The sequence below is a fragment of the Pygocentrus nattereri genome, chromosome 27 (assembly GCF_015220715.1).
Source record: "Pygocentrus nattereri isolate fPygNat1 chromosome 27, fPygNat1.pri, whole genome shotgun sequence".
Taxonomy (NCBI): Eukaryota; Metazoa; Chordata; class Actinopteri; order Characiformes; family Serrasalmidae; genus Pygocentrus; species Pygocentrus nattereri.
This window is the reverse complement of record NC_051237.1, coordinates 15,517,382-15,581,509: the sequence shown is the minus strand read 5'-3', so window position 1 is coordinate 15,581,509 and position 64,128 is coordinate 15,517,382. Positions and strand designations below refer to the sequence as shown.

Sequence of the window (64,128 nt, the reverse complement as noted above, 5' to 3'; positions counted from 1 at the left end):
CACTGAAATGATGCCATGCAGTCGTCACATTGCCCTATACATCGTACCAATTGACGGTTCCTTCTCCGTCATAAAACGCTTGTCCAAATCCTAGATATTCAGATTTGCATTAAAAGCCTTAAAGATGCATAAAAATGATGAACAATCTGATTTTGCCTCTTCAAACTTTGACTCTCTCCCTCGGAGCTTGTTGTATCTGGCGCTCTGTCAGTAGATGGAGACCGTCCAGCTGAGCTTATTAAACAGCGAAATGGTGCTCTGGAGGCACACAGTGCAAGTTCCTCCCCTGCTTTAGCAAGCCCACCACCTCCCTGGAGCTTCACATGGTGCTTGCAACAGCGATAAAAGTGATAAAGCTCTTGCATGGCGCATGCTGTATGGGTGTATGGACCTTAATCCGTTCAAATTTGCCTCTTAAATAATATGACTTTGCTGTGCTATATTATAGCATCAAATGAAAGGACCATAGCACTGTCTAGTGAGACTGACAGGGTAAGTAGCCGATTTCCCACAAAAGATTTTTGTGGATTGATGCCAAGAAGAAAAAAAAAAAAAGAGGATTTGCTTCATCATGTCTATGTGTGTCATGGCACGCATCTTCTCTATGACAGGACGAACCGCTTTACGTAAAATTACTAACTCGCTTTGCCAAAGGCAACTCCGTTCTACGTTTAAACGTCGAAGCACAGAACCCACTGACCTTGATGGTCTTTGTGGGGAGATTATATTAATATCAGGGCATAATTCAGGGCACATTTGCATGCTACTGATGTAAGCACCAGCAAGTTTTACTTGGTGTAGTTAACCCCGCTGAGGTTTTTACAGAGCACTGTGTATGTTAGAAATGAATTCATTATTCATGTTCAGAAATAGTAATAATAAAGGGGTTCGAGCCTGCACCACTGTGTCACTTGGAGTCAGTTCACTTGGCAGGATCCTCTTGGCTGTGTGAGGTGTCAGTAATGACTTTCCCAGCTGAACCTCTCACTAAATCCAGCCTGAACGGAGGCTTATCAGCGCAATACATCAGAAATAAAAGCTCTTCATCTTGTTCTTGTTTGTTATTTGTACCTCAGGTTTCATACAGCCCTCTGTCATTAAATTCTAAACCAACTCGTATCATGACCATGTCTAATAAAGGGTATTACTCTCATTTTATGAATGTTAATCAAAGTAGATGTTAAAGCCTTTTTAAAAGACGTTGAAACGGTATTGTGGACCGCTTTGTTGTTTATCCCTTTAGGAGCACGCTATCGAGATGCTCATTACAGTGATTTATCCTGTATGGATCTGTTCACAACAGCTCACAAAGGTCCAATTTATTTGAGCCTGGCAAGCTCTCGGGTTCAAAATCGAGACCTCAAAACTTGCCAGTTTAGCTACGTGTCGTAAATGATACTACGCAGGAGAGTATATAGGAAAATAGGAATCATATGGGTGTTATCAGAATTCTGATCTGGATGTTTATTGTTTATATTGATGCAAAGGGGTAAAGTAAAGGGGACGGGCCTCTGGGGTGATATATATGAGAAGCTATGTTAAAAATAACCAAAGAAATAAATAAAGAAGCTGCGTTTAAAACGTGTTAAGGCATTTAATGAATTAGTCTGATTTGTACTGACCACCTTCATTTTCAGTGTAAAGTTCGCCACCCGAAGTGTTTCATTACAGAGAGCCAAGTACTTTAACCTTGCCTTGGCATTTAGTGGAGGTGAGCTTAGTCCACAGTAATGCCTTCTGCGCTTTATGTTTGTAATCTGAAAGCCTGGAAACACAGATAAGAGTGCCTATACAATCTGTGATTCCCTGTGTTCAGATTTTTCACACTCAATTATTAACAAAATACATTTCCCAGAAATAAACTACAGAGATGTTTTTTCATAAATTGACCCCCCCCCCCCCGATTTCTCTTTTTTTACCATCAGCCCCACCACCACTACTATATCTTAGATTCTGCATACTTGAGAAGCGTTATCCAAGTCTAAAGATGGACTACAAACGAAAAAGTAACGGCCAGGATCATTTAATTCAGTGCCAGTAATGAACAGATGTCAGAATGAATGTAATTTAAGTTTAGCTGGAAAAAATGATGATACAGAGCAAGTTTGCACAACTAATATCAAATGCACATTTCCATCTAAAACACTTTGCTTTACAAATTTGCATAGATGCAGAAAGCCTACGAACTACTCAAATCCAACTATACTTTAAGACATTTCTCTTCCACAGTGCTTTCATTTACATTTTCTCACTGGAATGTTCTGCTCATTGACAAGACCAGAGCTTATATGTGAAGTTCAGATGCCTTAAATAATCCAATTCATTGACAATATATTTCAGATTATGCATTAATGGCTCAAATTTGCCATTTAAGAAAAAAGGAAAACAAAAAAAAAACCCTGACTTTACATTTTTTACATTTTTGTACATTTTGACAAATATTCTCGACCTTCTCTTAGTCTTAGTCCCCAGCTCCCATTTATATGAAGGCTGATACTGCGAGAAGTCCGTATGATTACATCTACACAACATAGCTACAAAGCTTGGATACAAGTGTACCTTCCTTTTCAAATGAACTGCCCAGTTTTAAATAAGCACAGACAGGTGCCTGCCCTTGAACTACTAACAAATCTCAAGGTTTGTGCCTTGGTTGTTGCTGGAGTAGGACCCTGACTCTTCAAGTTTATAAGCCAACTGTAAATGATTGCATGTAGACATCATTGGAAATGAATGTGATAAATACCAGTCAAATGGTTCAGAAACCAAACTAGGCCTTAAAAATATACGAAAGCTTAATTGGATTCAAAGCAAGCGAAGATTTCAAGGTCGTGCAGTGTGGCAAGTTACAACAAAACTCTCCCAAACAGTCGTGGAGTAAGGCTCCTAAGATTCTTGGAACCACATGTTGTTTACACCTAGAAGTGGAACTGAACTTGACAGGCTTTAAAAGTCACAGGCAAAGTTGCAATAAATTCAAACGGCAATGAATGTTTTGTTCTCTCAATATCAAACTGAGACTCACTTGTTTAATAGTGCTCGTTGCTTTCTTTCTCCAGTACTAAGCACTGCTGCTGAGACAGTGTGTAGTTGAAGTTTAACACATGATCCTATTCTTTGTGTGACGGCACCCCTGGGAGAAACCGGTGCCTTTCCATGTCGCCTAACAGTCTATCATGTAATATTTCCTGACGAAAAATGGCAGTAAATAGGCTACTCTCACACTTGTAGGTGACGTTACTCAACCCTCTCGTCAGCTATGGCTGAGGACGACCTCATATAATTATAAAGAATGGGTGTAAATGACCAGCGCATTCTGTCAAGTCTCTGCCTGCATGCACCCCAATATTCTTCACAATGACGGAGAGTTTTGCACGGAGTTGTGAGCTTCCTTGGCCTGGAATTCCTTCAGTGCTCATCTGTTCGCTCTCTGGATATTGCCCTTTAGGTAAAAGGCCCACTGCGTATGCTTTAAGGCTCTGAGAGAAGCACAGGAACCATAATGTAAGGATGACGTACAAAGTTGCTGTCAACAGTAGACGGATGAAAGCAATAAGTCGAGTAAACTAATCTAACCACCTGAGCATATGCAGCATGCCCAAGGCATTTAGTAAGCTACAGTTAAAATCACAGGGGTGATACGCCCTAACTGTAAGCAAGTAGCCTGGAGGAAAACAACATAATTGAGCGCCGAACGCAATGAGCAAAAATAAGGAGGATTTGTGTAAACATCAAAAGGCCCCTTTCGCCTGCTTCCAACAACAGTGTTAAAGAAGAAAAATGTGTAGCAGCTCATTCACATCACATGCTTCAGTCATTCTTGAGTGTGAAGAAGCTTGTTCTGGGTTTTTCCCCTAAAAGAAGGCAGGACACTTCAAAAAATACGAGGTTTTTGGGTTGGACATTGTACTGGGGGGAAAAAAAAATCTTTAATTTGTAAAGAACCTTTACATTATGTGGAGGTTCTTTAAATTTTAAGTTTATATAGCTTTAAAAAGTCTCTAAAAAGTTTGTTTCTACTCATTGTGTTGTAAAATACCTCATAATATTCATGCATCTGTCTTTTATGGTATGTAAATATGCAAATAGATGTACTTCTATTGCTACTCTCTCCTACTTTACTCTAACCCATGTTTAATTTTACGGTTCTGCCTAATTCATATGATTTTTTTTTTTATTTCTACCTGATATATGTAAGTTTATATGTCTTGCTCCTCTAACTCTGCAACTTCCCTTCTTTCTGTCTTCTATCTAACAAGGTTCTTCATACTTTCATGGCATTGACCAAAATGGTTCTTTAGAGAACCTTGCACTGAAAGGTTCCTCGGGGAACCCACCTAGGTCTTTCTAAAGAACGCTTTGTGATATATTTATACACAGGAGTGTAGAAACCCCATACATCCAGCGATTTAAACATCGGTCAGGCCTCAAACAGAGGAAATGAATACGACAAAACGCCTCAGAAATAAAGTCCCTCAATGTCTTTTTTCTACCAACAGGAGAAACTAACACTTAAAAAAAAAAAAAGTACGCAAAACGAACTTTTTCACTCTTTCAATCTGCTTTGTCCCGAAGTCTAGCCTGTGCACTCTGTAGGCTTCATAATATTCAGTATGCAGTCTTTGCGCCATCAACAACGGAACAACACAGTCGCCGTTTCCCGTTAGATCTTGTGGATCATCAAGCAGACCACACAAATTAAATTTCCCCTCATCATCTGCGCAGAATGAACAATCATGTTTATGAAACGCAGTGAATTCACATTAGCCTGATTTAACATTCATCCAATAGCAAAACAGAAAAACTTTGGACATTTCATGTGAGAGAACCTCAAGCAGCCCATTAAACATAGTCTGGCGATCAGTGCAAGAGCAATAAGGATTTTTAGGGGCATTATGATGGTGAAACTGAAACACAAGTGCCCCCAAAAGCCCCTCATTCTCCCTGCGGCATTACATTCATTTTTCTCATATTACAGACATATATGGCCCTCGCTTTGAGCTCGTAAAGCTTTACTGGTGCTTAAAGTAAGAGATTTGGAAGGCCTGATGCTCATATTGGGCTGTTTTTTAATACTCAGTTTACAGGTGTTTCTTACTGACCAACTGAAACACAAACACCGAAGCTTGGACTGGGTGCCGGAAATGTGCCCAAATCACAAAAAAGCCAAGAACACGACTCGTTCTGAAGACGATTTCCAGCGCAGGCTGGCCGAGGGGCTGACTTTAGACCGTCTGTTAATATTTGAGTCCACTTTTTTCCCTGTCAGAACCTCCCTCTACTTCTATAATTAAAGATAGGACTTCCAGTGACCGACCTGCAGAAGAGGTCCAGTCCCTTTCTCCTCTGAAAGGGTGAGTACCAGAAGCGGGACTTTGCGGGCCAGTTGGATTGAGATCAAAACTCATCTCGCCCCCAGAATCCCGCCACTGACCTCACAAAGTCTTACTTCAGTGCCCATCAGGACCAAAAAAAAGCCCCAAAACACCTGTTACCATATTATTCACCATCTGCACCCTCCAGCATCTCTCCCATTCTGCAAATGCTGATCAGGCTGGAGTTGATTTAGAGGACAAATCCTCTGCATAGAACTGCAACAAACTGTTTTCAGTGGGCTTCTGCACCACACGGCGAAACAAATACAGACTTTCTTCTGTCTAAGCGTTTCAGGGCAGTCTACAAGACCGTCTGTGTCACGTCGCTCGTCAGCACAGACAATATGAGCCCACTGAAAGGAAGGAATGACATCTTCGCTGTGGGCAGCCTGTAATGAGAGCTCTAACAAGTTAGTGCCGCGATTTGCAGACGCTACATTTTCCTCAGTCTGAAAGCAGGTTGAGAGTCTGGCGTCTGTGAAGAAACGGGGAGATAAACGCAGGCGGTGGGCGGTAATTGTGTCCCAGACAGTGTTTTCGGCTCCCCGGAGAGTTCAGGTAGCCTAACATGACTCTCTCAGACACAATCTGTCTGTCTGCCTCAGTCGCGGAGCGGCACCCCCCCCCGAAAACGCTCCTCAAACCCGCGGCAGAGACCTTCTCCAAGACCGCGCAACGAGACGACGAACAGCCATAAAGTCCACCGGCAGATTTTAAGCGATGAGCAAAATCCCCACCGCGTCGTCAGCAGCAGAAATCGGTTTAAATGAGTCTCGGCTGGCGACGCGAAACGCCGTTCCCACCTGCTCGTTAAGCCGCACCACGCCGATGAATATAAGGGGCTAGTCCGCGCCAAAGCGTCGAGAAGGTTACCGCTTCTCCACAACTTACCCTCTCCGGAGCGGGCGGGGGTCAGGGCGAGATCGCGTCTGTCTGATTTGAATCAGGTGGTGTTCCTTTAAGGCGGCTGCTGGCGGGGAGCGAGCTCGGCGCTGTCTGCTGGACCTGACTCCCTGCATGTTAAAAATCTCACCGCCAGCGCCTCAGACATGCTCCATGGTCACGCCACGGGGTGAGAATGAGGCCGTGCAGGGGGAGATCCAGTTCCCAACAAACAGCGACTGTGCGCTAAATGTGTTCTCGGCCGAGGTTTCGCGCCGCTAGTCATGTCGGGAACGCTCGCTGTTTAAGGCGGCGAAGACGTGACAGCCTCAAGTCGCGCTCGGCGGTCGGGGCGTCTGTCTGCTGCTCACGCCTTTCTCCTGCGGCTTTAAAAGGGAGCGAAGTTTAAACGCGTGGAAGTGAATATGGGGCTCTGGCCAGCTCGATTTTCCTAGAAATCATCTCCAAATATAGAAACTCGGAAGAGACGTTCTTAGAAATCACCGAGACGCAGTGAGTTCAGGGGTTTTCCTGCGTGTCCGTGTGTGCGGAGCGTGTGGCACCATGTCAACACCTTCCACACGTTTTAGAAAGAGGCTTTGGCAGAGGCTTTGGAAAAGTCTAGTATCGAGCCGACTTCATCTTCTAGAGCCCAATGATTTATCAATCTGCAGCCGAAGTCAACGCAGCTCAGCGAAGGGCATTTCTTACGGTTTGCTGCCCCCTCTTGGTGAAATGCAGATATTACCTTAAAAGATGAACGTCAAAACACGCGGCCTGTAATAATCAGCTCACCTGGTGATTTGGGGGGGACTCGAGGATCCCTAGATATCCCCAGAGAAACCTGCTCTTCTCAGAGATAGATAGATAGATAGATAGATAGATAGATAGATAGATAGAAAATATAGACCTCTATAGGTGTCTATAGATGGATGGATGTATAGAAAAAGAAAGAATGAAATAGATAGATAGATAGATAGATAGATAGATAGATAGATAGATAGATAGAAAATATAGACCTCTATAGGTGTCTATAGATGGATGGATGTATAGAAAAAGATAGATAGATAGATAGATAGATAGATAGATAGATAGATAGATAGATATAGACGTCTACATGTGTCTATAGATGGATGGATGAATAGAAAAAGAAAGAATGAAATAGATAGATAGATAGATAGATAGATAGATAGATAGATAGATAGAAAATATAGACCTCTATAGGTGTCTATAGATGGATGGATGTATAGAAAAAGATAGATAGATAGATAGATAGATAGATAGATAGATAGATATAGACGTCTACATGTGTCTATAGATGGATGGATGAATAGAGATAGATAGATAGATAGATAGATAGATAGATAGATAGATAGATAGATAGATAGATAGATAGAGACGTCTACATGTGTCTATAGATGGATGGATGAATAGAAAAAGAAAGAATGAAATAGATAGATAGATAGATAGATAGATAGATAGATAGAAAATATAGACCTCTATAGGTGTCTATAGATGGATGGATGTATAGAAAAAGATAGATAGATAGATAGATAGATAGATAGATAGATAGATAGATAGATAGATAGATATAGACGTCTACATGTGTCTATAGATGGATGGATGAATAGAGATAGATAGATAGATAGATAGATAGATAGATAGATAGATAGATAGATATAGACGTCTACATGTGTCTATAGATGGATGGATGAATAGAAATAGATAGATAGATAGATAGATAGATAGATAGATAGATAGATAGATAGATAGATAGATAGATAGATAGATAGATATAGACATCTACATGTGTCTATAGATGGAAGGATGAATAGAGATAGATAGATAGATAGATAGATAGATAGATAGATAGATAGATAGATAGATAGATAGAAAGAAAATATAGACGTCTACAGTGTCTATAGATGGATGGATGAATAGAAAAAGATAGATAGATAGATAGATAGATAGATAGATAGATATAGACGTCTACATGTGTCTATAGATGGATGGATGAAGATAGATAGATAGATAGATAGATAGATAGATAGATAGATAGATAGATAGATAGATAGATAGATATAGACGTCTACATGTGTCTATAGATGGATGGATGAATAGAAATAGATAGATAGATAGATAGATAGATAGATAGATAGATAGATAGATAGATAGATAGATAGATAGACGTCTACAGGTGTCTAGATGGATGGGTGAATAGAAAAAGATAGATAGATAGATAGATAGATAGATAGATAGATAGATAGATAGATAGATAGATAGATAGACGTCTACAGGTGTCTAGATGGATGGGTGAATAGAAAAAGATAGATAGATAGATAGATAGATAGATAGATAGATAGATAGATAGATAGATATAGACGTCTACAGGTGTCTATAGATGGATGGATGAATAGAAAAAGATAGATAGATAGATAGATAGATAGATAGATAGATAGATAGATAGATAGATAGATAGATAGATAGAAAATATAGACATCTACAGGTGTCTATAGATGGATGGGTGAATAGAAAAAGATGGATACTGGAACAGAAGGATAGAGCGACAGATAGGTGGAGAGACAGAAGGACAGAGAGACAGATAGGTGGAGAGACAGAAGGACAGAGAGACAGATAGGTGGAGAGACAGTAGGACAGAGAGACAGAAGCACAGAGAGACAGATAGGTGGAGAGACAGAAGGATAGAGAGACAGATAGGTGGAGAGACAGAAGGACAGAGAGACAGATAGGTGGAGAGACAGAAGGATAGAGAGACAGATAGGTGGAGAGACAGAAGGACAGAGAGACAGATAGGTGGAGAGACAGAAGGATAGAGAGACAGATAGGTGGAGAGACAGAAGGACAGAGAGACAGATAGGTGGAGAGACAGAAGGACAGAGAGACAGACGGACAGAGAGACAGACGGACAGAGAGACAGATAGATGGTCTTCACTGAATCACAGGTGAAGGAGAACGGGGCTCATAAACACACACGGAGCAAACCCAGCGCACACAGGCGTTCACGCGGCTCTCCTTCTACATTTACTTCAGTTTCGGCTCAGTCTCGCACTGAACGTGTTCGGAGTCCGTGGTTTTGGTGAACCCGTGTAAAGGCCGAAGGGCTCACATTCACTGAGATCCGCGCATTTCACGGCTGAAGCGCCTCCGCTCTGGGGGTTTCTACGACACTGCCGCTGCACAAAAAGGCACGGACGGGGTTCGAACCCGCGATCTTCGGTTTACGAGACCGACGCCTTACCACTTGGCCACCGCGCCTGCGCCGTCGCCTCCGCGAGGGCGAGTAACATTCAGCACGGGTCATGTCCAACGCTGTCGGGTCGCAGTCGTTCTCGCCGCTGACTGCTAATCGCCTCAGGTGCTTGTTTCTCAGACTCGAAGTCAGAGAGTGAAGCTTTCCCGAAAGCTGAGTTCTCTAGTTTAATAGCTACACGAGACTGAAACAAACAACCTTAACACGCCCGTCAAAGTTCAGAAAACACTTGGTTAGCTTAGCCTAGCCAGTCCTGACTCTGGACCGAAACAGGATTCTCCAGAAATCCCTCCTCCGCGGATCTCAGAGCCAGTTTACAGTAACTTGTGCCTCATAAATGAACATAATGACTGCACATTTTAATCACCTGTCCGGCGCACTACGGCTTAGACGTGAGGCAGCTGCTACCTAACTCATGATGTCTTTATTTAGACATCCACAAGGGGAGGCTGTGTAGTCGTAACGTGCAGCAGCTCTGCCTCTGCCCTCATCCAGCTAAGCCCAGCTAGCCTGGCTGATCTGTGTGGAGCTGAGGGGGAGGCAGTGGCTGAGGCAGATTAGCTTCGCCACACAGTCACAGTGCTGCAGGACCACGGAGACAAAAGGTGGTTATTAATAAAACTCGCCCTGAAATTGTGTTATTTAATGCTATTTTAAAAACAATTAGCCAGGGGAAAACGGGTATGTGTTTTATACACGGACGAATAACGGAGAACAGGCTGCTCGCTGCCTTGAATTTACTGCCAGCTAACGGCAGCAATGCCATCATTTTGCTACTAACGCTGTCATTGCACTTACCATGATTTCAAACGAGCTCCTACACCCTTTTAAAAGGTTCTTTCAGTGTTCTTTAGTAAACAGAACCATTTGCTTTACCCAAGAGAGTTCTATATAGAACCATTTCATGCTTACATGTTTCTTTTGTGTAGTGACGTTGCGGTTTATCGGGTTCTGTGGAGCACCAAAAGGGTTCTATTCTTACAAGTTTGACACCATGACAGAAGAACCCTTTTTGGTGCTATATAGAGTCATTTTTTTCAAAAAGATTCTCTATAGAACAATATACAGCACGTTCTCCATCACTCTGAAGAACAATGTCGTCATGCAAAGAGGCTTTTAGCATGAAATGATTCTGTATAAGACTCATGGTTCTAAGTACAACAGTTCCCTTTACTAAAGAACCCTAGTAGGACCGGTTTAAGAGTGTAGGCCTCAGAGTAAGGAAACCTGTTGTCTTCAGATACCGACACAAGGGTCCGTAAAGGCTTCACATTCTTTAAGGCCGGAAAACAGGTCGTTGTTCTCGTGTGTTTATTTGTGTATTTGTAGTTCTGATCCAAAGCAGATACTTCCTCTCTTGTGTGTCGTCCAGTCTTCTGTTCGTGTTCTCTTCAATAACCTACAGTCACCCGCACTTGCTCACTTCTTTATCTACAGTAATCATAAATGTGTGCATTTCCTTGCTATGTGATGTTTGTTGTAGCTTATATGTTTTGTGCACGAATGCAAGATATAAAAAAAAATGTTTCAAGTAGCACAGATGGTATGGTCAGATGCACTGCTTATATCTCGGTGTCCTTTAATCTCCCCTTGTTCTGTGTGTGTTCTTTCATGGCAGGCCCAGGCTTCAGTCTTACAGCCTGAAGGGAGGAATAAACAAGCACCTCTGGGAGAGTGGGAGACAGCTAGAGGTGGGAGGGGGGGCATAAAGATGGGGAGAGGAGCTCCTCTTTGGAGCCGAAACCCGAGCTCTGTGCTCTTGGTATCTCCGAATAGCAGAACCAGAGTGTAAGAGACGTATGTTTTTGGAGATTGTTCCGTAATCTGTGCCGGCCTTTTGGTAATTTTTTTTGTCAAATTCCGGGGCTGTGATAAACCTCACAAGCACCACATATCTGTAGGTACATGGATGGTTCTTCTGAATACATTCTGGTGAGAAGAGGGGGGCGAAAGGACTGGAAAACTGACTCTTGGGCTCCAAACTAGGTTGAAATAGTGAATTGATATTCATAGTTCTTTCGTTTGAATTGCTCACTGAGTTAGTTCATGATACAATATGCATGAGTTCAGGCAAGCTCTACCTTCAGCAGAACTGCTGAGAAAGTGTCTGCCTTGTGGCTGCTCATTTGATAACACACCCCAGGGTTATTTCAAAGGCTTTTATAAATGAATACAGCTCATTACCATTGGGAACTAGCGGAAAGGAAGGCGTAGATGATGTGACTGTTTTGCTCGCTTGTTTTATATGCTTCCCCATTATAAGCGCCTACGTTGTTCTCTGTCAGTCGATGTCTGTCAGTGGTACATAATGCATATGTACAAATGGATGTAAGTCAGTTTTGAAGAGAATTAAAAACAGAGATAATTGGTTCCAGTGAGGGAACCTACAAATGTAATAATATGGATGGATGATTCCGTTGAAATCATCCATGATTAGAAATGCATAAGTAGGAATAACATTACTAGTGAGAGACATGTCTAACAAACCTGTGATTGTGGGTTGATGGTGGGTTGAAGTTCAACAGAATGGACAGAATGTGGAAAAAAAAGCGTCTCCCAAGTTGACGCGTTGGGCTTATCAAAGTCAGTCAAGCACATCTTGCTTGCCCGGTTTATCCAGCCATCGTTGGGGATGGACTAGGCTTTGAGGTGTTGGATTTGTAATGTTATGCAAGATTGATTCGCCATGCTGAGCGTCTTCGCTCCTCATTGATTTGAAATCAATGCAGCAGCACAACCTTACAACCATTTCCCAGCCACGGCCTACCTCTTAATGAGGCATTTTTATTCATATGCTGCTCAGCTCTCTGGTCTCCTTGTCGTGTTCTACCGAGAATACAAACCAACTGAAAGGGTGTCTTCTCGTCTGTTGCGTTTCGGAGGAAGAGGTCATCCTCAATAATTCACAAAAAGGACGTGATCAATAATCCAAGGCTAAAATGAGAGACATTGTCCTTCCAAGAAACATAGATAACATGATACAGTGCCTATGATCCCAAAGGTGAAAGAAGACCATAATACCTGTTGTATCATTTTGAAGGGACTCTTGTGTGCGTGACTGTGGAAGCAGTTCTATTCATGTCACATTGCCGTCTGCGATTAGGAAACAGTGGCGCACGTAATGCAATATGACTTCTTTGGTAGAATTAACGTAGATGTGATGTTTGCCATAAGCGGACCAGTTTTCCTAATATTAACTGGAAACCGGATACTCTTTTTCTGACACACCCTGGTCCCCTCAGGATAGTTCATGCATTTTTCCACTTTTAAGACACACCTTGGTGTCATTTCACATTACAGTCTCCGAATTTGATAACTTTGGTTGCTATCAATGTACAAGTTCAGTACTTTTTTCTATTCATTTGGTTTTCCCAGCATCCGAGGTCTAGAATTTCCTTTTGCAAAGAAAAGTCACTCTGTCACGTATTTGGTGATTTGCCATCTTATATGAGAATCGTGAGATGAAAATAAAATTAGGAGAATCTTTAGAAAGTTGCTGGATTCTGAAAACGTATTGCAGGTCAGTAGATTCTGAAAATGTGTTGAAATAAAATGAGTTGCCCTTAATTTGATCCTAATAGCAGTTCTGTATATTGTACTGAAAAGCATGTTGCTTCTTTCCCTTTGATGCAAAGTGTGCAGTATCTGTGGTGGAGCTTTGTGTTTGACAGAACTGTTACAGCAGGTCTTCATGGAAAAATGATTAGTGCTGGCTTTTTATTTGTGCTTTTCTGTGAAGCGGTTACTTGCTTGTACGTGGCTGTGTCTTGTCCGTTTTTTTGTGGATAAGTGGATAAATAGTTAGGGAATCTTCTTTGCAGTTTGCTCTGAAAACATGTATTTCATTGACTTTGCCAGCATGTCAGCTACTTAGGGCTGAGCAGTTGATCCTTTTGTTCAGCCCCACTGCCAGTAATAGTTGTCTGGTGTTTACAGTGTCATTGTAGTAAGATGAGAACCCACAATAGTACAGCCAGTTACCCCAATAGTGCAGCAAATTACCCCAATAGTACAGCCAGTTACCCCAATAGTGCAGCAAATTACCCCAATAGTACAGCAAGTTACCCCAATAGTATAGCCAGTTACCCCAAAACTGCAGCAAATTACCCCAATAGTACAGCAAGTTACCCCAATAGTGCATCAAATTACCCCAATAGTACAGCCAGTTACCCCAAAACTGCAGCAAATTACCCCAATATTACAGCAAGTTACCCCAATAGTGCAGCAAATTACCCCAATAGTACAGCAAGTTACCCAAATAGTGCAGCAAATTTCCCCAATAGTACAACAAGTTACCCAAATAGTGCAGCAAATTACCCCAATAGTACAGCAAGTTACCCCAATATTGCAGCAAATTACCCCAATAGTACAGCAAGTTACCCCAATAGTGCAGCAAATTACCCCAATAGTACAGCAAGTTACCCCAATAGTGCAGCAAATTACCCCAATAGTACAGCAAGATACCCCAATAGTGCAGCAAATTACCCCAATAGTACAGCAAGTTACCCAAATAGTGCAGCAAATTACCCCAATAGTATAGCAAGTTACCCCAATATTGCAGCAAATTACCCCAATAGTACAGCAAGTTACCCCAATAGTATAGCAAGTTACCCCAATAGTACAGCAAATTACCTCAATAGTACAGCAAGTTACCCAAATAGTGCAGCAAATTACCCCAATAGTACAGCAAGTTACACCAATAGTGCAGCAAATTACCCCAATAGTACAGCAAGTTACCCCAATAGTATAGCAAGTTACCCCAATAGTACAGCAAGTTACCCTAATAGTACAGCCAGTTACCCCAATAGTACAGCCAGTTACCCCAATAGTACAGCAAGTGGTTAGGACATTTGTAATGAAGATAAACTGGTTTACTTAAAAAACAAATAATAATAACATTTATTTATTTCAAGTTTTTATTTTTTATTCAAAGAACATTATAAAATCTATGTGCAAAATTCATAGTGTATGCACAGACAATGTGATAATGGACCAGTTATTACCACATTATACAAACACTACAAAACAACAACCTTCTAAAGTATTTAACCCCACTACTACGACTGCTTTGAGGAAAAAATGAGAAATCAAGTTTAATTAAAGTAGATCCTGATCACTCCTGAAAATAAATTATTTGGTTAATCCTTATGAATGGAGATCTTCTAGCTGAAGCCCCCTGTAAATGCCTGGGATCCTGTTTCGTTATTAGCAACAGGGTCATGAATCAGGAAAATTGTCGAACATCTATTTAACTATCAACAACAAAATCTATTGCATTAAAGGTAATTTAATTGTAAACAAAGCGCACAGCAAAGAGACAACAATTGTTGCTTAAGAAGTTGCTCAAATGAGCGATTGTCAAATTCAGAATGAATGGCATTCAATTTAGATGACCATTTAGATTTTACAACTTCCAGCATGTTTCACGTTGATGTTACTGTGTTTATTTAACCTGGCTGTTGTATTTTAGTATGTACATCTTCTCTTCTGTACTAAAGAATGACACCCCCCCCCCTCCCCCTAAAACCCCAAGATCCTAACAGATGAGCCCTTACTCTGGTGTGCTGTGGGGCCGCTGAGACTACAGGCCAGCTGCTATTTTATCCCGTGACTTTCTTTTTTCAGTAGTCGCTCTGCTGTTTTTGTACGTGCGGCGTTAGGGATCTCAACTGCCTCTTCGCTAGCACTCCATTGCGAGCCAACGCGATCCTAAATGCAGCAGGACGAGGGGGTCCTGCGAACAAGACAAAGTGTGTATGGCGAATTTGCTTTAAGTGCGGCGGTGTCTACGCAAATGCAAGTGGCAGGCAACACCAAGGATGTTTTGAATGGAAAATCGGGCATTGTGGGAAGAGTTTGCTGCCTCTGACCCTGGCTGCTACCAGACAAGCAAGTGTGAAATCTGTATGAAAGGTAAGCAGCTGATAACATTACCCAACAAAGGCAATATCATCTTTCCCCCTCTCCACGATTCTCTTTCCACCATTCTCATCTGTCTCCACCGATCTTCTTAGCGCGCTTTCTCTCTATATTCGCCGCTCAGTTGTGCTTTCTTTTTTTTTTTTTTAGTTATTTTTCTTTTTCCTTTGAAACTGAAATACACCCCAACATCAAATAACAAATGAAATTTGCTGTTCTGTAAACAGAGTCACGAAAAGGACTGGTGTTCTTTACCAGTGTGCTTCCCCCCTTTTTTTTCTTTCTTTCTTTTTTTTTCTTTTTTTTTATCCCGCTCAGGATGGACTGCACTGGGCAGAGCTCAGCTGTCCTTTCATTTTCAAAGCTTGTTTGATTTTTGTAATCATAACCCCCCGAGTCTCATCTCGCACTGTGATCAGATCCAGCTCTATGTCTAATGTTTACCTAGCAATTAGGAGCAAATCACTTGTGCCTGTGGGGTCTGTTGCCATAGTTACAATAGGGTTTCGAGGTCTATCATCTGGTCCTCGCGTCCACCAATCAGCTCGCAGAGCTGAAGCTGCAACATAAAGTAAAGATGCACATCTTTCAGCAACACAGTAGTAAGGAACAGAAACAGAACCATGAGTATTAGAAAGTACTCCAGGGTGGCAAGTAGGCGACTGCGCCCAGTCATGGCGGACCACGAAAATCACAGCGGAGGAGACACCCAGCAGGAGAGGCAGGTGAGAGCATCATCCATTTTGAGACTTAGCATAGACTACTCCATGAAACAAGACAGAGACTGGGCTAACAAGATTAGCATTAAGCGCCAACAATAAAAACGGGGGAAAAGGTTGATAAATTCGGTATGGTCGGATGGACGGCGGCCATGGGAAAGAATGGACGCGGGGAAAAAAAAGAATAAGCGTGGCTGTACTTCACGAAATTATTGTCAAAGGCTGCTCAGATCAATTTCTTTTTTGCAAACCGCGATCAAAGAACTCCAACCGGGCTCTTGTTCGGTTTCTGATACATTTTTCTCCCTAATTTGTGAGCGCGAGGAAACTTAATTTGATCGGTCAGACTATGTCTAGGTTCGTGTCTTTGTGTTCGTCTGTGTGCGTGGCTGTATGTGTATAAAATTGGCCTAGATTAATCATAGCACTCTAAATCTCATTACTTGGAACATCTGAGAGAACGCCATCTTCAAACGCTCTCTTTGGAGGTGGGGGGGCTTTAAATTCGGGCCTTCGTCAGATCAAAGGCCTCAGATCTGGGATGAATTTTTGTTTTCGGCGGATATGTTTTGGAGAGAGTGGAGCGTGCCCGGAGAATAAGCGACGTGGCGAAGCGTAGCAGCCAGAGCTCCATGTTCACGCTGCCCCCCTATCGAGCGGCCCAGGAGCATGTCGATACAGCGATATGATGTCAGTAAGAAAGAAGGACCCCCCCAATAACAATCTGAGAAGGGGGGGCCGGAGTTGAAAGCACTAGAAGAGAAGGGACGATGGAGGGGAGAGGACCATCACCAGCTGAACCCAGGCGAGATTAAAGATGGCGGCTGGGCATGCTGCAGACTGCGTAACACAGGACCCAATCTATTGCGAGACAATTGGACTAAGTCTTCACTTCAGAATAACACAAAGTGCCACACACTGAGGTGACCCCACGTGAAGATGGTAGGTGCGTCATTTGTGTAACGTTTTACCACCAGGAGTACCGGCGGCAGTTACTCCTTCCTCCAAAATACATTGTTTTTGTCACTCTTCTCCCCCTTTTTCTTTTATTTACGGCTTACGGTTTTGTCTCATCGTGCAGACTTGCATCCGTTATGGCCCTCTTCCTTTCAAAGACAGCGCATCAATTGTTTCGACTGCTCGAAGCATGGTACCAGTTCAAAGTGGAAATAATGACAAGCTTTCGTGCTTTTCTCTCTGTGCATTTCTCCAATTTGGTGTAGTCTTCATAATACCGGTCTTTCGGCGATTGATCTGTGGCTTGCTATGTCGCCGCGCCGTAATCGCTTAAACTCTGTGTTGTAAAAATAAACAAAATGGAGCAAAGAAACGCATTTGGTCCATGCTTTCTTCTTCGTGCATATGGTAACATTAATCACTAGCTTTAGTATTAAGTAAACTCCAGGCGGCAAATCATTTAATCCTCTGTGCCTAATCCACTCCTAGGATTGTTAGGCACGATATATTCAGCTATGACAAAAGCTATCAGCAGGACTCCAGAATACATTTTGACAGGCTTTGGGCACCTCCTCCTCTTGCCAGACTCTCAAACACTTAAAAGAGCAGCTTATCAATACACCAAAGACACCCTCCCTTTATGATGTCCCAATCATTCAGAATAGCTCAACTATTCTTGACCAGGCTCGCCTTTTCTCTCCGTTTCAAAGAGCACCCCAAACTGTCATTTCAAGTTCTATTCTTGTCTGTTGTTTCCTTGTATATCTCGGAAATCGTAATTTTCTTCCTCGTTATAGTGATTTTTCACTTGCTTCTTCGCTGTGGGATTGTTGATGGGACCTTTAATTGACTTTGAATTGTTTGAAGGAATCTAATTAACTTTTTCTATATATCAAAAGACTGCACTCAGTTTTAACATCTAAATGGGCTTTTGTCAACTGATCAGGCCCCTCAAAAGATAAGCCCATTTCAAGCACAGCCTACATAGAGGCCTAAATCTGCACTGGCAGCTGTAACAAAAACCAACACAGAAGAATTCTTAGAGAAGAGAATGTTTTTTTTCCTCCTGTCAGAGGACTTTTATCATGACATCAAAATAAATCCTTCACTTTTTTTTCCTGCAGATTTTAGGCAGCTTTTTAGTTTTCTATGTTTACAATGTAGATTATTGCAATTTAAAAAAAAAAGAGAAAAGCAAAAATATTAAGCAAAATACAAAAAGTGGTCATTTTAGGAAAAGTATATTCTTTTATACCTGTTTAAAGTGCAGATGAATAATTTTACGAACAAGGGTGTTAAAAATGCTTATTTTCATTTACAACATGTGATGTGCAAAGTAAAAAGGGTAATAGTGTTAAGAGTTTGTCCGAAATCAAACAAACCGCACTGTGATGATGTACTGATGTACTGACTAACGCCTGATGGACATCAGACTAAAGAATCCCACTGCCTTTCTGGGTGCTTTGATCAAATTTCTAAAATAAAAGTGCTCATTTTGTTAATCTTATTTGACACCACCTGTTGCTGAAACTGCGTCTAAATGAATGCATGTACAGTTTGAGCAAATTCAACTGACGGATGGAGAGCTCTCCCTGAGCCACTGTGATTAGGGACCAAAAGAACACCTGCAGGCCCCAGTCCTTTTCTTCAGAATCTCATTCAGCGAACATGGCTGTCATCGCCTTTTTTATTGAAAGCTTGAGCTGCATATTAGTCTGTCACAGCTCCTGAAATGGTTTAGCCTTAGCCAGAGCGCACAAGAATCAGTGACATGCGGCTGAGAGATTGGAATGTCCTTTGTCTTCTTTCTTTTCTTTACAGTTGACAGTCCTGTATGCTGCTCCAGCAAGCATTGCAGCCTTAGTGGCCATGAAATTGTTGCATGCTGATGAATTTGATGAGACAAAGTTTATAGAGCTATTTAAATAATGACAGATGAAGAAACAATTGGGAAAAAAAGGAAAAATGCGACAAAATTGAGCGGGGAAAGGTTGCGATCATAATTCCTCGTTTGTTTTTTTTTTTTACATCCGATATAAAAATCTACTCATACCTCAAAGGTTTTTGTTTCAAAAGCAGTAATAAAGTATGTGACAAATATAATGCAGTGGTTTTTGTCAGTCATGAGGCAGTGCAAGTTAGAACTTCGCTGTTCTTGGAGAATCCCACTCATTTGGGCTGAAGAGTGCATTAATTCAGCTCGTCAAATGTTAGTCCTCTGTGGCTTCACTGCAGGGGTCTCTGTGGCAGCACTCTTATCTACCCCTGCTCTTGGTACCGGCTAAACTGTGCCAATGGGCTTCTGCAGACAATAGGAGACATGAGAGGCTTTGGTGGGCCTGTGTAGGGCCAGCTTATCATACTCGCCATATGTGCAGAGGAGAGAAGCGTGAAAGAGTATATTAAAAAAAAAATCTGTGGACTCAGAAATATACATGGATACAGCTCCAGCCCAAAACGGTTCCATTGGCATTATATCCAAATGCCTAGTCTAATGGTCCATTCTTAAACCTGTCACATTTGCTCTGTGAGATTAGCATGTTTACATCTTAATTGTCAAGACAACATCATTGTGGAATCAGTGGGTTTCTACTTAAAGCTCCAGACTCCAGCTGTGCCAAGTACTGTCCACAAATGACTGCATTTCTCATTTTTATTGGAAAGGAAAGTGACAGCCAGTTGTGCGTCTGCATGGTTGAGTGTCAGAGTCACTAAATACTGAATGTTTGCCTCCAAGAATATTGAGCTGTGTGGCTGGTAGTTCAAAGGGGTTCAGTGGCAGGCTTTACAGGCTCTTACAGATTGGTGGTTTGGTGTGAGGATATTGGAGGTATCTGCTGTCCCAGGAATGGCTGTGACTGTTTTAGCAAATAAAAATTGGCGCTAATGAAAAAAGTTGTAATCACTGTCAGATCAAAACCTTATCGCTCCATTTTTTCCCCCTTTCTTTTTATTTTATTATTGTTTTTTTTGCTCCATTTGAAAATGCCAGCATTCCCCTATAGACATGGTCCAAAAATAATTGTAAGAAAGTAACATTAAAATTAATTGTAAGAAACAACATCTTTATGATAACAATTCACATCATGCTCACTTCCATCGGCACTGGTAGCATCGAGCTAACCGTGGTTCTCCTGAGCAATTCATGGCAGTTGCAGCTGCACCACAGCCAGCTGATGACTAGACATTCAGTTAACATTACAGTAATCTTTCATCTGACTTTTTTCAGTATTTAAAGTATGTAACTGTGTAACCGAATTATTCTGAAGAGCCTAATTGGCCTGTTAGCTGTTCCTTGTTAGTAGGTCAGACTATGTTAGTCATATTTTGCTCTTGAAATAAATAACCTGCGATGTTTTTGATCATGTTGTAGGCCTAGGTTATTTAGTAGGTGTACAGAACTTTAACATGCAGCATTTTAAAACTTTACAAAAGTCGAGCTGAAGGTGTGACGCTGGTCAGGGAGAATAACCGTTATATACTTTCAGAGTACTAGAACGGTTTTGACAGTGAGACTTGTTAGATAATGTCTGATTCCCTGGGCAGTGCCATAACTTCTGAACTTGGGAGCTTTTGAAAAGACACCCAAGGACTTCTAAAGACGGTGAGTAGATGGATCAGGGGGGGTCGATTAAGTCTGCAGGAAAGCTGATCTCCAGGAACAGGGCTGGTGACCACTGTTTTACATTAACTTAGAAAGTTAGGATTTTTTTTTCCATCTCCTGAGAAGTTACTGTTGTGGAGATACTAGGTTTTATTAAAGCAACTATATGGACAATAGAAACGATAAATATACAATATATAAATATACATTTTTGTTCCCCAAACCTTATAACCACAGAGGACTTACTTGAGATGAGCATGTATCCACCCACAAAACAGTTATTAAACATAGCAGATTAATGGCGTTTCGTTTCTTGACCCCGCGACCCTGACGGAGAAGTGGCTTAGAAAATGGATGGATGGATGGATGGATGGATGGTTTCTTGACCTAAAGAACTAGTCTACTCGGACTGGTGTGTGTTGATAACACTTATGAATCATGTTTGGTGAATAAAGTGCAGCTGAATAATGGGATAGTAATTTATAAGATAAATAATGGCCTTTGGATGTTACCATCATGCTGTTTTAGTGAGTCAGAGGGTTTTGGTGAATCAGCAGCCGAATGCTGACTCCTTAAGTAAGCTCAGGTGCGCAGAGTCATAGCAAGTTACAGAACTCCATGGTTATGTGAATGAAAGTGAGGAGGCGAAAGAAAGCAAAAACAAGGCCAGAAAATAAACACAGCTTTATTTTTGAAACAGTGTAAGTATAGAAAGGGCATGTGAAGTATTTACTGATTCTAGGAAATGAGACTTATAAATATAACATTCAGTTGTGCTGCAAGAGATGAAAATTTAATGTTGCCATTTCAGAGTTATGTGTAACCCTAAAGGTGTAAAATATGAGAATCTTCCTCCTTTCGTAATGATCAAATTGCCTTTCTGGCCACCACAGAGCCTTCTGAATACAGGGCTATGATCACTGATTATATTAGTAGTTTGGTAACGTGCCAGTTATTTTGAGGATTCATTTTTTGCTGCAACTCTGTTGAGTTTAACATACTGCAAGAAATAAAATATAAAATGTGCCATAACCTTTGCACAGGCCTCATTTTATGTTTCTTTTTTTCCAATATGTTAAAATTCGACCCCCCTCGCGACCCTGACGGAGAAGCGGCTTAGAAAATGGATGGATGGATGGATGGATGTTAAAATTCGACCAAAAAATGTAGCAGTTGTCTATAAAAATATGCAGACGCCCGTTCTCTGGAGAAGATGTGTCTCATTTTCACTCTGATAATCAATAAAACATCATTTGACCAAGGGTGCACAAATGGTACACAAATTTTCCATACAACTGCATGCAGAGCCCTTTCAAAGATTGCAGTGTAGTTTATTGGGAAAGGATGAACTAGGACAAAAATGCTTCTTTAAAAAGAGTTTATTAAAACAAATATAAAAACAAAGTCTTGGCATTCCTATTATAAGTTTTTGCTGTTTTTTTTTTTATTTGTCTTGTGTGCAAAAGTGCGGGCGTCCAGGATCAAATGCCATGTTTTGTTGATTTTCTAAGCAAAACTAATGTAGCATCCCCCACAGAGAGCACACTCCTGCACATTCCAAGTGACTATTACTGTTTATTTGTATTCAGCACCGCTGTTTTAGCACAAAAACTTGCAGGAAATGTCATTTTTAAACGTGTTTTCTAAAGCGGATGTGTTCGCTTATTTTCACTTCAAAAAACAAACTAAATATGTTCAGACGTTGGCATACAACTGTGTGTCTGTGTATTCTGCCTTTGTCAGCTCCTTTTCTGCTTCTTTTCAGTCTCGCCTGCTCAACAACCCTGCCTGAACTGCGAGCACCACAAGCACAGTAGATCACATGACGATGTTCTTGTAATGTTCTCAATTATATTGTAAATGAGGGGCTGACATCATGGTTGATTATATTTATGGGCCTGCTATCATGCTATGCGTCACGTACCGCGGCACTCCTGCTCTGCGTTTATGGAGCAGCCTGTCCTTGAAACTGAAAATTACTCCTGCTGATAAGGACATGCCAGAACACCATAGCTCACTCATCAGTCAGACCCCAAAACCTTTGTAAACATATCTTTCTGGTTTAATGATACAGCATTTAAAGCATCATCATGTTGCTCATAAGATTTTTAATATATAGTTATTTAACTTGGTTGTTTCTATTAATGTTGGGTTTTTTTTTCTGCAGGGTGTCGGGGTATGTGTCAACATGTTTGAATTTGACATCTCTGTACTGGCCTTGGGTAGTGGTCAGAGCAGGTGGAAAATATTTGTGATTTGCTTACTAAGCCTATCTAGGGTAGATTGGATAACAGAGGGTAACATACAGCACTAATATAAGTCCTCCATTCAGCAGCACCTCTCAAGCCTATCAGCTGCCCTATAAAGGGACAGGTACTTAAGCTGATATTGCACCTGTCAACTCATTTGTCTAAAAGTCACAAGGCCACTCAACAGGTAGCTGATTGGCAGCTACAGCTGCCCGTCATAACCTCTGTCAATCCTTGCAGGAAGTTCGCCCCGCACAGCTGTCAGTTAATTCCAGTCGTTTCTTCGGAGACTGTGACTTTTCAGCGCACCGCATGGATTGGAACAACAAAGTGGGAGCGCTCCTGAAACGCTACCACGTAGCCAACCTTGGGATATTGTAAAACCAAATGACTTTCAAAGGGCATTATTCCTGCTCAGCTACTGCCCAAAAACAGCCCTTTGTGAGAGTTCCAGTGTTAAAGATTAATTTGGTTTTGAGCAATTACCAAATACTTTCCCAATCTGTATGATCTCGCCAAAGCACTGACTTTGTTCCAAACACCTCGATTTTCTGCTCTTTTCCCCTTGATTGTTTCCAAGTGCTTGCTCAGAGCCCATGCGCTGAGTTAGTATGCACTCATGGCCATGTGTTGGCTCGCAGTGGGGGGCCCAGTGATCAAAGCCAGGCCTCAGGAAGGGCAAGGATAGGGTTGAGTTTGCAGCTGCTGATGCCATCTGATTTGAATGCTGGCCGAGTAGACCTTATGGTATTCAGTGGGCCATATATGGAATGCCCTTTACTCTATGGAGGGTGTTTAGACTCTGCAAACTATTCAAAATCACAAAGAGTTACTTTTATGTCATTTACTGCAATATGTCTCGGCATATTTGGTGTTTCTCACAATAGAGCAATGTAATTATGGAAGACACGTATTCGGCAGTAATTATGCAAATGATCCCAATCATAATAATTATCCAAATGTATTTCGCTTGATGTAAAAGTAAGTGCATCTTCTACACTTACTGCACACTGACCAGGCGAAGAAGTTGTTTCATGTGAGCCTTACAGTGGACTTACAGTGTGTATTGGGTCATATAGTTGATCAGCCAAGACATGCTTGGTGTTTGAAGTTTCCTTCTTTGCTTTGGCACAGTAGCTTTTACATAAATCTAGTAGCTAACAAGTTATGGTGTAACTCACCGTTTAGTGTTTTGAAAACTACCTAAATCATCGGACACTTGCCTCAAACCACATGGAGTTTTTAAGTGAATTCCTCATGTGGTTCTGACACTCTATGACATATTGGTGTCTATAAATATGAATAGGTGTGTGAACAAAACTCAGACATCAGGATGGCTCCTACTGTTGCTGTTTTTAGCTATGCAATGTACTTTCGTCCATTTTTATGGATAATGGTATGTCATGCAAACATTTGGTGCGAGGGGAAATTGTGCAAAGTAGATTTTTCTCAAAACTATTGCTTTCCTAATGTTTGAATGCAGAAAACACTCTTGATAGTAGGGACCCCTTTTGCCGATGCACTTCTTGGCTATGGATTTGAGCAGCTGGTGGCTGATATTCTTCTGGATTTAAAAACGTGCTATGGATTTTCTCTATGGACTCATAGTTTCCTCTTGGATAAAGCAGTTGCACTGCCAAGCGAAACAGTGATGGGGAAAGTCATGAGTCATGGTTAAATTGTAAAACTTTCCTCATGATAATCTTTGCACCTTCAAAGTTCTGCTCAGCCGACTTACTGCAATTGTTGCATAAGTTCCTAATAAACAGGAAGCTATCCTCACAATTTCACTTCAGGTGAACTATAATCCCTTCCTACTGTGCACCACCTGTGGTCATCTATAATTACACTTCTGATGAGCTATTGGACGTAATATTGTAGATTCCAGGTGATATTACCCTCTTATCAGAGACAGCAGTGGGAGAATGTCCACAAAGGATGATGGGCCTTGTTCTAAAACCTGAAACTTCACTATATTAGGGGTGGGGGACTTCTTCAAACATCACAGCTGTCAGCATTCTTCTAGCTACTACTGCTTTCCACATGGAGAAGTGGAAAAATTAGCACACCTAATTCAGCCAGTAAAGACCATATAGTTAGCTACTGAAGTACAAGTTTCAAAGCATGTGAGCGTGAATGGGTGCACTTCTGTGGCCTTTTACTTCCAGTCCAGATGTTGTAAGATTAGTAAAAATAAACATTTAGGTTCACTGCATTATCCACTGACTTATTGCCCTGTGTGCAAACTGTAGAAGCACTGAAATCCATGGAGAGCGTGAGTGCTATAACATTTAAATCATTAGAAATCATTAGGGATGCACCAGTATGGTAGTTGTTGGCCGATGGCAGGATCCAGCATTTTTCATGTACATATCTGTTGATGCCGATGCTGATAAGTAAGCTGACTCTCAAATGGCTGCTTTCACCCTATGTAGCGCACTATGTTGGTCATGAATTAATGGCTTCTACACTCAAATGGTGCACTATATGTCCAATATAAAGACATTTATATTCAGACATAGGCTGCGCAAATCTTTATCCAACATTCAATGCAGTGTAGAATACATAGATTCATGACTTATGCAGTGTGGTATATAGAGAGCAGGGAGCTTTTTGAGATTCAGCCGTAAGCATTTATAAAGTCTAGAAACTGGAACAACGACTGTCTGAGTTAGAATTACATCCAGCTTCACATAAACATTCTGCGTTTTAGGAGTATAGCAAATGCGATGTTAAACATCACTTTGAAATACTGGCAACAGCTAAACCTGTTCACTGTCATTTTATTTCAAGCAGTTATCAGCTGATATTGATATGATTCGGATATCAAAAAATCTCTATAAATCACTATAAGCAATAAATATATGTAGACATTAAGAAAAGCAAATAAAAAAATGTAAAAAAAAGTTAAGCATTCAGCTTAAATACTATTTCTAACTTCACCTGTTGAAGTAGCTTGCTAAATCTGACTCTGACATTCCGAAATATATGCAGTTGAATCAGCACTTTCAGATTGATGCACTGCAATTCTGTACTCCTACTAATTTATTCTGTAAAAAGATGATGAAAGTGTGATTAATGTGAGCTGAGCACTTTGTTAGCCATATTAAGTAACAACATATTACAAAACCCAAGTCAGGTATGTTATAAACTGTAAAATCACTGTCCTGTTCATTGTTATATCCTTTGATGTACAATTTCTTTTCAGGATATGTTTCAGTTATAGGATTTTACCATTTTATTCCATTTTCACTGCCACGTTTTTCAGTCCATATTGTTTAATAACATTTCATGTATTAAACATGACATGCTTCTTTCCAGACATCAAGGCATTTTCTTATTTATGTTTCAGATACGAATGGATACAATACACAAGTGGACATGGCAAGATTCACTGTGGACAGTCAACTCTTTAACTCTGGGAAAGCAGAGGATGCCGTCTTTACTGGCACTTGATCTCATTAATGGTCTGGAGATGGTATCGGCTGCTAGTGGATGGACAGTTGGGGGGTGCCTGCCAATGCGTGACAGAAGCATCAGCTTCCCCCAGGTGAGATTACTTTAAACTACAATCTTAAGGATGAATTCTTGAAGTTTGCTGGATTACATGACGTGATACTACAACAGCTGTGGAGTTTGTTCTCGGGAGATTGTTTCAGTAAAGGCTAGAATGTGAAGGTGAAAATGTGTTGGCAAAATCAGTGGAGCGTTGTGACAAAAAGTTTGTGCATTGCATGGGATATTGGGATTTATCAGACCCCTGCTGAGCTCTTTTTATGAGAGAGCTGAATTATTGATGAGTATGATCTGTGATGTGGATAAATCTTCAAAGAATCGCATTTCCATGTCAGTTACCCCATTTTTAACTGCTTCACTACCAGAAAGAAGTTGTGCCACAGAAACATCATGAAATAACTCAGTATTACTCTATTATGAGGTTTTAAAATATTTTCATATTTATTTTGTAAATTTCTCTAACTTACTCAGTTGTAAAGTTAAAGCAGGCTGATCAAATCTGTGAGGTTTACGAAATTCTCATTTGAAGTGGAATCCCTGGTTGTTTACTGGTTACGTGAAGAGCAAAAGGAAAGGAAAGTGAGGCAAAATGAACACTGGAGATATATTTGAGTTTCTTGTTTATGAGCTGTGTTTTTGGCTGTTTCAGTGAAACATCATTAGACTCCTGTCCAAAATACGGATGCTTGATTCCATTTTGGTGCTGGAATGGATTCAGGTGACAACTAAAGCCTGGAAACTGAGACTAATCATTAAGAAACGTTCCACTCACGCTCTGCGCTTTTCAGATGAGCTAATCTGGGCAGTCGTGGGCTGGAGGTTAGGGAATTGGCCCTGTAACCAGAAGGTTGCCGGTTCGATCCCCAGCACCGACAGTCCATGACTGAGGTGGCCTTGAGCAAGACACCTAACCCCCAACTGCTCCCCGGGCGCCGTGGATAGGGCTACCCACCGCTCTGGAGAGTGTGCTCACTGCCCCCTAGTGTGTGTGTATTCACTAGTGTGCATGTGGTGTTTCACTTCACGGATGGGTTAAATGCGGAGGTGGAATTTCCCTGGTTGTGGGATTAAAAAAGTATCACTTAACTTAATCTAATAAAGTCATAAAGTGAAGGAATGACACCCTACATTCCATGGACCTTTGATCTTTTCACTATAAAGGCAAAAGATTATCAGTTATGATTGAGTCATAACTTCTGTAGGCTCAGAGCTTGAGGAGAAATCTCTGTATCAAGCATTTTTATATACATATGCAATACATAAACACTTCACAGACAGCACCGACTCACTCTGAATTTCATGACCTGATGACACATTTTAACTCACAATTCAACTTTTATTATTCAGTCCCTGCTCTCACCAGTGATGATGTAAACAGCCTCAGATGGCATGATAGCACTTTTTGCTTTCCAATACCGGATCAGATCAGATCAGATCGAGCGGTGCTGCTGGACATTTTAAACACTGTCTCTATTAGAAATACCTGCCTTGTTGGTCCACCTTGTAGATGTAAAGTCAGAGACAGTAGCTCATCTGCTGCTGCACAGTTTGTGTGGGTCATCCTCTGGTCCTTCATCAGTGCTCACAGAACGCTGCTCACAGGACGCTGTCGGCTGGATGGTTTTAGTTGGTGGACTGTTTTCAGTCCAGCAGTGACACTGAGGTGTCTAAAAACTTCAACAGCACTGCTGTGTCTGATCCACTCGTACCACCACCGCGTCAATGTCACTGCAGTGCCGAGAACGATCTACAACCCAAAAAATACCTGCTCATACGTATATCATGCATTTAAGATCTTAAGATGATCGAACATGCTCAAACTGCTCAGAAATATATAGCCAACAGCATGACATCACCCAGTGTGAGTGGATGAGGGGTACTTCAGATCAGATTCAAGCCTTTTTTCCTTTGACGTGCCATCCAGCATTTTCTGCTGATATTGGCCTAAAATGATCAGCCTGTATGAACAGTTGTGGCTATACAATTATAGAGATGTCCTCCTCTACTTACTCCTTTTTGTGCATAAAGAGCGATTCATGTTGTCCCTGCTATGTTATCCTGGCCAAGCAGATGCAGGACCACTCATTGCTTCATACCAGTACCAGGCTAACACTAAAGCCATCGTCTCTCATCTTCACATTTAACCAGAGTCCACCGCTGCACAGACTCTCACCGTGTGCTCAGCCTACTGCGGTCAACGCCTAGCTCGCCCCTCAGTCAAAACCGGTGTGATTTACTAAAACGGGGAGGAAATACAGCTGGAGTGGAAAAGCACACAAGCCCTCTGAACATAGTGAACCCAGCCTGCCTGCCTGCCTCCACTGCCTGCTCTACGGCTGCGTTTGGTGGCTACACCGGGGGCCAGTAACCGGGGCGAATTGGCACTGCAGTCACGTCGCTGCCCGTTTATCGCAGCATCGATTACACGTATTTTAGGAGCGCGAACATTCGAGGCGAGGCTGGACTCAAAGCCCACACTCGCTTTCCTTCATATTCCCTTTTCCTCCAAGCGGCAGTGTGATTTCTGAACGCGCGCGGCGCTACACATCGCCTGTCCTCCTCTCATTCGCTCTCTCTCTCACTCTCACACACACACTGAGGCGCAGGAGTGAGAGAGAGAGAGAGTGAGTGAGTGAGAGAGAGAGAGAGAGACTGCCATGGAAAGGTGGAGAACGGACTGTTTTCTTTGTTATTTTTAAAGTCAGAGATTCGCATCTATGAGCCGATTGGTGCGTGGCTGCGTGCGGCGCTCTTCCCGATGCACACGCAAACGGAAAGTAGGTTCTCACAGGTACAGTACGGAGCACTTTTTCTCTCCTCTCCTCTCCTCCTGGCTCGGGGAATATGGGGGTTTTGCGGTAGCGAGAGATGAAACGTGCCATTAGCTTTTGCGTGTGTTTGAATCCTATTCGAGGTCCACGCCGTTTTATTCGGCGTGCTCTTCGTCGGCTTGGTGCGTGAGATACGGCGAGCCCGCGCTCACACGCGCCTGATTAAGTCTGAATAAATGTTGTAAAGTTGCCTACGAGTCGCTCGACTGCGGAAGGGCCTGGCTGCTTGTGAGAGAGAGAGAGTGTGTGTGTGTGTGTGTGTGTGTGTGTGTGTGTGTGTGTGTGAGTGTGAGAGAGAGAGAGAGAGAGAGAGTGTGTGTATGTATGGAGTTTGTTTCTACTTTCCCCTCCCCCATCCGTTAGTGCTGCTGTGCTGTTGAGACTCAGAGGCCAAGACATGAATGCAATGAATGTGGGGCTCACTTCAAAGCAGCGGGGAGGGTAGAGAAGGGGTGTTGTAATGTCGTCAGGAAGGGGGAAAAAAGAGAAACAACAAAGTCTCAGAGAGTCTTTCTGAAAATGCTCCGATTGTCTCCGGCACACTTGTTCGGCAGCTGGACCCGGGGATCAATGTACATGTCGAAGAAACAGGTCTCGACAACGTGTTCTCGCCGCTCTCTGTCGAGAGTTGAATCGGAGCGGATCTTGTCATATCAAGTTAACGAGCTAGCCAGCTAGTTAGCCCGATTAGCAGCCTGGGCTAGTAGGTGCTCGACCGCCGGGCTAGACCTGCGTTAGTTTTATGCGCTTGCAAAGGCATTAGCTGGCTAGCCTGCTAACCTAGCTCGCCGTTCCCCCGTTCACCGTGGACGAACCCGGCTAGCCGTGTCCTGTGACCCGTTAGGTAATGCACTTTCATGGCCGTCCGCGGAAATGTTCGCCGAAGGAGTCTGTTTTGAGCCGGTTGATGAAAGGCAGCCCGCTGGCTAGCTTGTTTTGTTTTGCGGCTAACTTAGCTACTAGCTACTTTAGCAGGCTGCTGGATAGAGGCTCGTGCTGGAAGAGTCTATTTTGGACCAACGAACGATAAAGGTAGTTAGTCACCAAGCTGTTATATGTCTTAAATCTGAAAATTACAGCCGAACAAGTAAAGATAAAACGGGCTTTGTTGGAATTTGGCTGTCCAAAGTAACCCAGTCAGCTAGCTCATTGAAAACATGACCACTATTGTCCTGTCTTGTACTTGTGTCTCTGGAAGTTTTGCTCCGTAACTCGCTGTGGCACTTCTACCTTCACATTTAGGAAGATATGTGACACGAGAACTTAAGAGGAAAGTGACTTGGGTTGGATTCAGGAGAACATGATAAGAGCAGGATGACGGTGTCGCTGGAAAGCAGATATGTTGTAGGTTAACTCTCTGAACTCCTGCATCACAGATCAGATAATGGGCACGTTATTGCAGGCTTTTCTTAAGAGATCTAAACCCGTATACCAGTTTATCATCCAGGGGCATAGCTGCTTCACCAGGGTCGTTGCTGGAGCTGTTAGTCATAAGAGGTTTGAGGCACCCTGCAGTTTCTCAGTAGGTGACACTGACAGCACTCCGTTCTTCAGAGAAACCTGGGTTATGTGCACTGACATTAATTCTTGCCTTTTGATAATAACAGGTATAAACATACCTGTATACCTTAAAATGTATTATGTGCCCAGTCAGTTGCTCAAAGCATTACATTTGTGTATTTTGGTCTCTGTTAACGCTCAGAAAGGTGATCTCACACCTACAAGATGCTTAAAAATACACAGAACCGTGAGTTTGAGCTGAAAAGAGAAACTGCGCTTTGATATTTTAAGCATGAAACTGTTAGAAACTGAATGAAATATATCAGTATGACCCAGTGACTAACTTCTTATTCAAGGTTTATTGATTTATGGCCTTTTGTTTAAACTTTTGATATTGGATTTCCTGCCAGTATTTGATTCTTGAAGTCTTGGCTCTCATCGTTCGGAGCAGTGCTCCGCATGGTTAAATAACAGCTTGTTGGAAACACACATTGATGTTGTCAGTCATACACACCTTGATGTTTGTCAAGTCTTTTAAAATGATTGTAAGAAGTTTCTTTAAAGCATCCTGAAGTTGAATGTTTCTTGTTGTTTTTCGTTTTTGAGGCTTTGTCTCACTTTTCTTTTCTCCCTGTTTATTTAGGAGGAATTATTTCACAGTGGCATTAGAAGAAGTCTGGATCTAATTGTTCTGCTGAGTGGGCTGTGCAGGGTTTGGGTGCATGGACACAGTGAGGATGAGTATGAACGAGAAGGGGGCTTACCTGGTGGACCTCGGGGGCAGCTTCACTGAGGATGCCCCCAGACCACCAGTGCCCGGAGAGGAGGGTGAGCTGGTGTCCAGCACTGAGCGGCATTACAGCCTGGGTTTTTACTCCATCAAATGTGAGAGCCTTAAGAGTGAGGGCTCCACAGCCACACCCAGACGGCCTGACCTGGACCTGGGCTATGAGCCTGAGGGCAGCGCTTCGCCCACGCCACCCTACCTGAAATGGGCCGAGTCGCTGCACTCACTGTTGGATGACCAAGATGGCATCCACTTGTTCCGCACGTTCCTCAAGCAGGAGGATTGCGCCGACATGCTGGACTTCTGGTTCGCCTGCAGTGGCTTCCGTAAGCTGGAGACCAGTGAAGGAAACGAGGAGAAGAAGTTGAAGCTGGCAAAAGCTATCTACAAAAAATACATCCTGGACAACAACGGGATTGTGTCGCGACAGATCAAACCGGCCACAAAAAGCTTCATCAAGGACTGTGTGATGAAGCTGCACATCGACCCTGCCATGTTCGACCAGGCCCAGACTGAAATTCAAACCATGATGGAGGAGAACACCTACCCTTTGTTTCTAAAGTCTGACATTTATTTGGAATACACCAGGACAGGTGGGGAGAGCCCCAAGCTGTACAGTGACCAGAGCTCCGTGTCAGGGAATGGAAAGGTTCTACCGGGCTACCTACCCACGTTGAATGAGGACGAGGAGTGGAGGTGTGAGCAGGAGCCTGAGGAGCACACTCAGAACGACCCCACGCCCAGCAACCGGCTGACGCAGCAGCTCCTCTTGGAGACGGCGCCTCAACGAGTGGCCAACAGCAAGAGATACCACGATAGTCGAGAGTACAGGTAAAACCGTGCTCTGTTCCTTATAGGGCTGCACAATGTATAGTTTGCTGATTATCACAACGTTGCCTTTGTAGTACACATTGCAAAGGTCTCTACGCAATCATTGAATGTTCTGTTGTGTGCATGAGCATCCTGACCAATCACAGACGAACGATGTTCTTTAAGTGTTTCAGTGAAACGAGGCATTCAAATAATTAATTTTGATCGAGAATGATGCTGGCCAAGCTTTACCAATGTCCCAGCAAAGGTTCCCTGATGTCTTACGTAAATTCCAAGGCATTTCTCAAGTACAGTTTGTAGCAGTATAGTTGGTTAAAATATGGTATTTTGTCAGTATCGCGCAGCTCCATCATCCACCCAATGCAGACTCTGCCTGAAGAAGCCGATGAAAAGACAGTCTGAGTGCTAGTACAGCCCTCCTGAGGAGATATGAGGTGTTCAGTGTAGACACAAAGCTCCAAGTTCAAGCCAGCTACCTGTGACTGTGGCACCCAGGAACTGACTGGGTCACAGTGGTGGTGCTGTTTCCTGCTGTGAGCGAGTGCGGGCGGGTGCTCTTTGTGTTCTTTGCCCAGGTGTCTTATGAATGGCAGACTGTTATTCTAGAAGAAAGGTTTCCTGTAGAATAGCGCAACACAAAATTCCCTGTTGACAGCGCAGAATGGAGAAACCTAGTTTAACGCTAGCAGGGACAAAAAGCAAAATAAAGGGCTCAATATGTCCTGAGTGAAGTTGAAGCATCTTAATGCATTGACGTGTGTGTTTTTCCCTTTATCAGATTGTTTGCTAAACATCTACCTATGTGTGTTTATGGTCTATGAGTAAAGGTGCCTGTTTTCCAAATGGTCATTTATGTTTTGTATATTACTGTTCTTGGGCATACCAAACACATGCCTGCATGCCAGCTGTGGTGTCCCATTGTGCTTTTAGGTGACTGGATATTACTGTCTTTAGTGTCGTGTACCTCACATCATTTAGTTTACAGAGGCAGTGATTTTAAGCTATGCTGCCATATTTACAGCAAATCATTTGGCGCATCACAGCCTTGTGTCCCTCCGTATGAGCAAAATGGGATTTAGAGATGTGACTACTTAAGACTCTAATCCTTGTCCCATTGCAGTAGAAAGCTGTATATGTGGGCTTTTGAAAAGGCTGTGAGGGGGGATTACAAAGCTTTCTACCACTGATTTAAAAGCAAATATCGGCAGGTCCCCCCTCATCCATCCCCCATCATCAAAAAAATAAAAAAGACATCTCTGATTTCTGGTGCTGTGATTTTTTTTTTTTTTTTTTTTTTTTTTCCTCTCTCTCTCTCTATCCAAGCAAGAGCTTAAACATTAAGCGGGCATGGTGAGCTGGAGGAGGGATTTACACAGCCTGATTTAGCCCCTGTAAAATTCTCAGGAACACATTGTGTTTTGGTCTTCTGAAGTACTCCGCTGCACTACATTCACGGTTGGCTCTCCTCCACCATATTGAGAATTGCTTCATTCTTTACCTAGAGGTTGACCCAGTTTTGTCTCAGCTGTCTGAGACAGACCTTGACATGGAAGGATGAGGATGCATGGGAGTTGAGGAAGTACTGTAACCTTGTTCTGCCCAAAAGCTCAGGTCTATAGACCATCATCTTTGCAAGTACGAAGACACAAAACGCTCCAAGGACTGCAGCAAAAAAAAAAAAAAAAGAGAGAGTTGAAGAGACAGTGAGAGAGAAACGAAATTGTTTCCCCGTCTCTCTTTCTCTTGAAAAGTTGGTCACAGTAACTTTTTCCTTATGTATTCTCCCAGCTGGTTACAGTTGGCAGCTGGAGCTGTTCATATTTTCGAAGATTGTTGTAGGGCACTTCTTTTAACAAGCCGTAACGTGAGAAAATGAGAGACTTTGATATTCTTAAACCACAGAAACACGCTCCACCCAGCTGAATGTGTCTTCCATGGCCTCTGGACTTTATGTGTTTTTAATTAGTGAGCAATGTATTTTTGAGGTTGTTTTCAGATGATTATTTCATTACGTGAAGTATTTGGCTGGAATTACAAAAAGATGCCATGTTCATTTTTAAATAGCCTTTTAGGATCACCCTTCAGGCTTTTGGTGCATCTAAATGTTGCAGTAGTCATATGTCTGTTATTTGCCACTAAATAGGCCACATCTGAGCACATTATTGTTGGTTATACAATCTAATAGTTTAGTTTCTGAAGACTTGACTCATTGGTGCATTGGTTTCCAGTCAGTGTCTTTATGGGAGAAGTAAAATTACAATTGCTTTTGTCAGATTTCTTTTTTTATTTTAAGGTGCTGGGCTGGCTGATGCAATTGAATGCCTGCTAGAAAAATGTGATGGTGTGGATAACCAAGCTTAAAAAAAAAAAAAAAGCTAATAAAAAAAATCAAACAGAAAGAGCTCCTGCATCATGGATACTAATGTTAATCAGGGCACAGGAGCTGCAGATGTTCCACTCCGCACTAGCAATACCTAGGCATGTTGACATGGTGGACATTTAAGCAGCATTATGTGAGAATTGGTATTTTTTGCTCTTAAACTCCTCCTGCAGTTGCACAGTGTATTACACTTTTGCACCACTGTTGTACATACGAATCCCGCTGTGTGCCCCACTCATGGACAGCTGTACAAATGCATTTGTTGATGAGCTGAAGGAAACGTCCAATTCCCCTTATGTGCGCGCATGTTATGCAGGCTTTGACGTTGCACTCTTGCAGCTTCATTTTTTTCCTGTGTGAATCTGTATCATCCATGTAACTTGTGTGATGCGTGTGCATGCAAAGGGGAGTCGGGTTCTGTGAGTGAGACAAAATTCAGCACAACACCTGCAAAGAACATCAGAAGAGAAAGAACCATGTTGCCTTACGAGGTAGAGAAAAATAAGATTTTATCACAGGAGATTGCAAACTTTCCAGGCTTTTTTAGTGTGAGGTGAGTTTATTTTCTTCCTTACCTGAAATGGAACTGAGGGGACTTTTTGGCATCTAGAAAAACAACAAAACTCTAAGACAGGCATGACACAGATAAGGTTACAGCCTATGTCGTGATCTTTCTTAAACAGTACTGGCGGGGATGTACACTCTGCTGTCAGATTTTTGTTGTTTTCCTGTTAGTCGTGAGACTGTCTTGCGTTGTTTTATCGTATTTAACCCTCACCTATGAATAAAAGCCAGTCCGAAATTTCCTCGTCCATTCTTTTTTGCTCTGCCTCTTTTTTTCCCTCTTCCTCACTTCCTTCGACAACCTCTTCTTCAGTCTCATTCCAGCCTCTGCGATGATGTCCATGCTGGGAATACTGAGCAACTACTTACAGCTAGATGTTGTTGGTGTGTGACATGTTGACAAAAAGCTTTACGCAGTACTTGCAAGAGGCTTGGTTTACGCTCCTCCAAAGTTACATAGTGCTATTGTAGGCGTTCCAGGCCCAGAGTGACAATGACAGAGACGCCATTAATTCACTATACCATCATAATGATTTTCTTGCTGTTATTTTAAGGTAAAATTGTTACATAATGTTGCTTTAATTGTAGATTATCCTGATAGCTGTCTGTAACTAGGGCCTGAGTGAGTAAGCAGTTCTCAAAATATGGGGTACTTATGAGTGTTGAGGAATGTACTCAAGCCTTATGACATTGACAATTATGAAGACTCAAAATGCATATTGCTGGTCGTATTTCTTTTTAAATACCATTTTAAGGAAAATAGTTTTGTAGGCCTGTTGCATGAACGTTCCCGGATGTTGGGAAGGTGCAGTTGTAAGTCTGTGTGCTCAGTTGTTCAGTCTTTACCTATCTCTAGCTGGACTCGATCAACCTTTGCGTGCTCCTTTTGATATTACTTGGCCTGTGCAGTAATTGCCGGCCTTTTGAGGTAATGTAATGAGTAACCTGAAAGCCGGCCACGTGCCTTTACCTGTGCTCTAGTACACAGAGTCTCGTCTTTGATAAATCAATCAGTGGGAGCTCTAGAGGCGCCAGCAGTCAGATGTAAAATGGGATGACAAAGAGATGGTAATTATTCTCTCAGTTTGAGGAGTTGACTAAATCGGTGGAACAGGAATGCAGCCTCTATCTGGGTAATGGGTTCTCTCAAACGCACTTTGAGTTTTCTCCCGAGCTCACCATGGTGTTGGGTGGTGGTCTTTTGACTGGTAATGGGGTGCAGAGGAAGCCAGTTCAAACTTAATATGTTAGTTTTATACCAGCGCTTCCCTCAGATGGTTCATTTTGAACAGAGTTTGCTGTAATTGTAAAAGAGAAAATAATTGATTTTATGTGAAATCACAGTAATAATACAGAGCCTCCTTGTCCACCCTTGTCTGCGTTTTTTTATGAGCTGCTGTTTGGTGAGGAATCAAATGGAGTGGCAAGTGGAGTGATAGTGGGGAAGGCAGGGGAGCGTCTCTCCTCAGGCTCTTGGCTCTCTGTGATACTGTGAATATTGACATGCCTGCTGCTCGAATCATTAGAAGGCTGAGGATAGGCCGAAAGCTGGGAATAATCACTGGAGGCTGCAGTAAACCCAGGTCTGCCTCTCTCTCTCTTCCTCTTTCTTCTTCTTTCTCTCTCCTCAGCCTTAGGACACGGCTCATAACAAATTCCTTCAATGTAATGTCTGTAGTTCACACAGCATGCTGCACTGCGATGGATATGTGGTCTCACATCACAGATCAATAAAAGATGGCACACCAAAAGACATGGGACATTCCGTACTGAGCCACCTGAAGAGAGGAGGTTTCGCCGTTAATCATCACAGTTAGAGAAGCCAGGCCATCAGGATCTACCTAATTATATCACGCATGCTGTATTAGATTGTGAATAGTCTTTTCTGAAATGTAGGCCTGAATATGGAACAGCTGAAGCCAGATATTTGGATTTCATTTCAAGTTCATGAATTTGAAGTGTTATTATTGTACTGTTTGACTAGAACTTGAAGTCTCATCTAGCTTTGTTTGTTAAGAGCATGACTAATTTTAATTGACGTAGCCTTGAATTATAGATGTTATTGAGGGCTTCACTTTCACTATTGAAATATTGGCCTGGTAGGTTGAGTGATTTATCCAGGTGATTATCCAATCTTTAAAAGATCGTGCCTTTCTCGGTGCACTACTGCATTCCATACTATTGCAGACAACAGCACACTTCATATTAAATTCTGATAGATCACACCAATTCCTTTAGTCAGTGCTGTGAGCTTGCTGAATGACTGCTCTTATCTTGTAAGCTCTCTGACCAATATCAAGCCACCTCAGTATGTGATTCACTTTCTCCTGTTCAGCGATTGAAATTCTTCATCCGTCACATATACATTCTACAACACTAGTGTTGGAGACGCACTTACTTCACTGACAACTGTAAATATGTTGGAAATGTAGCAGTAGGTTATTTTCTGCCATTAGGGTTTCTAGAATAGCACTTGTCACATGAAAACAGTACTGCATCCGGTAGTACAAACACTTTGATCAAAGCCTGGTGACCAGTACAGTCATATGTACTAAATGCCTGCCCCCGCATCACCATGAAGCTTGGAAATCATCTTCACACCTTTGTCATACTGCAACTCTTTTAGTGGAAGCAGTGGAAATATTTAGTAGTACAATTGCATTGTAATATTTTGTATTATGCCCCTATTCTCTTGTGTTGAACCTAGTTTTTCTTTGCATCATTTAACTACTCTAAAGATCGTTCATTCATCTTTATCTCTATTATTAATTGAAACACAAGGGAACAGTTAACTTTTTGTTCTTTTTTTCTGCATGCCCCTAGAGCCCTAGTTGATCAGTGAATTGGCTCAATGTGAACATCCATTGGTGCTTTTTGATATCCGCTCAAGACATGAATGAACAACAAATCAGTGTACCTTTTTGTGGCAGTGTGGACTGATTGTTTAGGTTGCTTTAATGAGCATAGATGAAACCACACTTGTAAGCGTAATATATTTGGATAGCTGAATGCTTTATGAATGGAAATCTTGAAATCTGTGATAATGGTTTGTGTCAGGAATGAGTTGCGCTGAACTAATTGCACTCCAACGATCATTTGAAAAAGCAATATATTGACTTAATTTCAAATTGCTTTTTATTGTTGATGACTGTAATGTTGTTGTAGACTTATTCTTCTGTTGTCCTGTCCTTAGGCATGCACCATGGAGGGAGCCTTTCAACCCATACTACGTCAACACAGGATACGCTTTGGCCCCCGCCACCAGCGCCAACGATAGCGAGCAGCAGAGCATGTCCAGTGATGCCGACACCCTCTCTCTGACAGACAGCAGTGTGTATGTACACACACTCACTCACCTCACTGGCACCAGCAGAGTAGTTGTCCTTGTGCAAACATGAGTGCGTGAGACATCACACAGTTCACAGGAACGACACCCTTGTGTTATCACCGCGTTATCAAGTTGCACGTTAACATGATTCCCCAGTCAAATCAGATGGACTTCCCTTGCCCTCAAAGTAAAATTTACCAACAGTGCTGCAGAGCCATATATGTATTAACGAGCGACAAGGAGCGCAATGCCTTCTCATCATAGCAGATTGTAGTAGCTCCTCTTCGGAGCGTTTGAAGCCGGAGTTCGCAGCTGCCATTGACGGCTGATCTCCAAGCAGCTTCTTCTGCATGTTCAGAGGCGCCTCCCCCTCCTGCACTGCTGTGGGACCAGAGGCAAATCGGCCCTCCTCTGAGGCGGCCCATCTGCTCATTACCCGCCCTACCAAAAGCCTCGAAATGTCATTACTTATGCTAATTATAGAGCCTCCGATTGGGCTGTACCCGGGGCCTGCAGGCTATAATTTGAAGGCATCGACTTGTGTTTCCCTTCAAATTAGCTTGCCCCGAACTCAAAGGGACTGGCCCCCACGTTGTATGTAACATGGCAGATTCCTGAAAGGACAGGAAATGAAATATTGAAAGCAAATAAGACCTTGAAAATGAAGCCCCTTGTGTTAGATTAAAGCATGCCTTGGCCAAAGCAGTAATCAAATTTGTTCTCTCCATTTCACAGCTCCAGAAAGATATTGACCACATGCAATTATATTAACTAGCTGAGAGGCAGCTGTATCACGGTCTGTAAGGTGAGGGAAGGAAAGCCATATTAAGAGGTTCATTTCCGTTTTCAGTTACCGTCTATGCTATAACTTAATTACTTGCCCGCTTCCCTTATATCAGCCAGCTTGTCTGTAGTGCTCGGCCCGTTCTTACGTTCACGCGACCCTGCTGCTGAACACATGCTGTCATTTAGTGCGAAGGCTCTTCTTTCTTCCTTCTCTGCAGGAAGTGCGTTTCCTTTTAGGGAGGTGAACGAGGACATGATGGCTTGGGGAAAAGCAGCCAGGGAGCGAGACAGAGACACGGGGAGCGTGCTAAGTTCAGAGATGGCACTGGGGAATCATGTTTAAAGAAACATGAAAGGCAGCGCAGCAGGACGAAAACATGTGTCTGAAGTGGTCTAGATTAGAGGCCATTATCAGCAGCAAGCCCCTGGTGGAGGGTGGTGGGCACAGCGGGACTGGCAGAGCCCCAAGGGGATGAAAGCCTCCCTGGGGCCCCAGCAGAGAGGGGCCCTGAACTACCACTGCTACTGCCTTAGCGATTCAGACAGACATGCGCCCACAGTCTGTGAAACAACAGGAAAAAATCGTTCCGATTCTGCTTTGTTACGCGCCTGTGGAATTTAAATGAAGCGGCCCTGTTCGTGCCACAGCACTGATATTCTGATCACAGTGTGATGCATTAAAATATGTAGATGTACACAATGTAGCTTTGCTTTTACATTTTATCTTTACATGCATGGACGTTGAAGGGGTCATGTTGTGTCTTTGGTCAGTGGTTTTGTATTTGCTGTGTTTCTGGAAGAGGAAAGTACATCCTATATATTGTGCACATAATTTATAAGGGCTACTTAATATTGCCAGATGTGCATAAAATACCAGCAGATGAGCATTAGATGTACTGTATGCTAATGCTTATTGTTTATAATCTGAATATTAATGTTGTAATGTTAATTCTTGTATGTTTTTTCTCCCATCAGAGATGGTGTCCCACCTTATAGATATCGTAAACAGTCTCGACGTGAGATGCACGAAAGTGCCAAAGCTAATGGGCGAGTGCCACTACCTCATATTCCTGTAAGTATCCTTTGAACAACATCTTGTTGACTCTCTGCACACTGCAGCCTTTTTTTTTCTCTGCCTTGCCCTCTCTCTCTCTCGCTCTCTCTCTCCCACAAACACCTCTTTCCTCTTCTTTTTTTGTGTCTGTACCTCTCTGTCTATCATCTGTGGGCTTTTTTTTGTCATTCTCCTTTCTCTCTTCTCTGTGCCTCCTCGCTCTCACTCTCCCCTGAAATGAATGTGCATTCTTAAGATGCACAGCGGTGGCTGGGGGGCCTTTGATCATGTGCTGCCGAATAGCTGATGGAGTGAGAGAGTGTGTGTGTGTGTGTGTGTGTGTGTGTGTGTGTGTGTGTGTGTGTGTGTGTGTGTGTGTGTGTGTGTGTGTGTGTGTGTGTGTGCGCGCTGTCTGAAGCGTTCCTGATGTTCTCTTCAGCTCTGCCTGCCCATGCCCAGCAGACGTGAAGGCTCTCCTCTGATGGCTGGGCTTTCCCGCTGCACTGACTGCAGCATAATTGGAGCCTCTGAGATGGAGCCCAATTTAACCGAGCAAACCCGCGCTTCCCTCCACCAGGGGCTTTCACTCAACGTATAGAGAATCGAGAGAGCCGGGAAATGTACATTTCCAGTTTAATGCAGAGGAGTAAACATGGAGCATCGGCTTCGATGCCAAGTGTTGTGTCCTATGTTAAGTTAAAGCTCTTGTCAAGAATTTTAAAAGCAGTGACACAACCAGCCCAGGACTACACAGTAAATGTAAGCACTGTACATCTAAAGAGGCTTTCTTTGTTCGTGTTTTAGTTCGGTTATGCAGGAGAGTGCAAGGAAATACTGTCATGAAGAAGAAAAAAAAACAGCACTCTCTCTGAATAACAGCAGCAGACCATACAGTGGTGTGATCTTTTTAAGTATGGACCGATTTAATTTATGCCTAGACTATAAAGTCTTTGTGCTTTTTGAGAAATGTAATGTATGTGGAACAGTCAGTGTTTTGATCTTTGTCTTCTGTAAGTACATGTTTCTGTACAGTTGCCTCTGTTGTTTGCTTATCCAAGCTTTGAATGGAGCTAAATGATTTAAACATGTAAATACGACAAATATAAATGAGTTTATGGATGAATGTAGCATGAGAGTCACACAAGCTAGGACTTTGCAGAGGTAGACCTAATACAAGAAGGCACTGTGGCAGATGGCATCCTATTTAAATGACGCGTAGTGTTCAGAATTTGTATGAAGTTCATACCTCAGTTATCAAAGGGACATGCTGTTAATTTCTTGAGTTCTGTTACCTTGTCCTGAAAATTTAGTTTAGTTTAGCACTAATTTAGTTTTTTGTCCACTGAAACACACATTAGAGCTTGCTTAGTCGTTCCAAAGCTAGCTCTGGGTTGTCTAACAAAGGATATAGTCAACATACATACTGTGCTTTTTAGTAATGTATTGTTTGCTGTACTGAAAGAAAAAAAAAACAGCCAGTTGTCTAAATGTCTGATTAGGGCATTAAGGATGGCATATTGTCTTCCACGTCTGATGCTTTGAGGCTAGTACGTTCAATTCTTCTGGCGATTTACCATGCTTTGTCTCACAAAGGGAGAGAAAGAAGAGGAAAAATGCTTTTATTCTTGAAGGGTGGTCTGCAGCAGTGAAGCACAGTCAGTAGCCACAACATCTTGTCAAGGCTTGACAGATACTGCTGCTTCACTGGGCGCGCAGCCATATGGGCCGGGGAGGAGACTGATGAATCTAAAGTGAGGCGAGACTCTGAACAAAGAGAGCTGAAATGGAGAGTCCAGATCAGATTTGACCCTGTAATCAAAATTTTAAGGGCTCCTGTAAGGTTTTGCTGGATGCTGGCCAGGGGCTGCCTGAGACTTGTTGATTCATCCTTCTACCCCCTCCCCCATGTGCTTCTCTTCCAGATTTCTGGAATAATACATTTCCTGGACTTGTGTTGTTTGGAATCCCTCTGGTATGAAAGCAGAAAATAGTACAATGTAGGCCTTTGATCTGAATTTACCACTCTCTTGTGCCATATAATCTTCTCTGATCAAGAGCGATTATGGTCGTCTGCTGGTCAACATCAGCGGGTTCTCTATGATATGGTGTAGTTCACTTTGCTGTGAGCAAGTTAGAACGTATGGCTTCAAAATTAGGCACCGCAGAGTTGTCTTGACCATCTCACTGGACTTGGGTACTTGGTTCTGTTATTTTGACCCGTTGAGCTCAACCTTGAACTGAGATTATCAAAGTAGGGCACTGTTATTTGCATTACATGCATTGTGCCAGCCTCACTAGTAGTTGGTTTTGTGTTCCTTTTCTAATCGTTGAGTTAATTCCTTTTCACATTCCTCCCTCTTTTGTCTATAACCCCAAGCTTGGAGCAGCGTCTGCCTGATGCAGCCAGCACTTGCGTTTTTTGAACAGTGAATGTCAGGTACTAGTGTATTACCCTTTAGTTCTGACTGGCCTTGTTTCTGTGCAGCGCACAAACCGGATGCCAAAGGATATCCATGTGGAGCCAGAGAAGTTTGCAGCTGAGCTGATCAGCCGGTTGGAGGCGGTGCTGAGGGAGCGAGAAGCGCAGGAGAAACTGGAGGAGCGTCTCAAGAGAGTCCGGCTGGTGAGTACACTCCTAAAACACCACAGTCCTGTCTTTCTTTTCACCACCTTAGTTTACCTACAGTACGAGGATACCCTAATGCTTGACGTCTAAACTTAGTTTCTTTGTTTGGCAACTGTGTTCAAGAAACTAAAGAAAAAAGGCAGCTTGAGAATCCTCTGGTGTTGGATCATCATGATCCCCAGACAGTTCTTTTTGAGGGAGGCCGTGGGATGTGTTGCAAGGAGGCTTATCAGACGTCCCACTTCGTTTCTGTTGTTTCTTTGTCTTCAGTGTCAGGTGAAACACCTGCAGAGGCTGAGCCACTCGCTAGTCTGCCTCTGTGTAATGACTTTGTTTGAAGTGAGCTGGGGCGTGAAGAAATGCCGGCACTCTCCGCAAATGGGAATCTTTTCCCCCACACAAAGCCAGGTGTTAAGTCTCAAGGCAGATAATTTGTGTAGTTTGGCCTTCTGTAAGAGGAACTGCCGTCACGGACCAGTAGCTCTCCGTTATTAAGAGCTTGAAGTTGGAATGTCATTGTCTTTTAATTGATATTCTCACCGCTTGCTGCCTTCCTCCGAGATTAGCGCAGAGTTCTGTGCTTTCAGGAAAGAAGACTCCCGAACTCATTTCAACTCTTCTTTCCCATCAGCAGCACATAACAAGTCTGTTGCTTCCTGGTTTCTCCCCACTGAGCCGAGACTGAATACATTTTGCCTGCTTTATTTGTATCTGCATGTCTTTGAGCAGTGTTTGACAGTGTTATCAGTAGTTCAGATTATGAGCTTTTAAAATTGGTGATCACCTGCTCTGGTTTCACTGGCATGTGTCAAAAATGCAACATTTATTAACATGCAGGTCAAACTTTGCCATGGTAATTACAGCGTTCTCTTCTTAGAGGTTCTGCAAACCGCCAACTCGTTGGTTTGCGCATTGCGGTATATTCACGCTGGCCCACCTCTTCTCCTGTTTATTTGGCATGAGCGATGTAATGTGGAGCGTAGAGCGATGACCTGCACAGCTGTTTAGGGGGGGGGAAATTTGCATGTGCCAGGTCTTCAGAAAAAATCTGCTGCTACCTCCTCGGGTTGCGCTACCTGGAGAGAGCATCAAAGTTCTGTAGCCATAAATTATTCGCTGCTGTTCGCCACTGAATCCAATATCAAATTGCTATCAAAAGGTGGGCTGAGCAAGATTCACAGCAAGAGGCCTCACTCGGGGGCTTAAACTGCCTCTGTTTGGGGGATCAGGGAGTGGAATACATTAACAGCAAGGCTCAGTCTGCTTCATATTGATGTCTGTGTCTTAATGGGCGCTATATTTAGGGTTTTATTGGACCACTCGCTATAAATTACATGGCTGTAAAATTGTGCTAGTATTTTTGTGCAGTTATGTTAAAACACAAATGAGTTATTAACATTGTGTCAACAAAGACTTGGTGTTGATATGTTGACATGTTGATATGTGTATGAGGGTGACATCTGGTGGCGTCATTCTGTAATAACACACAAAAGCTGTTGAGTAGTAAACCAGTGATGAGTTTAGATCTTAACGTCCAGTCCAAGGACTGGACTGTAATTTGTTCTTAAATAAGCAGTTCAACTAAAAAATCTAATTGTTTGTAATTTGGTAAAGGTACAGGCAAAGTCATATATTTTAAGGTGATTGTTTCTATTGGTTTTAGCCTTATTTAATACATAAATAGATAACAAAAGCAATCACTGCAAGATACGAATGGGCATATATAGTATCTAATTCTGTAAATTATTTCAAAATCCACCTCATTGTCTATCTTCGACTCAGTGTAGGTCATAGGATACTGACAGCGTCTGTAGCTAACTGTCCTTGACCCCTTGCAGGAAGAGGAGGGTGATGATGCAGACATCTCCACAGCGCCATCGCTGGCCAGCCACAGACTGCCACCTGCTGTCCACGTGCAGCACTACACTGCACGCTACTCAGACGTGAGCTACAATGGGCTTGCTCTACGTGACGCTCATGAGGAGAACCCTGAGAGTATCCTGGATGAGCATGTGCAGCGTGTTATGAAGACGCCAGGCTGTCAGTCACCAGGCACGGGTCGCCACTCGCCCAAGTCGCGCTCGCCAGACGGCCTGCCCTCAGCCAAGATGCCAGGGTTGCCGATGCCATTGGCGGGAGGCCAGGGCAAGCACCAGGCACGGTTGGGGCTCAAGAATGAGACGTCGCATGTTTACCACCACAAACACATGCACCACCCACATCACACCATGGGCAGCAAGCCGAAAGAGCAGACAGAATCAGAGGCAGCAATGAGAGCCCATGGCAGCTTTGCCTGGAACATGGAGCAGCACCACTATGGATCCAAGATGCGTAATTACGCTGACGGAATGGGCGCTGGCCCCAGTGCTATAGACCCTATGGGTTACGGGTACGTTCTCAGAAGCTTCAGTTAAAATTCAAACTGTTTGCCTAAAATATTAATAACAAGCCATGCTGCGTCACTGTTTTTTAAACTTGTGGGTTGATATATTGATAAATTACATATACATTGAAATATTGACAGCTTTACTGTTTACTTTAGCAGCAAAGGTGGCACCCTATCAAAGCGAACATTCAAAAAAGGAGAGGACCTGCGGAACCATGAGATGCGAGAAACTGTGCCTTCAGAGGAGCTGGACAGAAACCAGAAGATCCTGCAGTGGATGATGGAGGGAGAGAAGGAGGCAGGCCGCTACAAGAAGAGTCCCTATGGGTGAGTGTTACTCACAGATGTCAGATGTCATTCTCATGGACAATTGTCACAATATGCTATTCCAAGCATGTGACAGGTATGGTCAGTAGTTCTAGACAATCATAAATGTGTGTTTAACTGTATAGTAGCTGAAGCAAAGTTGGAAGCATTTCTAATCCCATCTGTTCCTCAGGAGCATCTCAGGCTCTAAGAAGGGCCAGGGCCATGAGCCGGGTAGGCCCGGTTCTGTGGAGCGGCCGGGGGCTGTACACCCGTGGGTGAGCACACAGCTCCGCAACAACGTGCTGCCCTCGCACCCATTCATCCAGGACCCCACCATGCCTCCCAACCCAGCCCCCAACCCTCTCACACAGCTAGAGGAGGCTCGCAGACGGCTTGAGGAGGAGAAAAAGAAGTCTGGAACCCTGCAGACCAAGCAGAGGTAAGTTTACTCTGTCTTTCTAAGGAACAGAGCCATCAAGTCAGTTCGTCCTTCAGGTAGGAGCTAGTGTTTGATGCTTGTTGTGCTCTTCTTCTCAATTATAGGAAGTGTATGGTTCAGAATTTTTGCTGAGCCGTGTATCATAAGTGTCAAAGCAAAATGACAAAGCAATTACAATCCTGACTTGATGCATAACAGCATGTGCGCGGTGCAGAGCTGGCTTTCAACCTCTTTTGTTTAATCCCTCTGAGAGGTTATCCCTCCCTTGCATAAGTGTAGCTGGACGCGGTTTAGGGTGAGAGCAGGCAGCGTGTCTAATTCGGGAGTTGTTCCTCAGGTATGTGATGGAGGTGATCCAGAGGGGGCGCACAGCCATCCGACCTGCCACGTTCCCCCCACTCAGCGTGGTGCCCGCCGTCTCTGACACGGAGCTCTCCGAAGCAGAGTATGTTCTGTTGGCCACGTGTACCATTCCCTCCCCCATCTTCCCCCATAGAGTTCAGCATCCACCTCTCTTCTCCCATCCACTGCTGAAAGTATACATTTCTAGGGATGCAACGATATAGAACTTCTCGGCCGATAATAGTAACCAATTATTAACAGTTTTTTAAAACTATTTCACACTGGAACTTCATATACAAAGTTCAGTGAGCATGAAGATGGGGTAAAACTCTTTTCTCCTGTTGAACCCTAGCATAACATCTACAGAGATGACATTTTTACTCCACAGCATTAGGGCATGACCATGTGGCAGTGTGTGCAAGTAAACATTGGACACCATGTTATTGGTTGTAATTATTGGCTGTAATTGCAGTATTGGTACTGATTGTAATCAAAATTTCCTTTTTGTAGTTATAACTGATATATCGTGCAACCCTCCTATTTCATTGGCTAGGCTGTGCAGCATGTGTGCCCATGAAGCCTACTAACACTCCACCTTGTTTATGCTGACTGCTTCACTCCTTTTCCCTCCTCATGTAGTTCTAAACTGCATGGTTATAGTTGAAGTGGTAGATAGTAAGTAGCAACAGTCTCTGTTGTCCATCAGTCAGTCTGTCCAATCTGTTCTCACTTAACATTAGTTGGAGGATGCACCCATACGATGTTGATCAGTGGAAGCAGGGACCTTTTTGATGTGTGCCGTCTTGAGTTTGAGTTCCTGTGAGGAAGCCTTGCTCTCTTTGAAGCTCTAATGCCTCTTCCTCATGTAGATCGGCAGTTAGTCGTGTAAGGGAACATCAAAGTTTTACTGAGGAGAAGAAGAAAGCAACAGCCGATTGTGATTTTTATATATATATATATATATATTTATTATGTATGTATATATTATTAGGGTTTTTTTTTCCCTCTTGGGGAAGTGTGGGGCATGTGACAGGCTGCTGAAACTGAGAACAAGGCGGCTAGCACACACCCACTCATCTGCCTGCATTTCTCAAGCATCACACTCTGGGCCTGTAATGGACAAATACTTTGGATATAATGGTCCCCCAAGTCGCATCCTACCCTGGCATCTCATTGTTCATACCATCGTAGCCTGCCTGACGGCAACAAACCAAGATCTTTTGGAAGGGTGTTTTTCCCTTGAAAAGATCTGCTTTGCAGTCTATGCAGAGTTTTTCTTTTATGTCTAATGCTTTGATCACACAGAGTTTTTCAGTCTTTTTTTTTTCTTCTGTTATGCAGACACAAGGCGGTAAAAAAGCAACCATGTGAGAACATCACTGTGGCCTATTACTTCTGTGGCGAGCCCATCCCATACAGGACTTCAGTAAAAGGGAGGATTGTCACACTGGGACAGTTCAAGGAGCTGCTTACCAAGAAAGGGAGCTATAGGTAAAACTGCGCTCATCTTCTGCCTTTTTTAATCAGCCATGTTTACTGTTGATGGTGTCTGACCTTGTAGTGATCAAGAAAAATAAATGTGATATATTAATTTGCATTTAAGGTGCTTTATGTAGTTGGGTTTTACTAAAATATGAGGGGTCTGTTTAATGATGCTCAGTCAGAGATGTAGTCACTGAACACAGAAATCTAACAGTATTATAATGAGAAAATGGTATTTTTGTAATGTAGGACTTATTTATGGTTTGTCACATCACAGGTATTATTTCAAAAAGGTGAGTGATGAGTTTGACTGTGGAGTGGTATTCGAGGAGGTACGTGAGGACGATGCTATTCTGCCCATCTTTGAGGAGAAGATCATCGGCAAAGTGGAGAAGATCGACTGAGACAGAAAGGGGAGGTGATGGAGGAGAGGGAAGAGGAGGAACAGTGCAAACGCTGGAGCCGTTTAGGAGGAGCTGCTCAGCAGCTGGAAAGAGAGCGAACGGGAGGTGCTGAGAGATGGTACTGGGTACGTGTATCTGCAGGAAATGGCGAGAAAGAGAGAGAGAGAGAAAGAAAAGGCAAGCAAGAGAGGGAGAGGACGGATGAATGGGAGCACTGTGGGAAGCACGCTGTTGACTCCAAGGCTTCTACCTCCGCCCTAAAGCCTTTTCTACTCCCACACAGCTGCCCTGTGCTACCGGTCACCACAACATTCAGAGAGCCTTCGGACTTTATAAAGGAGCAAGGCCGCGTACTCTCACCCTTTTTTGGTATATTTCTAACTTTGACATGTAATGTAGCAATGTAAAGTTTGACTAGAATAAAAAAGAATTACTATGAAATATGTTTACTAAAGTATCACATATTTTTGATATGACGTATCAGAAGGAAGGTATCCTTTCTAATGTAACATCTCTTGTAATTTTATATGTACTGGTACCAGATGTGTACAGACTGTCTGTTTAAAACAAGAAAAAAGAGAAAAAGTTTTATATCTATTTAAATATTTAAATGAAAAAAGCTATTGGTTTAATCTTAAAGCTGTGGCACAGATCCAGTTTAAGAATATCACGTTTTCATAAGGCTCTTTTGCGCAGTTGGCCTGATGAAAACTATAGCCCATGCTCTACCAAGTGCTTTTAATCCTTAAACGCAATCTTATCAGTTCTCCACTCGGAGTGGCACCGGCTCGTGCCACTCTTTCGCCGCGTTATGCATTGATCTCAGAGGGGAAGGGAAAATCTAAAGATGTCCTTGAGTGGTCATGCCTTTAAGAGGATTGTCGTTTGACCTGTGGCTTTCTATGTTTGACTCATGTCTCATGGTTTCTTACCTACAGCTGCTGCCCATAAAACTGAGCATGTTCAGTCATATGCAAAGGTTTGGGCACCGTGGTCGAATGTGACATGTTTTGTTGACACATCCTCTACATAGTTCTGTACGTGTAAGACTCAGTTACTGTTTAATTGTTGAATTGAATATACTGGGAAAAAACACACAAAATGAGACCAGTGCAAATGTTAAGGTGTATTTTATATTTTGTCATTTTTTCCCCAATATGATAAATTGAGCAAATAAATCCAAATTATGAGGAAAAAGTCATATTTAAGTTTGTTCCTTGTAACGCAGGGATGCCCAATCCTGGTCCTGGAGATTTTTACCATCTTGGTTTAGTTAGTTTAATTTTAGCACACCTGGTTCAGGTATTCAGATGCACTTGAAGGCCTGCATTACCTTTCTGATAGATTATGGTAGGAGCAGAACTCTGCAGGATGGTGGATCTCCAGGATGAGGATTGGGAACCCTTTGTTGTAGAGGAAGTTTTAAGTGATTTCCATTTAGAAAATCAGCAGAACATGTGATTTGACAGGGAGTCTTAACCTCTGCATACGACACTATTAATGATCCCATTTTCATCTAGCCTGCAGCATGCAGACGGGACCTAAGAATGCATTCATCCGGCATTAGATACATAAAAATGAAAAATAAAAACCAACGAAAGGCGTAACCTTACGCTAAATAGCACAGCAGCAATTTGTAACAGCTGTTTTTATAGGTATTAAGTATCAAAAGTTAGCGTTTTCAGGGGGTATGGAGAGGCGTTTTCTGTTGCTGCAGTTTCATGTCAGAATGTGTTGGCGTGGGTGGGAAGGGAATCTGTTGTGTTAGTGGGGGCTTCCGTAAGCAAATGTGTGTCTAATGGATAAAAAGGTGAGGGCTGTGTGGCCTATAAAACGATCATGTTTACACTTACCTTAATGTATTACAAAAAGAGAACCGAATAACGAATTGTAGCTTTTTTAGCTTAATGTGGCTGAATTTGGTGCCTGGCAGGAATTGATTGTTTTTTGTTTTTGTTGTTTTTTTTTGTTTTTTTTTTTCCTTTTTAGAAAATGTAACGTAACTCTAGCATAAAATGATATACCTTGTTAAGAGGTCACAAAACACCAAAGAACAGTATATCGTAGGGATTACCAATGTGCTCTCCATTTCTGTTGTCTGTCTTTTTTTGGTAATGATTTCCACCAACTTGTCCTGTTTGTCACAGTTACCCAAACCCTTTATGTATCAAAAGATGAAGCTCTTGCACAGAGGGGAGGGGGCAGTGCTTGTTTTGTAGGGAATGCTGGTTAGGACTGATGTGGGCTGACTCGTTTTAGTGTTTACTGCTGGAAAGAGGCAAGCTCTAATGGTGCTGTAATGCTATAGATGCTCAATGTCGTCCCATAAGAGGACCCTGTCTTCCTGTGTTAGTAGATATTTTAAAACCAACATATCTGTTTTTATTTTTTTATTCACCATTGTCCTCACAGTCTGTTAAAGGTTTTAAGAATCCTGTCTTTTTTTTTTTTTTTTTTCCCCTCCATCCCATCAGAACTGCTACTTCTTTTTTAAACCAGTTTGTTCTGAGTCATTGTAATTACAGTGTAATTGTCATCATGCTCTGGCTTTTTTTTTGCGGGGATGTAAAGAGAGTCATAATTACTGTGAAAAGCCTGCAAGTGAGCTCCACTCACGTAGGATGGATTAACTGTATATAGTACATCACAGAGTGCCTTTATGAGCATGCTCACGCTCTGCAATCTCATCCCCTCCGTTCTGTCTGATTACCAGGGACTAGAATCATGGCTTTTTGTTTTTTTTTTCACATTGTTTTTATTTTGCTTCTATGTAAGAGCGTGTCTGTTAGTTTGTGAAGAGCATCGTCACATGTCAAATAAGCCTTTTTTTCTATGTAAATATGTACATTTTTATATGTGTCTTCAGCCAGCGACCCAATTTGGATATTTAGTGCCCTGGTTCTGCTTAAGTGTGCCGAGTTGTACAGTTATCATTTTATGGTACTTTGGACAATAAAGACATGTAATAAAACGGAGCTACATTGTGTTCGTTTTCTAGTGCAGCAGCTCTAATTTAGAAGTCGATTTCTTCTCCTTTTTCGTTTCGGAACATGTTCCTACTCCTTTCTTTTCTTGCTTATTGACTTTCTGATTTGTGTGGTTTGTAAGGCCTTTGCAGGCGGTGGAAAAGATGTACGGTGTTGCTCGGCTGCTAATTCACCGACACAAACTTTACAGATGATGGCACTGTTGGTCTGCAGAACCACTCCTGTATGAACTTCACTAGGAAAGAGAAAAGATAAAAACAGATGACATCCATCGAAGAGATGCTTTTTTTTATAGGACATGTATGAGCTCCACTATTGCAGTGTTAATTGCTTGAATCAGCTGTATATTATTTGTTGTCGTCTTCTTTTTGTGGCTGTTTTTCCATCTTGTCTTCCTGCTGTTTGCTCTGTACAGAGTGTTGGCTGCAGGGAGCGTGCCTAACCCTGCTGTCTGAGGACTTCGGTCATGCAGCGTTTGACTTCAGCCCTATCGCTCGGCTCAAGGGTTCATCACGTGCACGATGACTCTGATTAGCTGCATCTGTTTGATTAGAGATGGAAATAGGCTCCACTGGGTGGTGGTCTCAAGTGGCAGGACTGGATACCCCTGCCCTGCATATTCAAGTGCTGAGTCTTAGGGCTTGAACGCATTTGCGACTGGTCCACTTTGATGCATCTAGAATCTTCTAACGATGTGTGCTAAGCAGATAGATGAAAATGGAGCCACATAAACATTGTGAGGTGCTTTCGTGACACTGCAAGAGCATTAAGTCAGAAGGAGAGTGCTGTTCTCACTTAGGACAGATCTGTCTTTAGCCTATCTGTTAAATCCTCTTAATCCTAGATTCATCTTTTAGAGAGGCTCAAAATGAAATGAAAGCAGGGCTTCAATTTAATCCTTGAGTTTGGTTTATTTTTTTATTTATTTATTTATTTTTTTAAACTCTTAAAATGTAAGTGTCCTTCATTTTATCGGTTTAGTTAATGGGAAAGGTACATTTGCCATTAAACCCCCCCCCCCCCCCCCCCTCCTCCTCCTCACCATAGATGCTCTTTATTCTTTATTTTTCAAATCCGTACGCCATTCCTTACCATGACAAATGGACGAATTTAGAAATCATTCCTCGGGCACTTGGTAATTACTGGTGAATGAGAGCCAATGCATCATTGTAACCTTGGACTAAGTGGTTGATGGGTTGTTACCCTTAGAAAAAGGGGGGGTAAAAAAAAAAGGAAAGTGGACGGTAGTATGAGAGATCTAGCCTCAACCACTATCTTTACATTTGGAAATTTGTGGAATGGTGATGAAATTCCTTCACAGTTTGGAATTGCAATGTAACATGCCAATTATTCATCTTTAGGGAACAAAAGTGGTTCTTCTCCGGCGTCCCTCAGAACAACCTGTTTTAGCAGCCTTATTTTTGGCTGTAGCACAGTTCGGAAGGCACATTAAAGTTCTGAAAAATGAGCTCTGCTCCAGAGCGTCTATTCACATTACATTTCGCAAGCATCTGCGATGTGACCCATCGCCCATGTGTCTCATGTTTGTTGAGGTTCCAACACAGTATTGTGATACAGCTGCTTGGTAGTTCATTCCAGGATTACTGGTGTGCGGTGACATAGCAATGTGTGAATTTCCACATTTCACTCAAGTCATCTGTAGTTTTTGGAGGTAGGCTTGAAAAAGCTCACAATGCTGCGTTTCCAGTAATGGGGAGAGTGGCTCAGAAATCAAAATGCCAATACCCAGAGGGAGAAAATTAGCTCCACAATTCATAGCTCAGGTGCTGATGGCTAAAATTAACTATCCGGTCCTGAGGAAAACATTTTTCTCCGAACCGAACAGAAGGGTTTCGACACTGCGTATAATCCTTAGGGTGGATATTGTGAAGAACATCTGCTTCAAATATCCTGTAAAATTATTTTTTTTCTGCTTATGTTAGTTAATGGAGTTCTCTGTTCCCTTGTTGAAGCACCTAGAGGATACAAACTGCCTGAGCTCACAGACTCTCTTATTGGACTTGTAATTAATTCTGGAACACTGTGTTGGGGTCGGTTTAGAAAAATAGGCAGCTTAATTGAAAAGAAAAGATCATTAGCATGTTCTGCTACAGAGTCCCCAGCAAGCCAGAAGGACCAAATCAAAACAAAAGGACCTTCATTAGTGGATGGCCCATCTCGAAGACAGACGTATTTGCTGTGTTTTTCTAAACTCTGCCCTCAGTAATCAAAGCTGGCCACTCCATGTTTAATTTTTGAAGGCTTTTCCCAGAGGATCAAACACTGATCTGATGCTATGGTTCACACTTCTGATTAAATGCAGACCTGGTTAGCTGACGCTCAGTCTCAGCTTGCATGGCTCTTTTTCATCAGCTCTGATGACTGTCCCATTGTGACAGAGATTCACACTTCTCAGAACAACTGTCATGATGAGGAGGCATCTGGCTCCCTGTTGGTGCCCAAATGATTACAGCTCCACTGAATGGCCACTGCTCTACATGCCCTGTCTGTGGGAGTCTTGTTTCTGAAAATTGTGTACTTGCATTTCTTTAGGAACCAAATTGTCATGAATGCTTTGCTGCTGAGGCCTTAAAAAACCTCCTGATGGAAACATGTGCATGGTACATACTGAAGGTGGTCCTTAAGTGACCTGACCCTTCCCCTACACCATCCTTCATAGCCAGCACATATTGAAAAACCATGGTAACGGCATGAAAGTCCATAGAGTAAAAAAACGACCCAGTCTGTCTTCCGAAGATGCTGTGGTTTTAATAAAAACCTGAATAGCCAGTAGCTGCAACACAATGATCTATGGTCTGGAGGATTATGCAAATTATGCTGAATTTTTATTTACTGTCAGAAAAATGTAAATAATGATGAGGAATCCTGAGCGATTGTGGACTGTTGCATAATAGTCTGGAGATGAAAAAGTATGCCAGCTCAAATGGTTGTGAAGTCTTTTACCGTGAACAGAAGCCCCTCAACCTGGCATGAACATTTTCAGTCTTGCATTGCTCTATCTTCAGGATGTAGACACCAAAGGAATAAAGAATACCTCTAGCCTGTGGGTGAAGACAACACAGATTGTCCTTCAGTAATCTGATCCTTCACCCCCGCCAACCAAGTACTCTATGAAAAGCCGAGGAAACAACCTTAATGCTGTTTGTACAGTAGTATCACCAAGCAACACAATCTGTTTTGTGAAGGATATATGGCTATAGGTTATTAAACTGGATTATATACTAAACAATACACAATTGGTTTTTGCTGTATACACTGAATAATTATGTGCATACGCTCCTATCTGCTTTCCTTGATTTCACCTGATCTTTAGGCTATAACATCTCTAAATATATTGTCACAGCTGACTAGCATATGGATCCACAGGGCTATTGGATCAGGTAAAATTTTAGAAAGTACATAAGAAAGGAACATCCATTCGACTATGTGGCTGAAGCCTATCACATTTTCTTGAGGATACTTCATATGTTTACATATACACTGCTCAAAAATATAAAGGGAGCACTTAAACAACACAATATAACTCCAAGTAAATCAAACTTCTGTGAAATCAAACTGTCCACTTAGGAAGCAACACTGATTGACAATCAATTTCACAGCTGTTGTGCAAATGGAACAGACAACAGGTGGAAATTATTGGCAATTAGCAAGACACACTCAATAAAGGAGTGGTTCTGCAGGTGGGGACCACAGACCACTTCTCAAGAAGGTTTGCTGTGTCTGTCAGCGTAGTGTCCAGAGGCTGGAGGCACTACCAGGAGACAGGCCAGTACACCAAGACGTGGAGGAGGCCGTAGGAGGGCAACAACCCAGCAGCAGGACCGCTACCTCCGCCTTTGTGCAAGGAGGAACAGGAGGAGCACTGCCAGAGCCCTGCAAAATGACCTCCAGCAGGCCACAAATGTGCATGTGTCTGCACAAACGGTTAGAAACCGACTCCATGAGGATGGTGTGAGGGTCCGACGTCCACAGATGGGGGTTGTGCTCACAGCCCAACACCGTGCAGGACGCTTGGCATTTGCCAGAGACCACCAGGATTGTCAAATTCGCCACTGGCGCCCTGTGCTCTTCACAGATGAAAGCAGGTTCACACTGAGCACATGTGACAGACGTGACAGACTCTGGAGACGCCGTGGAGAGCGATCTGCTGCCTGCACCATCCTTCAGCATGACCGGTTTGGCAGTGGGTCAGTAATGGTGTGGGGTGGCATTTCTTTGGAGGGCCGCACAGCCCTCCATGTGCTCGCCAGAGGTAGCCTGACTGCCATTAGGTACCGAGATGAGATCCTCAGACCCCTTGTGAGACCATATGCTGGTGCGGTTGGCCCTGGGTTCCTCCTAATGCAGGACAATGCTAGACCTCATGTGGCTGGAGTGTGTCAGCAGTTCCTATAAGATGTTACCTAACTTTTATGTCACATATTAGCATCCTTTCTCATACTCACTAACCACTTTATACAAAGGTTTACCTTTTTTGAGGAAACGGTGAAAAAAAACTTTTACACACTGAGGAGATGCTCCTATCAATAGTGAGAAGAAGGAAAGAGATTGTCAGTGGTGTTCCTACCTGGACGAAGATTCAAACCTGCCCGGCTCCTGTGGGGTGTTAGTGTTACCCACTTTGCTAACCAACAGATTTTACCTTTTAGCCTTTCACACTTGGTGATGCTGCAATTTACAACATTCTTCACTTTAATTGTTTGATAAAGAAATGTCATTGAACTTCTTAATGACAAATATTCTGTGTCATCTTCCAGTCATAGCATTATACATAATATTTACATTCAATGTAATGTTAAAAAAATAGTTTTTCCTTTTTAACAAAAACATGTGTCCCACATTTCACCTGCCACCCCTCCCAACCCTTGAATCCAGGCATTTCATTCAGTCCTATTGCCACAGGTGTATAAAATCAAGCACCTAGCCATGCAGTCTGCCTTTATAAAGATTTGTGAAAGACTGAGTCATTCTAAAGAGCTCACTGAATTTAAGTGTGTGGCTGTAATAGGGTGTTGCAACAAGTCCGTTTGCCAAATGTCTTCCCTTCTAGATGTTCCATGATCAACTGAGCGGTATTATTGAAAAAGTGAAAGCCTTTACAAACCACAGCAACTCAGCCATGAAGTGTCAGACAATGTAAAGTTACAATGCTCTGCTGACTCAATAACCGCAGAGTTCAAAACCTCTTCTGGCATTACTGTGTACTGGGAGCTTCATGGCATGCGGTTCCATGGCTGAATAGTCGCATGCAAGCTTTACATCACCAAGCATAATGCCAAGCGTCAGATGGAGTGATTTAAAGCACAGTGCCACTGGACTCGAGCACTGGAAATGTATTCTGTGGAGAATGCCAGGAGAACATTATCTGCCTGACTGCATTGTGAGAACGGTAAACTTTGGTGGAGGAGGGATAATGCTATGGGGTTGTTTTTCAGAGGTTGGCCTAGGACCCTTAGTTTCAGTGAAGGGAAATCTTAATGCCGCAGCATACCAAGACATTGCTTTTCAAGTTCCTTTTTCTGTTCCAGCGTGACTGAGCCCCAGTGTAAAAAAACAAGGTCCATAAATGCATGACTGGGAGAGCCAGGCCCTTTCATCCAACATCAGTGTCTGAGCTTACAAATGCTCTTCTGGAAGAACAGGCAAAAAAACCTCCCACAGACACACTCCAAAATCTTGTAAAAAGCCTGGCAGAAGAGTAGAGGCTGTTATAGCTGCATATGGGGACCAACTCTAGATTAATGCCTGAGGTTTTGAAATGGGATGTTATAAAAGCTCAGGTAGGTGTCATGTGTAAGTGTCCCATTACTTTTGTCCATATAGTGTATAAGAATGATTGTAATCCATGCTGGGTATTGACATGATGGTGAATTCTATCAAACAATGAGGCTGACGGACTACAGTGCATCGTTAAAGAATACTATTGTTACACTACAAATAACATGTAATGCTAGATTGTGCCTTTCTATCTAGACTTTAGCAATATTTGGGCCAAATATGTCCCAATCAGAGACTTAATATCACAGCTGAAAGCCTTTTCATTTTGTGTTTGAAATAGAATTCGTGTCTCATCTATAATCAGGTTTACAGGTCTGGTACAATGGGGGTTGCATGAGTGGGGGTCTGAATTCATAACCTTGCCTCTGTTCTCCAGCGTCATCCCACTTCTAAAATGCATTCTTCTTTAACAGCTTTTCTAGTGTTTTTGATAATGTGTAGCCATTTGAATCTCACGTGCACAGCTGCATGTTTTGGTGGCATCTGTATTTACACAACTGTATCATAAGCAATTAATTTGTTTTTATCCACATACTGTATAAATAGTTTCAGAGGGATAAATCCCGCTGGATAACTCTGAGCACTCGCCTAGCTCTCTGGCACATTGCTATAAAGCTGCTAATTGAACACTGCCATGTAAGCTGTGATTGTGGAAGATGGCAAAACAGACATTTGTGTCTTTTAGGCATTTATTTTTATACCACTTCCTCTCTCAATTTACTCTTTAAGATAATAAGACGTGGCAGAACATTTGAACAACCTTATGCAGGCAATTGGGTAGCAATTATTAAACACACAAGAGGTAATCAGAATAAATTAGTTTTACAAGTTACAGAGTGGGGCCCTTGAGTTCTGACTCTCCAACATCGGTTGGAGTGGTGTAAAGAGTTTTACAAGAGAATGCAGAATTGCTTCTAGTTGTGTTTGTTTACTTCCCCTTTGCAGAAGGAAATCTCGAGCCTTTATTTTCACATCATAGCAACTATGGATAGAAAGATTACAGTGATAACGGCATAGATGTTCCATGAGATACAGCAATGAGTTCAAGGGCTGTAGCCTAAGCACTAAACATATACTTGAGGTTACACAAAGGACAGCTCGTTCTCTCTTGCTCTCTCTTACCTCTTGGCATCTTTTGTGTCACTCCAGTGCAGGCAGTGCAGTAATTGCTCTGTTGTCCATTTTCAGCTCCCCTTTCCAAGTGCCATGGAAATTCATACTTAAATTGCTCTTTAATGAGCTGCAAATGACAAAATGAACGTTATATAAAACCCTATAGGATCTAAGGGATCTTTTGCCTTGCAGAGGAACAGCATGTCTCAGCAAGATGTGCAAAAGACCTTTTAGTTTCTTTGCAGTTGCTCTATTTGTCTCCGTAATTTGGCTAAACATGCTCTCTCTCTCTCCCATCACTCTCTCGGTACAGCAGTAGCGTCACACATGTAGAGAGTTTTAAATATATACACCAAGCTTCTAGGCAAACCATTAGCACAACGTAAAAGATGAGTATCCTTGCATGGTTGAGCCTATAATTTCATCACCACTGACGTACATTTCCAGTGCTTTTAACAAAGGAAACGGAGTGTTTTCTCTGCTGGAAGGAGTGGTGTTTTAAAGATGTTCCCTCAGAGGCATGTTAAAATGTCAACTCAATTACGCCGCCATGCAAGCCAGTGACATAATGAGCAAGGGCACAGATAAATGTAGGGATAAAGTAAAAAATTCTTAATCATCATTTTGGCTATTTCTAGCTTCAGTGAACAAATGTTGCCATGTGTCAAAGGGGATCATGAGCAGTTTAATGGAAGACTAAATGCAAACAGTTGCGGTGTAAAGTCAAGTTAAGACCATTCTTACAGACTAATGTCATGATCACAGCTTTATGGACATGCAGCCATCCCCAAAAAAGACTTGAGGGCTTGAGATATCTGTGTGAGGGTAAGCTCACAGTGCTAGATATGATAACAATAATAACCGTAAAGTTATGAATATCTAAGGCCTACTGCAATTTCTTCCTCAGTGCTTTTTTTTTAAAAACGCTGAAGGCCACTTTGTTGTTTCATGCTGTTCTTCTTCTATTATGTAGAAGCGTTAAGTGCCTAAATGAAGGCCAGTCTTTTTTTTCCTTTTTTTTTTCTAGAACTCAGTGTTCTTGTGTTTTCCACTTTATCTGTAATGCATGCATTTCCAAAGCTCTCAGCTACAGTAAGAATGTGTCACAATCGCAAAGTTGCTGAGATGAGACCATCTGGAGATTCAGGCATCCTTCTTTGAATTTTCATTCTGAGGACCAACCTGTTCCAGAAGACTGCAAGGAATAGGTCTAGTGCTTCTTCACTCGAGTAGCTTTTTGTTCTTTAGTCATCAGAGACCTGAGTCATTTGATCTTCCCCATGATGCCTTTCACTGGTCTTCTCCATTCACATGCGCAGCTCATCTTTAAAAGCCCAGAGAAGGGCTCTCTCTTTTCCATCTTGCTCCATCATTCAGTATCGTCTGCCTCAATTTCCCTCCTCTCTTTTCCCCTCATCATGGCTCTGCAGTACTCATTGCTTTTGCTGCTCTATCTGACACTCTGGTCTTTGTTCTGCTTGTTGTGTCTCTAATGCATTATGTCTTCTGAACTCTGGAGGTCTGATAATGCATTCTGAGAATTTCTGCACTTTTCTTCATGTAAATGAATGCACAATCATGTAAAATACAGTTTTAGGGTTGCATATTCACACTGAATTGCCAGGTTATCAGGTGCATATCATGGGTGGTCAGTAGACATTTAGGTAGCTGAAGCCTTGGGTGGATAGGAGCCTAGCAGTAGGAGAGGTGAGTGAGCAACCAGAAGGTTTCTGATTCAAATCCCAGATTCTAATCCCAGTATTCCTGGTAGTATTCCCAGGTGGCACTACTCGGCTGAGAATGCTATGCTGCTGTTAGACAGGGTATACAGGGTATAGTTAGGCAGCAAACTCACATTTCTCTTGTAGCATCAATAATATATGACATTTACTTGTATCTACATTCTCTGACCATTTTATCAAGTATATCTACCAGACAGGTGCATGTTATCTGTTTACAGTTACTGCCCATCTGTTTTTCCACAATTCATCAGCTACCCAATATCCTGTCCAAAATGGCAAGAGACCACCAAAGGACCACTGCAGACCAGGTATTATTTTGCTGATAGACCACTCTCAGCATAGCAGTGACACTGACACAGTAGTGCCATGTTAGTATGTGTTGTGCTGGTATATCAGATTTCCTACACACTGATCTCAATTAGACACACCCACCTTGTAGGTACACCAATATAACTGCATTGTTGGATAGCCAAAAATATCCAGTGAATAGTGGTCCTTTGGTCAGAAACTGTCCATGATGAAGAGTTGGATAGTGTAGTGGTTAACACCTCTGCCTTCTACATTGTAGACTGGGGTTCAATCCCCACCTGGGCACGCACCCTACATTTATACCAATATAAGAGTCCTTGGGCAAGACTCCCAACACCGCCTTGGCCTACCTGTGTAAAATGATCAAATTGTAAGTCGCTCTGGATAAGAGCGTCAGCCAAATGCCGTAAATGTAAGAGTTTGGAACTAACACAAGTTATTGAGGGAAAAATGTCTAATGCTGCTGCAACTGAAACACTTGTGCTGTGGTGAGAATGTTCCACCACCTAAATAATATCTGATCAGTATTGGTGCTATGTGGTCCCTTTCCACTGGTGAAAAGGGTAGAGGGTAGCTGCCAGTAGATACCTACTAAGGGACATAAGCGACTGCTTAACAGCTTTTGGGTTATTGCAGAGCCATTATTACATTACATTCACATTAATGGCATTTGGCAGACGCTCTTATCCACAGCGACTTACAATTTGAGCATTTTTATACAGGTAGGCAATGGTAGTATTAGGAGTCTTGTCCAAGGACTCTTACTGGTGTAGTGTGTTTACCCAGGCAGGGATTGAACACCAGTCTACAGTGTAGAAGGCAGAGGTATTACCCACTACACTAGACCAACCACATTAAGTTGTCAAAGATGTTTGAGTGAGATGGAAAAAAGCAACTGTTTAATCATGTCTCAAAAAAACCCTATGCATCTTAAAATGGAGAGGAGAAAAGCTTAAAGATAACAGTACACTCTTAGAAAATATGGTTCTTTAGTAAAGGCTATGGTTGTATTTGGAGCCATGAGTTCAATATAGATCCATTTCACCCTGGAATGGATTTTGGCAAGGTGAAATAGTTCTTCAGATCAATGGAGAATATGAAATATTTGGTTATTTATAGAACCTTGTTGAAAATGGTTCTATATAACACCAAAAAAGCATTATTCTATAGATTATAGGTTTTTTGCACTTAAAAATCCTTCTTAGGGCCCCAAGAGGGTAAGAATCAGTCCAAAACAAAATGCACATATATGATAAAATGATAACAAAAGAATGTAAATTACATTCTTATGCACTTTTTTTCTGAAGAATAAATGGCTAAACTAGGCACTTCATTTAAGGAATTATAAATTAATTATGCAACCAGAGGCTGCCCTTTATTAACTGATAGCTCTTCTCCAAGGCACATAAAACATTGATGTGGTCCTCATTGGTAAGGCCGGCTGTCCAGTCCAGAAGTAATCAATGATTCCTCAATAACCACTGAGACTGCTTGCCCTTGCAGCTGCTAGGCGACGGGAAGATATAGATTGTGTAGGCGACAGTGTTGGTTCATGCCTTTTCCCCATTTTATTTTACTTTCTTTTAATTTGAGATACATATAAAACTATATTCCACAGCTTTATATGAATGTGGTTTGACTTCACACTGGGAAATCATAATGTATATCATGAAAAAACTGATGAACACTAATTGATACTGCGCGAGTGGTTCTGGTGCCTCTCTTCCCTGGCAGCCTGGAGTCAATAAACTCTCATTATTTACATTTAAATACATTTTGAATGCAAATTGACAAGCTCATTTTGAATAGAAAATAGGATAGTCAGTCTGAATTTACTTGTAATGTAGCTGTGGAACCAAAAGCAAGCTATTTCTTTGTGCAGAGTGAGTTCATTGTTTGTGCAGTCTTCTAAATAAGAGTCTGCATGCTAAAAATATTTGAGCTTCTGCTGCTGCCACTCACAAGCATTAAGATCTACCAATTGGCAATATGCTGTAGTTCCATTCTTCTTCTTATTATTATTATTATTACTGTTATTATTGTTTTTTGATGACTGTTATTGTTATTTTGATGATTCATTCTCTACATTAGGTTTTGAGAGGATGTAGTTGAGGTTAAATTCACAGAAATTATACATGCCCAAGTCTATAATACATTTTTTCAGCCATTCTCTGGACTCAGACCTGCAAATACATCAGAATACATCAAATTTTCTTTAGCAAGTGAGGAGTAAAATAGCAACAGCGGTCTTAGTTTGCCAATATTCTCTGCAGCTCCACGCGAGGAGGAGATCAATCTGAAGGCCTCAGCATTGAGCTGTTCATTTTCCTGCCATTGAACCACACTGTGAGTTTCTTAATTGAACCATCTGGTCGATGTTAGAATGTACTGACATGTTTAGCCTTGGGTCCTAGGGTGAACCCAGACAAAGAGCATCAAACAGTGTGGAGGAGATACAATGCAATACTGGCACCCTTGGTGAAGATGAGCTAAAAAGGCTATGACAAAAATGTATTTGTAGTTTATCAGCATGATCCTACACTGAAGCTATGGGGAAAGTCTCCCGCTCACCTTTCAGTGGGATGAAAATTTGTATAAAGAAAGGATATTAAAATAAAGTAATTTCACTCCAGAAAATCACAACTATTGCCCTTTCTCCATGTAGCACTTGCAAAGAGAGCAGCACTGAGCTTTCTTGTGTAATGTTGGAGGATTGAGGACACTGGATTCTGAGACCAGCCTCACAGTCTCTCTAGATCCTTTAATGTGTTTGGTCTGTTATTCTGCTCTTCAGCTCACCCAACAGATTTTCAGGGGGATTTAGGTCTCGAATGGCTGCTAGAGCTGATTCTGCGGTCAGTGTGATGTGTTGTTTTGGTGGTATGCTTTGAAACATTGTCCTGTTGGAATATCCAGCCACAAGCCAGTCTTAATATCTTAGAAGAGATAACTAGATTTTGATCTAATTATCCTGGTATTGGAAAGAATTCATCATACTGTATGTCCCTACAAACATTAAAAAAAAAACAGCCTCAAATCACCACCATACCTGACCTTGAATGGAACTAGGTTCTTTTCTGCATCCTTTTTATTGTTTATGTTGGACTTGCTAGTGGTGTTAGTCTCATCTGAGCATGCATGCCCAGCTATGTTTAGCAAACTCCAGGTGATTATATTTGTGGCTTACGATACTAGAAGCTTTGCTCAGAGCTTTGTTAGGTGGTGTCAGATTGCAGTTTTGGAGAGCAGGTGACCCAAGGATGCAACTTTATTATTTTGAGGAGGTTTTGACCAAGAAGTATTTGCCCCTCACACCGTTTCTTCTATTTCTGCTAATTTGTCACATTTAAATGTTTCAGATCATCCAACAATTTAAAACATAAAGACATCAGGGTAAATACTAAATGTAGCTTTTGAATGATTATTCCATTTCTTGAAGATAAAGATTTAGTAAAAAACCTCTATCAAATGAAAAAGTTATTGCCCCCCTAAACTTAATGACTGGTTGTGGCACCCTTGGCAGTAACAACTGCACTCAAATGTTTGTGACAACGTGCAGTGTGTCTTTTACATCACTGTGGAGGAACTCGGGCCCACTCTTTATTGCACAATTGCTTTTTCATTTGGCGACATTGGAGAG

The 64,128-nt window shown here is 42.3% G+C and overlaps 1 protein-coding gene and 1 non-coding gene across 11 annotated transcripts; one reads left to right on the top strand and one right to left on the bottom strand.

The window, feature by feature from the left end:
- Positions 1-9,458: 9,458 nt before the first annotated feature.
- Positions 9,459-9,530, bottom strand: trnat-cgu. The gene has a single exon. It is a non-coding gene; the product is annotated as a tRNA-Thr (tRNA).
- Positions 9,531-15,105: 5,575 nt separating this feature from the next.
- Positions 15,106-51,513, top strand: axin1 (axin 1). Of its 10 annotated transcripts, none has more exons than XM_017707513.2 (12): positions 15,106-15,438; positions 26,326-26,523; positions 31,464-32,438; positions 38,576-38,716; positions 40,472-40,568; positions 43,036-43,173; positions 45,015-45,565; positions 45,719-45,889; positions 46,062-46,310; positions 46,648-46,755; positions 47,994-48,143; positions 48,412-48,538. In XM_017707513.2, exons 3-12 carry the CDS (start codon positions 31,543-31,545, stop codon positions 48,536-48,538), a joined length of 2,628 nt encoding a protein of 875 aa, XP_017563002.1. In that variant the 5' UTR covers positions 15,106-15,438; positions 26,326-26,523; positions 31,464-31,542. The 10 variants fall into 10 exon arrangements, with proteins under 10 accessions (XP_017563002.1, XP_017563001.1, XP_037391368.1 ...); XM_017707512.2 differs by lacking the exon at positions 15,106-15,438 and adding an exon at positions 15,986-16,169; XM_037535471.1 differs by lacking the exon at positions 15,106-15,438 and adding an exon at positions 16,660-17,105.
- Positions 51,514-64,128: the final 12,615 nt, after the last annotated feature.

What these genes read in the sequence shown, in the direction of transcription:
- axin1 (XM_037535470.1), top strand. Translation starts at nt 31,543, where the DNA reads ATGGACACAGTGAGGATGAGTATGAACGAGAAGGGGGCTTACCTGGTG. An exon ending in ATAGACCCTATGGGTTACGG is followed by an intron (nt 45,566 to 45,718) that starts GTACGTTCTCAG and finishes TGTTTACTTTAG; the next exon opens with CAGCAAAGGTGGCACCCTAT. An exon ending in TACAAGAAGAGTCCCTATGG is followed by an intron (nt 45,890 to 46,061) that starts GTGAGTGTTACT and finishes TCTGTTCCTCAG; the next exon opens with GAGCATCTCAGGCTCTAAGA.